Below are 72,089 nucleotides of genomic sequence, written 5' to 3'. Positions count from 1 at the left end.
GTTGTAAGGAAATCCGGCGTTCATGCAACCAAGAGCTTTGCTGGAATCATTTCATTCAATGGTGATTTCTGGTAGAAGTGTAATGGCAAGTTTTGTTGGTTTGGTTGTTTTATATAACACAGTATCTTTCAGGAAGCTTTTCAAAAAAGTTTACAGGAATATTCTGACCGGAGATTCAGAACATCTTTCCATCAGTCATCCTTTAATGATCTGTTTCACTCTCCTCCTGTTTTCAGTGAAAATTCAAGGAAGGACAAAGTATTATTTGATTTTTAACCTGAAAAGTAAATAATATCATAGATTTTCAAGAATATTGCTGAGCAATGTTTCATAAAATATCCCAAAAACACTTTTATAAAATGTTAAATCATAACAAAACTACTATCAATGTGAGTAAAAAGTAACAAAAAGGAAGTCATTATTCATTATGCTTGCAGGCATTTAATGTGTTTAAGGATATAACATTTATACCCTTAAGCAGGCAAATAATCTGTGAGAGGAAATGTTATCTGGGAGAGATCTCAGTCTGTGCTGGACAACAGATTAACAGCACGTGGAGATGGACTGGGGACTGCACTACTACCAGGTATGCCCTGATAGCAAACATCTGAGTTACCTTTACTCAGACACCTATGATGTTTACTGAGTAAACAATTTTTGTGTGATATTTTTTTCAAAAACACTTTCTATGTCCCTTTCAAAAATCTATAATTTCACTGATGTGTTTTATTTCTAATCTTTTCTCTCACAATAAAGTCCCCATGATCTTCTAGTTAATTTCATCTTCCATTGGAATAAAATTAAAACCTTTTCCAAATGCCAAAATATCCTAAGTTTGTTGCTTATTACAAGTTGAAAGCTCTGTCTTGAATTAAAACAAAAAATCAAACCAAAATAAACAAAAAATCAACCTTTTTTTTCTTTGTGTTTTTGTTGTTGTGTTGCTTTGTCTTGTTTTCCTTAATGACAAGAACATGTGTTTCCCAATCTCTGACTGATTTCCCTTTCTCCCTCAAAGGATGCTCCTGGAACCAATTCCACCCTCCTTCAATATTCTACCTTTCCCATCTGTGTACTGGGTCTGGCTGGGATGTTAACTTTGCCTGCAGCAGCCCATACAGTGCTGTACTCTGCACTTGTAGCTAAAACAGCAATGGTATCACACCAGTGTTGTGTCTGCTGCTGAGCAGTGCTGGCACAGCATCAGGACTCTCTCTAACCCCCCTAGGGGTGGGCAAAAATGTGAGAAAAGAAACATCACCAGGGCAGCTGACCTAAACAAACCAAAAGGATATTCCATACCATTCACACTCAGCAATAAAAGGTGGAAAAAGGAGGAAGAGGGGAGGGGTAGGCTCTCATTGTGAAAACGTCTGTCCTCCTCCCGAACACCAGCTACGTGCGTTGAGGCCCTGCTTCAAGGACGTGGTCAAGCATCGCTCATTTGTGGGAAGTAGAGAGTAATTTCTTTCCTCTGCACTTCCACATAGCCTTTACTTGTTTTGTTTAGTTTTCCCTTTCCCCCTCCCTTTCCCTTTCCCCCTCCCTTTTCCCCTTTCCCCTTTCCCCTTTAGTTAAATTGTTAATTGTTTAGTTAAATTGTTTAATTAATAATAATCTTTCCTTAATAATTTTTTTCCTTTAATTAAATCATCCTTATCTCAACCCGTAAGTTGTTCTTTCCTTTACTTCTTCCCCTCCTCATCTAAGGAGGGGGAGGGAGAGAGCGGTTATAGTGTTCAGCTGCCTAGCATGGTAAAACCACCACAATCTGCTGCAGCCCTTTTTTGACATGTGCAACAGTCCCCAAACCTCTCTGCCTGTAAATGCCTTCTCTGTAGTATTTACTTTTCTGTGCATAAGAAACTATAACTATAACTATTGCAAACAACGAAAATATACCTATCAGGATATTGCAACCATTTCTTCTACCTGTATGAGTTTTCTGAAAGATGGTGCAAAGAGATTTGGAGAGAACACATGCCTTACTTTGTAAAGTATCTCAGTCAGGAATAGAAATGTTAAGTTTAAGAACAAAACTCTAGTGATAACTTTGTTCACTTGTCAAATAAACAATATTACCAGAGATCATGAAGAAATAGCAAGTGCTTAAATACCGTAAAATCTGAAAGTCACAAGAAAGAGAACAAGAAGTTTGGAAAGTGAAGTAAAATCTTTTAAATTCCATTAAAGAGATTTTGATAAGAGGTATTTCAGGCATACTTTGAGAAATTTGAGAATAAAACATATAAAAAATGTTCATGGACATAAAAAATGCTATTCCTATATTCACATTCCAGAACACTTCTATACCTTTAGCATTCGTAGTTTTCATGAGATCTTTCTACTAGCCACCATCCCAACTGTGTTCTCTCCTTAAATTCATTGCAATTTTGTGATACCTGTCCCCAGACTGTTCTGCCCTCCCCCAGACTCAGCTTTTTTTTTTTTTTTTTTTTTTTTTTTTTTAAGGGAACTGGTCTTGTTTATCTTGGAGAAGAGAAGGCTCCAGGGAGACCTCAATGAGACCTTCCAGTACCTGAAGGGAGCGTATAAACAGGAGGGGGAATGCCTGTTTACATGTTTTGATATTGATAGGACAAGGGGGAATGGTTTTAAACTAAGATAAGACAGAGGAGATTTAGTTTAGATATCAGGAGAAAGTTTTTCACTCAAAGGGTGGTGAGGTACTGGAACAGGTTGCTCAGGGAGGTTGTGGATGCCCCATCACTGGAGGCATTCAAGGCCAGGCTGAATGCAGCTCCGGGCAGCCTGCTCTAGTGGTTGGTAACCCTGCCCAGAGCAGGGGGGTTGAAACTAAATGATCTTTAAAGTCCTTTTCAACCCAGGACATTTTATGATTCTATGATTCTATGAATAGTCACCCCCCCCACCCTTTCCTGGAGCACTACACATTTGATTCCCTAGCATGTCACTTCTTAGAGATAATTAGTGTGTTTTACCATATTATTCAGGGAGTGGCTTTATGCTTTATTTATGTTCTTCATTCATTTCAGGCTATGTCCTCTGCTGCGTTCAGCGAGGGAGAGCCTCCACCCATCACCAAATGGCAGGGCAGGAGCTTTTTCAATGCATTGCTGCTGGATCCCCTGCAACCATGCCCTCTGATGAAACAATACCTTCACAGTTAACAAATTAATAGTGAATTACTCCATTAGTTAAGTGATGCAAGACTAATTAATTATATTAATAATAATTATTACTATTGGGCAACATTTAAACAGCACTTCTTCCAAGCTCAGGATCGGTGCTTCCCTAAGAGTAGGAAATCGGGGATGGGGGGCAGGAAACCTGCATGGATGAGCAAGGAGCTCATCGACAAGATCAAAAGAAAGAGGAAGGTCTATGAAATGTGGAAAAAGGGCTTGTCCTCTTGGGAGGAGTATAGAAGTGTTGTCAGGGCCTGCAGGGACGCGACGAGGAAGGCTAAAGCCCACCTAGAGATGAGGCTCGCAAAAGAGATAAAGGATAATAAGAAGGGCTATTTAGGTATGTAAACAGTAAAAGGAAGACTAGGGATAATGTGGGTCCCTTGTTGAATGAGGGGGGTATCCTGGTAACGGGAGACACCGAGAAGGCAGAGATACCGAATGCTTTCTTTGCTTCAGTCTTTGCTTCAAGGACTCCCTCCCGGGACTCCTCAATCCTGGTGGGAGGAGAAAGGATCTGGGAAATGGAGGGCTCCCCCCGGTTGACAAGAGAGTGGTTCAGGAGCGTCTGAGTGGGCTCAACGCACACAAATCCACGGGTCCCGATGGGATGCATCCACGTGTGCTAAAGGAGTTGGCAGAGGTGATTGCCGAACTGATCTCTATCATCTTTGAAAGGTCCTGGAGAAGAGGAGAGGTGCCTGAAGACTGGAGAATAGCCAATGTCACTCCGGTCTTCAAGAAGGGCAAGAAGGAGGATCCGAGAAACTACAGGCCAGTCAATCTCACCTCTGTCCCTGGAAAGGTGTTGGAACAGCTTGTTCTGGATGCCATCTCCAAGCAATTGGAAGAGAAGAAGGTTATGAGGAGTAGTCAGCATGGATTCACCAAGGGGAAGTCGTGTTTGACCAACCTCGTTGCCTTCTACGATGGCATCCCCAGCTGGGTAGATGGGGGGAGAGCAGTGGATGTCATCTACCTTGACTTTAGCAAGGCTTTCGATACTGACTCCCATGACATCCTGCTAGCAAAGCTGAGAAAGCGTGGGATAGAGGAGTGGACAGCAAGGTGGGTTGAGAACTGGCTGACTGGCCGAGCTCAGAGGGTGGTGATCAGTGGTGCAGAGTCCGAGTGGAGACCTGTAACCAGTGGTGATCCGCAGGGGTCGGTGCTGGGTCCGGTCTTGTTCAACATCTTCATCGACGACCTTGATGAGGGAATAGTGTCTGCCCTCAGCAAGTATGCCGATGAGACAAAGCTGGGAGGAGTGGCTGACATGCCAGAAGGCTGTGCTGCCATTCAGCGAGACCTGGACCGGCTGGAGAGATGGGCAGGAAGAAACCAAATCAGGTTTAACAAGAGCAAGTGGTAGAGTCCTGCACCTGGGAAGGAACAACCGGACGTATCAGTACAGGCTGGGGGATGACCTGCTGGCAAGGAGCTTTGAGGAGGGGGACCTGGGGGTCCTGGTGGATGACAGGTTGACCATGAGCCAGCAGTGTGCCCTCGTGGCCAAGAAGGCCAGTGGAATCCTGGCACACATTTAAAAGGAGCGTGGCCAGCAGGTCAAGGGAGGTGATCCTCCCCACCTACTCTGCTCTCGTCAGGCCTCACCTGGAGCACTGTGTCCAGTTCTGGGCTCCCCGGTACAAAAAAAACCAGGGATTTCCTGGAAAGAGTCCAGCAGGAAGATGATACGGGACCTGGAGCATCTTCCCTATGAAGAAAGGTTGAGAGACCTGGGTCTGTTCAGCCTAGAGAAAAGAAGACTGAGAGGGGATCTCATCAATGTGTATAAATACCTGAGGTGTGGGAGACAGAGGGATTTGGCCAACCTCTTTTCGGTGGTTCGTGGGGACAGGACAAGGGGCAATGGCCACAAGATGGAGCACAGGAAGTTCTGCACCAACATGAGAAAGAACTTCTTTACGGTGAGAGTGACAGAGCACTGGAAAAGACTGCCCAGGGAGGTTGTGGAGTCTCCTTCTCTGGAGATATTTAAGGCCTGTCTGGATGCCTACCTGGGCAGGCTGCTATAAGGAACCTGCTTTGGCAGTGGGGTTGGACCCAATGATCCTTTGAGGTCCCTTCCAACCCCTACAATTCTGTGATTCTGTGAATAATAATATGCTGTGAATTAAATACCCAGATGTCAGGAAGCTCAAATGTTGGACTATGCCAGTTGTCACTTACACTAGACACATAATGTCAGAATAATAAGCTTTATTATAAAATCTGTGAGCAAAAATATTTTTTGTGGTTTAACCCCATAGGCATGACACAGACATTCACTCACTACCCCCTATCACAGTGTGATGGGGGAGAGAATCAGAAATAAAGGTAAAAAATCGTGGTTTGAGATAAAGACAATTTAATAGAACAGAAGGGAAAATAATAATAATAATTATATATATATGTATATATATATATATATATATAAAAACACAAAACATGTGATGCACAATGCTGTTGCTACCACCCACCGATGCCCAGACAGTTCCCAAGCAGCAGCCACCCCCTTTGCAAACTCCTCCCACTTTTTATTGTTCCGCATGTATAGTGGGTTTACATGGCAAGGTTTTCGTAGTGTGGGGCTGCAGGGGTGGATTCTGTGAGAAGACTCCAGAAGGTGCCCCATGTTAGATAAGGGCCAGTTTCTGCTGGTTCCAAAGGGATCCACTGCTGCCCAGAACCGAGCCAATAAGCAAAGTTGTTTGTGCCTCTGGGAGAGAATATTTAAGAAAGGGAAAAAACTTCTGCTCAACAGCAGCTGGGAGAGTGAGTAATGAGAACCAGCCATGCAGACCCCAAAGTCAGTGCAGCAGGAGAGCAGGAGTTGCTCCAGGCACGCAGCAGAAGTTCCCCTGCGGCCTGTGGAGAGAACCCTGGTGGAACAGGCTGTCCCCCTGCAGCCCATGGGTCCCACACGGAGCAGATCTCCACGCTGCAGCCCGTGGAGGAGCCCCCAGTGGAGCAGGTGGATGTGGCCTGGAGGAGGCTGCGGCCCATGGAGAGCCCCCGCAGGAGCAGGCCCTGGGCCGGAGCTGAAGCCCCTGGAGAGGAGCCCACGCAGGAGCAGGGGGTCTGGGGGGAGCTGCTGCCCATGGGGGACCCATGTTGGAGCAGTTCTTGAAGAGCTGCTGCCTGTGGGAAGCCCATGCAGGCTCAGTTCAGGAAGGACGGCATCCCGTGGGAGGGACCTCACGCTGGAGCAGGGGCAAGAGAGTGACTGTGAAGGAGCAACAGAAGAGAAAGTCCATAGACTGACCACAGCCCCCATTACCCTGCACTGATCAGGGGGAGGAGGTGGAATAAGGTGGATGAGGGGAAAGTGTTTTTAGTTTCTTTCCTTTGTTTCTCATTTCACTAGCATTCTAGTAATAAGCAATAAATTTTACCACACTGAGTGTGTTTTACCCATCACAATAATTGTTGAGTGTTCTCCCTGTCCTTATCTCAACCCTTGTGAGAGACTGGTTGTGGTGGAGCTTGGCTGCCCAGCTGAGTAAAATCACCACAATATGATGTCATATGTTATGGAATATTCATTTGGCCAGTTTGGGTCAGCTGTCCTGACTATGTTCCCTCCCAGCTTCTTGTGCAACCTTAGGCTCCTCACTGGCAGGGAATTATGCGAAGCTGAAAAGCCCTTAACAAAGTGTAAACACTACTCAGGAACAACTAAAACATCAGTGTGTTATCAATACTATCTTTTTTTCCTAAATCCAAAACATGGCAACATATCAGTCTCTATAAGGAAAATTAACTCTATCTCAGCCGAAACCAGGATAATATTATATAACTCAGTGTGACATTATTAGTGTTGTTCTGGGGACCAGAATTGTTTGTCTGCCTAAGTTTTCATGATTAAAATCTTAAGTTTCATTTACTCTTTCTTTACCTTGGGAGTAGTCAAACACTAGAACAAGCTTCCTGGAGAGGTGGATGATGGGTTATGCTTGTCAGTATTCAAAAGGCCTTTAATAACATGCTCTAACTTTTAGTTAGCCCTGAAGAGTTCAGACAGTTGGACTAGATGGTCTTTGAAGGTCCCTCGAACTGAGCTATTCTATTCTATTCTATTCTATTCTATTCTATTCTATTCTATTCTATTCTATTCTATTCTATTCTATTCTATTCTATTCTATTCTATTCTATTCTTGTTTTGTTCTGTTCAATGCTTCAATGCTATGCTATGCTATGCTACGCTACGCTACGCTATGCTATGCTGTTCATTAACAATCAATGAAATAATTTTTCGTTACTCTTTCATCAACGTTAATTTTTTCATCCCAAATTTTAATAATATCAATAATAATATTACTTTAATTCTAATATTAATATAAACACTTATTAGCTTAATTATCAGGTTACTCTGTAAGAAAACAACTTTCTGTAAAGTGATAGGCCAGCTGAAGTTGGCTGACGCGTCTTAGTCATTTTACATAAAATTTAACAGTGCAAGTTTTCACACTCCTGTATAGGGAAGCAGTTTGCTGTATTCAGTGTTACTATCTGAGGGTTCAGATATATTGCAGTTGCCACTTCTGAAGGATCTAGTGGGATAGTCAGATATTTAGGGAAAAATAAATACCTCAGGACCTCATTTGAAACAGGCAACTGTTAATTCCCAGATTTCAGCATCTTGCCCAGTTTCACTGACACACCTATATGCACTTGGAATTTGTGTCCTGGAAACTTCTTCTGAAGTTATGCTTATGAATCATTTCTTCTGGAATCTGAGGACTGAAGGAAAACATGTGCAAGAGGAGATTACATCCTCAAGTATATCTAGAGGGAGCAATGGTGCCTATTCCTTTTTTGCAGAGTATTAGAGATGAGAATATTCACCTTTTCTTGAACTGAGTGTAAGCCTGCAACTCCTTCCTTCCTTGTCCTCCTGAGAGGCATGTTTAGTGAGATAAACAATATAATCTTAAACCTTGTAAACTATTTCTGATCAAAGCATGTTTTGAGCTTTTATTCCAACTGATCAGGGAGGATAAAACACCATTTCTGACAGTGCCCACAGGTACTAGGCTAAAAGCACAGCTAACAAAGGCTGCAGCTTGTGTAGAAGGGCACAGAGAAGGGGGCCAGGAGCTCCTTTGATGGCACTGCACACAGGCTCTGCAGTGGTGGTGGCACATCACAGGGCACAATTACTGTCTCCAGCACTGCAGAAACTCCCCCCAGCATGGCAGAGCCTCAACCAAGTGCAAGCTCATGAGGGAGTATACAGCTCTGCAAATCAGGGCTGTGGGGTGCATGCTGCCTCTCGCTGAGGCAGGGGTCTCCTCATCTGCAGGGGATGTGGACTGAGGGATCCCCTGAGACACCAAAGAAGCCTTGAGAGGAGGTCAGGAGACTGTGTGATGTCAGCAGTGGTTAAAAGGTGAGTGACTGGAGCTTCTCTGAGGTCCTGAGGGTACAATGACCTGATCGCCACAAATGAGAGCTGGGACTGTTCAGCCTGGAGAAGGCTTAGAGGCGATCTTATTCACATGTATAAATATACAAAGGGGAATGCTAAAAGGCAGTCAGCCTCATAGAACCATAGAACCATAGAATGGCTCACATTGGAAGGGACCCTAAAGATCATTTAGTTCCAGCCCCCTACCATGGGCAGGGATGCCACCCACTAGATAAGGTAGCCCAGGGCCTCGTTCATCCTTGTCTTGAACACCTCCAGGGATGGGGCATCCATAACTTCCCTGGGCAACCTGTTCCAGTGCCTCACTACCCCTACAATGAAGAATTTCCTCCTAAGCTCTAATCTAAATCTATACTCGTTTTGTTTAAAGCCATACCTCCTTGTTCTGTCATTATCTACTTGAGTAATGAGTCCTTCTCCATCTTTTTTATAAGACCCCTTTAAGTATAGAAAAGCTGCAATGAGGTCACCCTGGAGCCTTCTCTTCTTCAGGCTGAACAGCCCCAGCTCTCTCAGCCTTTCTTCATAGAAGAGGTGCTCCAGCCCTCTGATCAACTTTGTGGCCTTCCCCTGGACCTGCTGTAACAAATCAACATCCTTCTTGTGCTAGGGGCCCGAGATCTGGACACAGTACTACTCCAGGTGGTACCTCACAAGGGCAGAGTAGAAGGGGACAATCTCCTCCCTCAGCCTGCTGGCCACTCCTCTTTTTGATGCAGCTGAGGATGGAGCTCATCTTCTGGTCTGCAAGTGCACATATTCTCTTTTCTGCAGTTGGCCTTCTGGGCTGCAAGTGCACACATGAATCTTCTCAATTTTGTCCAGGGGCAGTAGAAGAGGTGACAGGTGTGAAATGAAAAAGAGGAAAACCTATCTGAGCATAAGAAAACATTTCTTTTACTCTGAGAGTGAAGAAACATGTGGTGATGGAACCCAATAGCTCAGAAAGGTTGTGGAATGTCCGTCCTTGAAGATACTTAAAACTCTACTGGATGCAATTCCAGGCAACCTGCTGTAGTTGACTTCACTCTGAACATAGACCTGGACTAGATGATCTCCAGAAATGCCTTCCAGCCTCAGTCATCCTGTGATCATACCAATTTGACCTAGTTTACTAAGGGGTCAGGCGTGCCTGCCCACAAGGAAGATATGTCATCCTGTAGCCAGGAATGAAGCTCACCTTCCCCACAGTAGTATGTTTTTGGATCACTCAGCCACGTCATGAAACCTCAGACTAAAAAATAAAGACAGGGTTCCCAAGACATACAAATAGCCAACTGAGAATGATAAACTCCTGCAGATGTCTGTGGATATTTATATTTTCCAGAACAGTCTGGAGAGCATCAGATATGAATGAGACATAGAATTGAGACTTTAATGTAGGCAAAAGAAAAAAAAAGTTACAAATGCGAGGAGATGGTGGTAGAAATTTGTCTTATACCTGCTTAATTTGAGAATGGAAAATATGGCAGAAGGACAGGTGTCATGAACTTAAAGGAAGAGCAAAGACATGAGGAAGATTCAAAACACTTAGAGATGTTTACAAAATTCATAACTGAGGGAGTAATAACAACATAGGCCACCATAAATACTTCTCACTGCTGACCAGCAGAAAGGATAAGATGATAAAATGCAAGTATAAAGGGGGGATACCAGTACAGTATAGGAATGAGTAATTCTGAAGGAAGTAATGCAGGATCAGTAGAAAGAGCTAAAGGAGTGCTTGGTCAATAGTATTAAAAAAGAGGATCAAGAAAATAATAGTAGAAAAGAGGGACCTAATGCAGAATTGAAAGAGCAATATGAAAGATACTTTCAAAATTTTTCTGGAGTAAAGATCATAGGAACAGCTAGACGGGAGATAGAGTAGTGGTCCATAAATGATAGCTTATTCTAACATGTTGTTAAGTGGAGACATATTATTTTCTAGGATTGTACTTTGCTTATCAATGTAGCATTCAAACTGCTATTCACATTCAGACAGGTGGCTTTAACAACGTCTATTCCGATTTCATATCTAGTGTACCAATATTAGCTAATATTGTGTACAGATGTATGGAAAGATGTCCTATCTACCTTTACCAATAATTCTGACAGCCATTTTCTGAACATTAGGTCATCATTGCTATTGCTTTCAGGAAATTTTACAGTAAGTAAATAAGATTATCAACTATGTACAGCAAGAGTTAAAAACTACCTATCAAATTTAAATAAAATTAATTCAAAATTTTGCTAGGAAATCTCCATGGGAATCTATTTTTATTCACTAGTTCTCTGTGTACACACTGAAGGATTTCATTTACTCAGTGTTTAAACAAATGAAAAACACAGAATAATATCAATTCTGGACCACAGAACTCTGGTAACTTAGTATGCAAAAACACCTATTGATACACATTGCTTTAAACAAAGGATGCCAAAATAAAAGCTGACAACATATAAGTCTTTTAGCTTTCAGATAACATAGAGATGTACACTTTTCATTTATTTTTGTCCTTTCCTTGGGAAAAATCTCATTATATAAATGCCAAAAAAAAAGATCTTTTATAAAGACCATCACATCCAGCTAGGCACTATAATCAATTTAAAAATAAAGTTTTATTTATTTATTTATTTATTTATTTTTAATTTCTAGATGGGTCATTTAGAGGAAGCATTTGGATTATCTACAAGAAATTCAACTGTTCATTCATCAACTGTTCAAATATTCAGAAAATACATGTGATAAATTATGAACATGCTCTGACCTTTTTGTATATATAGATAGAAATAGTATATATAGATAGATAGAAATGTATATATAGATAGAAATCTTTTAGTTATTTTGAAACAGAAGTGCTCTGAACTTAAAAATATGATGAAAATAAAAGTTAATAGAGGAGAGATGTTTTGTTCATTTAGGAGGATATATATATATTTTATTTTGAATTAAAAGACATATTTTACCTTTTAATTCAAAATTTTAGTCAGAATGCTAGGAGTTAGAGCTTAGTGCTAATTCTCAGGAGTTCAAGCTCTGTGGGAGACAGCACAGAAAGTAGTCTTTCAAGTGGATTAATAGATGACAAAGAAAGAAACAGCATATACAAATATAAACCAGATGAAAGGTTTGGTAAAAGTTAGGAGAAATATATGTGTTCTGTGAGATTAAGTGAAAGCATTTAAAAAACAATTCAACAATGTACCTGACAGCAGTTTATATTTCTAAAAATTCTTCATAGTGGAGATTATAATCAAGGTCCTAAATTCATCAGGCCTAATTTTACATTTCTGAAGTAGCAAAGAGGGCCTTTTTTTTTTTTCTTTCTTTTTTTTTTTTCCTTAGTGCTGTTAACTAGTGACTGAGGTGCTATGGTCTATTTAATCAGTGCAGAATTTACCTTGAGTCCATAAGAAGACCATTTACTTCCCATTTGGTTCTACGCTGAGCACTCAAATGGGACCTAAATGTCCATAGACCTTGTACTTGTCCTTTGAAAATGATGAATTCACTGTCCATGAAAAATAAAGATGCCCACTAGACAACCCTCTAGTATTAGAAAATATTCTTCCTGAAATCATTACACAGGGGTGAGCTGTTTGTATAGCCATTGCAGAAGAGCTTTCCCACCATTGATCCATTATGGGTTACTAAGGGTCCTCCCTTAAATCCTCTGACAGCCTGTTAAGATAATTTAGAAACCTTGGGGTGACTTGCGAGGGACTAGATACAACCCCATGAGGCATTTATTATCAAAGGATAGAAATAGGCATTCCTCATTGTAAGGAAAGATAGCACAGTGGGGAAGATGGATGGAATATTAAGCAACTCATTTTTTCCCTTGCTTACAGAAAAATTACAAAGCATAAGCTCAAATGTAGTTACCCACATTATAATTTTCTGAGTTTGGCTGATAAAATTGCAAACTGCATATCTGCTATACCAAGATCGTGGCCACCATATCAAGAGAAGTTTTTATCTCCCTCTACTGGGCACTGGTAAGGCTACACCTGCAAACAGTTCCGTTTTGGTCTCTCCTTTTAAAGAAAGATGGAAAGAAGTGGAAGATGGCCAAAAGGAAGATTCTTAGGGTATTCACGATCCCACTGGTATCACCTGAGAGGAGGGCCCAAGACAGCTGGACTTCCTTATCTGGCAAGGAGTAGGCTAAGCTTTGGTCTAGCACAAGCCGTAGTTATTTGAAGGGTAGTTTGAAAGTTACAGATCTAAACCTCTCTGGTTAGTGCGAGAGGCACTAATGGAACAATGGGTGCAGATTGCAGTTTCAGAGGAAAGAAAATTCACTGTAAGCTGTGCAACACTAGAACAGCTTGCCCAGAGGTGCTATGAAACTTCCCTCCTTGGAAACCTTCAAAATTAGATTAGGTAAAGCCATGTTAAATGATCCAATGTCCTGTTGGCGATAGTCCTGCTTCAAGCAAAGCATTGGGCTAATGAACTCCAGAGACATCCTCGAGCCAACATTTCCACAATTCTGTGGTTTAAAACAGTACTTATTAATATTGCATAAACTAAAATCAAATTTATTATTTTATATTTTGTGTTCAGTATTAATGGTAAAATCCTGGCCTAATGGGAGTTCAGTAGGATTTAGTTCCTGGCTGTTGTGGGTCTGAAAGCTATTTATTACATAGGAAGAACAGAATAGTTATTGAACTTGTGTTATGGAAAAGATAACCTCAAAATAAAGCTTGAAATCCTAGCAATGGTCATCTTTCCCTTCTCATTCATGCTTCAGTAAACATCAGAAACAGGTGCTGTAAAAGCTAAGAAATAAACAGTATATTTGATTTGTTTGACAAAGGTAAACATTGGTTCAGAATCTAATCATTATTGAAATATTTAGGTTTTTTGAATCTAATGGTTCAGCCAGTCTTGCAAACACTGCGTTTGCTGGAAAAAATGAATTTTCCAACTAAATAAAACACAGCAATGTAAGTTTATTTTCTGATCTTTATTACAATATAGTTAAAAAAAAAAAGGTAGTGCTTCAAATCTCAGCTTAAAAACAATCCCATAACTCTATGCATATTAGCAGCATTATTCATTTAGTACCTTGAAAGTGCATATTTAACTTCCAACGAAAAATACCAAAAGAATCATCCTCTGAAAAAAATCTAAATATAGATTACTTCATTACCTGTAAAGCAGTCTCAAAAAAAGATGCAGAATGTGAAGTGCTAAATGAGAACCAACTGACTGGTTAAGTGCTGTGCCACTCACAATCAGAAGAAATAACAATTACAGCACCAACTGCTAATCCTAAGAAATCAAAACACAGTTAGGCAACCACTAGATTCTATTATAAAGTGTAATTATTATTATTAGAGTTCTTTCAGAAAATGAAGGGATGGAAACATTATGCAAGTACTTAACCTTTTTTAGTAGCTAGGGCATTGTGCTTTACTGTGCTACCAAATATATTCAACTTTAGGAAAAAAATAATCCTGAAAGTTCTGAAAATATTAGCTGATTCATCTCTTAAATGTTTAATCTGAAATGCTGGGATGTTCTAATTTGTTTTCTGAAGTGGATTAGATTGAAAATGAAAATATGTTAAGCAGGGAGAATGCGTAATAATGTTTTGTAATTAGCAGAGTCTGAAGCTAAACATATATTATTTTCTGATGTATGTATTTCTCATGTATTTCTTTTCAAATACATGACACATTTCTATCATTACAATGCAAAGAAAAAAAGTCATGGCCATGGTATATGTACACAAACTTACAATTTAAGGAATGTATGTATGTACCAAAAGCATGATTATTAGTATATAAACTGTAATTACATTCACAAGTCTTTTTTTGTTTTGTTTTGTTTTGTTTTTGTTTTCTCTTTACCTATGTAGGAAAGTAAATATATATAAAGATAAATGAGTGAATATTACAGCTATAAATCCTGCCCTGGAACTCAGGCATATTTCTTTTCCTGACGAAGGAGTTTTGATTCCTGTGATTCCTTACATATTGCCAAAATTTTATTTTCTACCAGTTACCTATGCAGCAAGTTAACTATCCACTTATTCTTTCCACATAGACTACTGAAACATAATTAAAATAAATAAATAAATAAATAAATAAGTAAGTAAGTAAATATTAGCTGTACAGTTAATCTTCTGTGTTGAATCTAACAATAATTTCATTGAAAAGGTCTACATGGTAAGAAAAAGAAATTCAATACCTCTATTTTCTCTTAAATCCTTGTTGACAGTATATAGTCAAATGTCTCCTCCTAAGGTATTTCCTAATTTATTCCAACAAATTTCTTCTAATAACCCTATCAAGAAGGGAATCTACCTTGGATGGCTATTGATCTCTTTATTTTGAAACGCATGTGTTCCTCGATTATATTTGTTTTGAGAATTTGAGCTTACTTGGACTGGAAGTGAGATTCAGGTGTTTTCCTGAAACATTACTATACCGATAGGTTTTCCTTAGGCCTAGTTTTTGATGAATACCTCTTGCAATTAACCCTACCCATCTGCCTGAAATGGTGACTTCTGTTTTTCCTGGTGACAGTGGCATGCTTTCCTGGCTGGTGACTATACCTGGAGCTGAACAAGCAACAGAGTGCTAGTGAACAGTTTTTGTTTCTTTGTTTGTTTGTTTGTTTGTTTTTTGTCTCTATGGCCTCTCAACAGGTCTAAGTTGCCAGGCCTGGTCTTCAGTGTTTAGCACGTTATCTGTCTCATACTCACATGCTGCAAAGTCTAGAAGCTACTGTAAATTTAGACATATAGAGGACACATGAGATATAAAGGACATAAAGAGTAAGTCAGAGATAAAGTCAATGCATAGTGTATGCAAGCTATCTTAAAGTTATGTCTTGGCCTCAAGTTTACTTTTCTGAGAAATACTTTTTTAGGGTAAGACAAATTAGGATTTCAGGATATTAATTTCAATGTTTTCTGAAGGTCTGTAAGGTCAGTTACAGCAATGGTTCCCTGAATATTTTCCTAACATTAAGGCTGACTCTGTAATTCCTCTCCTCCACATTTATATTGTACCACTGCTTTTACTGTTCTCCAGGTGTTTTTCTTTGTTGTCATTCTGTTTATTTATTTATTTTTACTTTATTTTTTCCTAATCTGTGTTACTGATCATCTTCTCCAGTTAGAACTGCAAACAACTGGGATTAACACAAATAGGTAATGTGATTGGGGGCTGGAGTTGTGGGAAGGTTATAATGATATAATTTGCTTAAGTAATGGCAAAGTAACTAGATATTCACTGTATATTTTGCCCAAGAATAGCAAATGAGTATTGTTTATTTAACCCTTTTCCTCAGTACTGAAGAGAAGAGCAAGGTCTTTGTAAAATAAAGGCAATAGAAAAAAAAAAAAAAAAGACCCACACAATGGTACTAAAACTCCACACTAAAGAATGCTACAGACAGCTCCAGGGAAGCCCTTGAAGAGCATGAACCTGACTTTCCTTTGTTTTACTCCTCAGCAAGCCAAGTATATTTGTAAGTACCTAGTGAAGGTGAAACTTTTGCCATTCTAGTCTTGGGTAGTTCTCATGGCTGGATTTCACCACTGTGGTTTACTTTTAAAAGTATTGTGTGTTTGAGAAAAAAAAAAAGAAATATATATATATATATTTAAGTGCTCAGGAAATCTGAATGACAACTTTCAGAAGGATTTGTGGATCTGCCTGTGGTTTGAAAGAACTGAAAGTTTTACCTTCAGGTCAATTTGTTTGAGTCCCAGAAAAGCAAGGCCTTGGTCTCAGTCTAAGGCCATGAATGTACAAGTGATGCCTGTGATAGTTCCAGTGCAAGAAGTTCCCATCCTCCCAGCAGCCCTTGGCTCTTCATTCCCTGTAAAGGATCACCACTTTTCAGTTGTGCTGGCACCCTTGGGAGATGTCACACAACAGAGGTTGAGTGAGAAGCCAAGCATCAGGAACCATGACAAAATGTTGGTACTGAGAGCTTGAAAAGATGAATCTATAGTTCCATTTCATCACTTGTAGCTCCTTGAAGACTGGAGTTTCCCATAAAGCTTTAAGCTATTTAAACAATGTATCTTACTGAGGTTTTAAATTAAGTCAAGTGTAGCTAAAACTTTCAAGTTTCTTAAACCATGTGTTTAACCTATGTAGTTTACTTCCTCTACTAATTGTGTCTATTGAGATTTAAGTTCCTAGAACCACAGCGAGATTTTAAAAAAAAAAATAAAAATTATTTTTTGGAGCTTATGACTCCTGTAGTCTCCAGCAATGAAATTTTCAGACTTCCTAAAGAGCAGATGATAGGTGTTAGGAGATTTTGAGCTTCATTGTGTCTTTGAGTTTGTTTGCTTGTTTATTTGTTTGTTTGTTTGTTAGTTTGTTTTTACGAAGCTGCATCCATTCTGATCATTTGAAAGATTTTATAAACTTTGCTGAATATCATCATAAAAATACTTAGCTGTTCATGAGATTAAATTTTTATTTCCATAATCAGTGCAATTTGAAAAGTAGTAGGAATTGGAATCTACATGTTTCATTTCCTAGTGCTGAATTTCAGAAGGTCTTCTATACCACATAAAAAGATAAAGACCACATGGAATATATGTGTTTAATGTGTTTAATGGTATGTGGTATGTACCTATATAAAATACCAGAAATAACATTCTATACTGTGGAAACAAATATGAAGCTAGCAGAAATTATTAATTTTAATTAATTTGTTAAAAAGAGGCACTGGGTCCAAAATCTCTAGGATTTTTATAACACAATTCCTTTCAGCTGAGTTTAGCTTGTCTTTTAATAAAGGAACATCTTTTTTATGCCAACATCTGAACTTAAATTCTGGCTGTGTACTCTTAAAGTAAAAGCCTAATTTCCCTTCAATGACAATAAATAAATAAATAAATAAATTATTGTGTGAACCTTCAGAGTAAGATCCTATTTATGTAGCCTAAGTTTTTAACTTCTGTAATAAATAAATAAATAAATCTTCTGTGGCTTACACCATAAGCCATTCCTGTGGTTTTCTTTTTAAACACTGTTTTTTATGCTGTGCCTAGATGCAAGCTTTGGGGACTATAAGGGTATGTAAAGATAGAGTAGGTGGCACGTTCCACAGAAATAAATAGTATCTCAGCTGCTGCAATTTTAGGATAAACAGGGAATGGAGTTACTCTTACTTTAACTTACACTTTTTTTTTTTATTTAAGATAAAATAAATTGCATTCTTCAGTTTCTGTGTTTGTGTTTAGAAAGAGCAAAACAATGAGTTTCATTTATGTATTTATTTATTTATTTTTAAACAGATAAATCTGAAAGCCATAGTCAATCCCAGTCAGCTAATTAGCAGAAATTTCAACTTGGATGACTGAAAGGATCCAACATAGGCAATGTGGTTACTGGTAGCAGTTTCTAAATAAGCCTATTGCAAGATAAAAACTATTGTCTATAGAAATAGAATATATATATATATATGGTATGAATTGGAGATATTTCTGTATAGCAGTGTACAATGTAGTATTTCAGTATTGACTGTCTACAATAATTTGTTAACTAATAATGTACATAGCAAACATAAATTCAAAGGTTCTGTAAGTTGTTCTTCAATATTCCAGAACACATAAGAGTTGATAGTTTTTTAAACCAAGAATAAGATGGCACTCCATAATATCTCCCATGAAGTAATAACTCATCTTCTTATGAAGTATATCCCTTCTTTTGTTCACTATCTCACTGCTGAAGAGAGGAAGAATAAAGTTAAAAATACACAGGTTAAATGGTATGAGGCTCAGTCTATAAATCTAGATAGATTATCTTACCAGATTTACAAAGTTTGGTTCAACTGCTGAAGCAGAAGTATCTAATGATATCTGAGATTCATATGGTATCCAGGATGTCAGTATAGCATCAGCAGAAAGTAACACAATATCTATGGGAGAACAGAAAAAACAAGGTCAGACAGGATACATTAGTTCACTTCAATTATTAATAAAAGCCTATGTTTTGGAGGTCAAAGTGAGTAGTAAGTAACCTGATTAGGGTTATATGACAGTTCTGTAGATTACACCTGTTTTGGCTGTATCTCTATCAACACAGTTTAGGTACTTGGATCATCTGTTCAGAGATGTCAAAGATCAGAGAATATCTTAATTTAAAATGTTCACTGAAAGGATGAAGGAGAAAACTGGGTAATTTACACTTATGAGAAGAATTGCATCTGATTTGAACTTATTACTTACTTACTTGTGTTATAAATACCTAATACAAGTGGGTTTAATCAATAAGCATTCTTAGTATTTTGAAATTAAAACACCTTCTTATGTTGAAAATGTATGCTTTTTCCTGTTTTCTTTTTTATTGTTTAGCTGAGAAATAGGAAAAATAAAATAATAAAATAAAATAAAATAAAATAAAATAAAATAAAATAAAATAAAATAAAATAAATAGAGCAGACAATTTTCATATTTATGATAAAGAGATAGGGATGGGGACATGTAAGAAATGGAAAAGTACTACTTTATTACTGCTAGTTAAATTAAGATTATATTCAACAATATATTCATGAAAGTTTAAACAACTTTTTTAACATTGAAGAGGTATTACACACATATGAATGTGCATTATATATTTAGAGTTATATTTGTAGAACAGTAAATCTGGTTAACTGAACAATAATATTTACCAATTAAATTCTTTACATTCTCAGGGTTCCAAAATCATGAAAATGCAATGTAAAGCAAAACCCCTAAAAAAAATAAACAATAGCACTTTGCTTATTAAATTTAAAAGAACACTCCATGCGAAGAGTCAGTTATTTAATGACATTTTATAAATACCACAACAGTGAAACATCTCTGTGCAAAGAAATCATCAGACTTTTGTGTTTTTTTTTGTTTTGTTTTGTTTTGTTTTGTTTTGTTTTTAAGCTGTTCCACTAAACTATGACACTATTCTTTGTCACTGCCAGGGGTTAAGATCCAGTAAGAAAGGCAGGTCTGACCCTTGATATTCTGGGAAAGAACTGTACTTTTTCTCAGTTTGTCACACTAACTGTCCATGTATTAGCACAGTAGTAAGAGTATATAGTCACAGTAAGTGGAGAATGAAGAAAGAGAGGGAACTCATAGTCAAAATGCTTTCTAGATGAATAAGTTGTGCTGGTTAAAGTAAGCAGGAATAGCTACTACATGAATGTTGTGACTGTTTTTTAGGCAATGTGGGCTAGTTCTTGGTTCCACTTTCACTCTGTCTTGCAAGAAGTTTGTCTATTACAGCGTACGAATAAACATAGATGCAATATAGATACAATATAGACGCAATAAGTATCACCACTCTTACAAGTTACTTTTAAATATTAACAAGGGAAAGAAAGAAAGAAAGAAAGAAAGAAAGAAAGAAAGAAAGAAAGAAAGAAAGAAAGAAAGAAAGAAAGAAAGAAAGAAAGAAAGAAAGAAAGAGAAAGAAAGAAAGAAAGAAAGAAAGAAAGAAAGAAAGAAAGAAAACGAAAGAGAGAAAGAGAAAGAAAGAAAGAAAGAGAAAGAAAGAAAGAAAGAAAGAAAGAAAGAAAGAAAGAAAGAAAGAAAGAAAGAAAGAAAGAAAGAAAGAAAGAAAGAAAGAAAACGAAAGAGAGAGAGAAAGAAAGAGAGAAAGAAAAAGAAAGAGAGAGAGAGAAAGAGAAAGAGAAAGAGAGAGAGAGAGAGAAAGAAAGAAAGAGAGAGAGAGAGAGAGAAAGAAAGAAAGAAAGAAAGAAGGAAAGACAGAAAGAAGGAAAGAAAGAAAAGAAAGAAAAAGAAAATTTATTCTTAATTCAAATAGATAATGAGCTACACCTCCAGTATCTTCAGATAATGGCGTTATAATATGTTAAGTGATCACAAACTGTCTAGCAGGAAGCTATGATTTTTCTCATCTTCCAGCCCTGAATAGTGAAATGACAATAAAATGGAAGACAAAAGTGTACAACTACCATATTGGTTTTACTAGTGAGAATAAGTCAGACATCTTGAAAATGAACAGATAGGTCTATTCTGAGACATCTCTCTTTTTCTATCTCCTTTTTAGTCCATCTTGTGTAATCCACACCACTGGTCAAAGAAATTTTTTCTTGTAATGAAGCTTTTCTTCTATTCTGCAGAAAGATTGAAGTTTCTGAAAACATTGGTCAAAGGCCCTGACATCTTGTTTTATATATATATATATATATATATAATTTTTTTAATGTAGCTAACCTATTTTAATCTTAGATGGAAAATCAGGTTAATGAGGCTGTTCATATTTGCAGATTTAGGGTTTAAACATATTTTTAAACATATTTGTAACTGGTGAATGGAAAGCTGTAAAATCATCTAGTTGCATAAGTAGTCAAACTTGAAGTCACTGCAATTTTCACCTGCAGAGAAGAGTAGTGTAATTATAAAACAAGCTGAGATATTTATCTAAAATATTTATACTTCTTTCATAGTTGTCAAACTATTATCACTCAGTCAAACCAATATATTAATAACAGCAAAATATAGTTTTGTTCTATTTCTGTCTTTTAGCCTCATGCAAGCAAAATGGGAAATATGGATGAAACTGAACTTGGAAGAGATTCCTTTTGTTTGTAATTTACATCTTCATGAACTTGATTTTTTTCTTCCCAGATCTTTTCCTATTTAATTATTTTTTTGAACACCTCTGTTCTGAGAGAGGACTGAGAGAAACAAGAAAAAAAGACCTTAAAATTGACTTAAACTTTCCTTAATCAGAACTTCCAAACCAAAAAAAAAAAAAAAAAAGTCAAATTATTTGTATACCTCTTATTGTTCAGAAAATCATTTTAACTTATGAGATTTTTCTAGAGTCACAGAATATTCACACATTAAGGTAAAAAATGATTTTTAGTGTTTTGTTGTTGTTGTTGTTGTTGTTGTTGTTGTTTGTTTTTTTTTAGTGAGTCCTGCTGAATTGCATCTGATGAGGTGTCTTGTCCTGCCATAAAGGAGTTCCAAAGACAGTGTTTCTGCGAGCGAGTCCAGAGAAGGGCAACGAAGCTGGTGAGGGGTCTGGAGAACAAGTCTGACGAGGAGCGGCTGAGGGAGCTGGGATTGTTCAGCCTGGAAAAGAGGAAGCTCAGGGGCGAACTTATCGCTCTCTATAGGTACCTTAAAGGAGGCTGTAGCAAGGTAGGGGTTGGTCTATTCTCCCACGTGCCTGGTGACTCGACGAGGGAGAATGGGCTAAAGTTGCTCCAGGGGAGGTTTAGGTTGGATGTTAGGAAGAACTTCTTTACTGAAAGGGTTGTTAGGCATTGGAATAGGCTGCCCAGCGAAATGGTTGAGTCACCATCCCTGGAGGTCTTTAAGAGACGTTTAGGTGTAGAGCTTAGTGATATGGTTTAGAGGAGGACTTATTAGTGTTAGGTCAGAGGTTGGACTAGATGATCTTGGAGGTCTCTTCCAACCTAGACGATTCTGTGATTCTGTGATTCTGTGGAGCCTTTCGATTTCTTGTTCAATGAAGTGGCTTATATTTATAAAGTTCTTCCTTGACATACTGGGGAAGAAGCTATACTTCCTCCTGGTTATCTCCAGCTGATTGCTTCTCTTATTCTGTTAAAACAGGAAGAGTTAAAATAGAGATTTTTGCCTTTATTTCTTAACAAGATATCTGTGCTATACTGTCATTTATGTTCTGTACTTATTTTCTGCAGTATTTTCTTTTTCTGTCCTTTAGAACATAATCTATTAACCACAGTAAACCTTTGACAATATTTTATGACTTGTATTCTAATAAGAGCAAGATGTTATGCAGCAGCTACTAAAAATCATCGAAGCAAAAAAGATATTGTGTTTGAGAAAGGCATTTTGATCCTTTGGACTGGCACTAGCTCTGTGAAAGTTCTGACAGAAAGCAACTGAGCTCTGGATTTTCTCTTCATTGTTCTGACGTTATTTTTTCAAAGCCAGAATTTTGGCCACAGAAAGTTCCCTTCAGTATGTAAATCTTACACTGCATATGCTAAAATATAAGTCAACTCATCCTTACATTTCATTTGAATAAGCTTGAATCAGGTATTCTTTTTATGGAAGGAAATATCTCTTTTATTTCCAAATATAAACATATTTCCCTTAACTTTTGTTTGCAATGAGACCTCCCCACCACACACACACTCCCCCCACACACACAGTGGGATAAGGGGAGAGAATTGTGGGGAAAAAAAGTAAAAGCTCATAGTTTGATGTAAAGATATAAAGACAGTTTAATAGGTCAGAAAATAAATAATAATAATAATAATAACAATAATAATAATAAACAATTCTAATATATACAATGCAAGTGATGGACAATCCAATTGTTCGCCACCTGCTGATTGATGCATAGCCCATCCCCGAGCAGCAAATTTGCATTATATATATAATGTCCATTGAGTGTGTTTAGTCAGGGCTCCATCTGTCATTATAGTCCTTCAGGGCAAAAGAGATAGTGGGTGGTGCTGGATCACAGCATGCTGAAGCCAGTTCCGATTCCATCACTGCTGTGTTTGTCCAGTTCTATGAAAATTCATTCATGATTATCTGTGTGACTGTTACTGTAATACCATTAATAAGACATACAGTAGACATAGTAGTTATGACATATGGTATTTTATAGTAATTAACATCATACAATTCAAATCATGGGCTATTCTCAGCCAATATGAAATCCCCTTGAGGTGTCATGGGCGCATCGAACTATAAATAATTCACCCTTATGTTGCCAGTCCAGATCCACCTGAGCCACTTCAATCTTAGCAGCCTGACCCACCTGCTGGTTGTTTTGATGTCGTTCAGTGGCCCGACTCTTGGGTACATAAGGATATACACAGTGTACTTTTACAACCAGGTTCTCTACCCAGGCGGCAATATCTTGCCGCACTGTGGCAGCCCAGATGGGTTTGCATCTGTATGGACTGTTGCTCTGCTTCCATTTCTATAACCACCCCTCTGTAATCCCACAGGGCATTTGCCACCAGCCATGAGTCAGAAAAAGCACTGGCCACTTTTCTTATTCAGCAATATCCAAAGCAAACTGGATGGCTTTCACTTCTGCAAATTGGCTTGATTCACCTTCTCCTTTATTAGTTCTGCAACTTGTCATTTAAGACTTCATAGAACAGCCTTCCACCTCCAATGCTTCCCCACAATATGATAGGACCCAGTGACCAGGGCATATTTGTTCTCATTTTCTGGTTATCCAGTGGGGCTTCTTCAGCACGGGCCACCTCATCCTGTGGTGATATTCCAAAATATTTAGCTTATGGCCAGTGCACAATCACTTCCAAGATTCCCGGGCAACTGGGGTTTGCTATTCAAGCCCAATGAAGAATCAGTACAACCCACCTGCTCCACATAGCATCAGTTGCATGTTGTGTAAAAGGCATCCTTCCTTTGAACATCCAGTCCAGCACCAGCAATTGGGGTGCCAGGAGCAGTCAATAAAACTGATTGTTCATTTCCTCTTCTGTTGGGTTTATGTGGCAAGGTTTTGGTAGAAGGGGTGGTGCAGGGGTGTCTTCTGTGAGCAGAGCCCAGCAGCTACCCAGGTTAGATCAGAGCCAGCTCCAGCTGACTCCAAAAGGGACCTGCCACTGGCCAGAATGAGCAACTGAGTGATGCTGCTTGGGCCTCTGAGAGAGCAGATTTAAGGAACGGGAAAAAACTGCTGCACAGCAGCAGCTGGGAGAGAGAGGGAAAACAGCCCTGTGGACACCAAGCAGTCTCCCCCACACCATACAGCCACCCTATATTAACTGTTCTACATGACACTACGTGGTACGGGATATCACTTTGGCACACCTGGCTCAGCTGTCCTGGCTGTGTCCCCTCCCAGCACCTAGTGCAACCCCAAGCCTCCTCACTGGCAGGGCAGCACAAGAAGCTGAAAACTCTTTGGGTCTGTGTAAGCACTGCTCAGCAACAACTAAAACATCAGTGTGTTATCGACATTATTATAATCTGTGGTTGTTTTACCAAGCAGGGCAGTTGAGCTCTACCACAACTGTTCTCTTACTCCCCCTCCTGAAAGGTAAACGGGGAGAAAATACAATGAAAATGGCTTAAGGGTTGAGGTAAGGAAAGGACAGGGAGATCACTCAGCAATTATCATCATGTGCAAAACAGACTCAGCATATGGAGATCAATAAAATTTATTACCTATCACTAACAAGCTAGAGCAGTGAGAAACAAAACCAACCAAACAAACTAACTAAAAAGCTAAAACCACCTTCCCCTCATCCAACACATTCCACCTCCTTCCCCCAAGTGGTGTAGGGGATTACTCTCTGTCCCTGCTCCAGCATGGGGTACCTCCCATGGGATGCTGTCCTTTCCAAACCAATCCTGCGTGGGCTTCCCAGAGGCAGCAGCTCTTCAAGAACTGCTCCAATATGGAGCAGGGTCAGGATCAAACTGCTCCAACATGGGTCCCCCATGGGCGGCAGCGCCCCTCAGACCCCCTGCTCCTGCATGGGCTCCTCTCCACGGGCTTCAGCTCCGGCCTAGGGACTGCTCCTGCGGGGGCTCTCCATGGGCCGCAGCCTCCTCCAGGCCACATCCACCTGCTCCACCGGGGGCTCCTCCACGGGCTGCAGCGTGGAGATCTGCTCCGTGTGGGACCCATGGGCTGCAGGGGGACAGCCTGCTCCACCAGGGGCCTCTCCACAGCCCGCAGGGGAACTGCTGCTGCCTGCCTGGAGCACCTCCTGCCCTCCTGCATGGCATGGCATATATGCTTATCTAAAGTATATATGATATAGCATTATGGGAAACACACTTTGACATTTTAGATATGACTGGAGTAAATAGGTTCAGATTTAATTTATTATGACTGTTTCTTTGTTCTATGTGATAGTGAGATCAGAGAAATTTAAATATGATTGATATGTACAAATCAAAGCATAACCTCTTCTTTCTTTAACTTTTCAAGCTGCATTTATGTGGGTGAAAACAAGTATGTTTACTAGTCTTTCTACAAGTAGTGAGTTCAGTAAGTGCTAACTCGGAAAGGGCAACATCTTTCTGGAATCTGTCTTTCCTTCTGCTCTGTCTTCCCTCTTTCATCCTCCCTTAAGTTCATTACTTGAAAATTGTTTCAGCTGATTTCATTGCAATGGGATCATTTTTCAGACTGCAGGTTCAAGGGATCTTTATCTGGATCTCCATGGTGCTTTACTGGGATAGGAACAAATGTTTAAAGAGTGAATGATGACTGGCAGGACCCTACTTGGGTACTTCAGAGGCTTTGGAGAAGTTGTTGGGACCACACACATACTGCTCATAAGCAGCAAGGAAGCCCTTGAGGGCCTCTGGAGCTAGCTTTAAGGCCTACCGTGTGGATACAGGGTTAAGGTAATCCAACCTGTGGTATTTCAGTTGGGCAGCTCTAAGAAGCAGTTTGATATCAGTGAAGTTGCATATGAATATATTCAATACTTTTCATTGTTTTCTAAAAGTAAAATACCGGGGAGCTTTTCCATGAGTATGATAGATTGATATGGTTTTCTAATGATTGCAAATGGAAATTTGTGCAACAAAATGCTGGTTTGCAGTATGCAGATTTCAGAACAAGTCACCAAGTGTAACCAGATTACACTTGGAAAGCCCAGATTACTGATTTATGAATCAGTGCCTGTTTTTTCAGTTTCCTGAATGTAGACAACATGGTGAAAGTTTAAGATCTTGAAAGCATAATTTTGTAGTCTTAAGTGCATTTAGTGCTGACAAATATTTAGAACAGCAAATGACTACTCAAAGGAGGAATAGAAATGTGATACCATCCAAATAAGACTTACAGAGTGAAGATACTAGAATTTATTGTTGGGGAAGATAGATCTTAGATTCAGTGAAACTAATACAATTCTTTTTTATGTATAAGGAGTAAAATACTGAAAACAAATGCTATATGCACTCTGTGATGCATAGCATTACCATCCCTCTTTGAAGGATTAAAGTCTTGAAAGCCTTCTCTGAATTTTATAGCTTACATCCATTTTCAAATTAGAAACATGTAAGTTCAATTACTTTTGAGTCCAGGAAAATATGATACTCAGCATGTTAATATATTAATACAACATTCAGTACTGGTAGTATTTCAAAAGTACAAAATCCCACCATACAGAACTTCATATAATTATGCAATCCAGCCACTTTTAACAATGCACATAATATTGTTTAAGAAAGTAGTCTATAAAATTAGTATGCTCTTGAGTGGTTTTCAAGAAGTTAAATTATGGCTGTGCACTGGCTTTTTCTAGGTCAGTTATCATAAAGTACACATAGTTTAGAGAAGTATGTTTTATTTAAAAAAAAAAAAAGTCAGAACTGTTACAAGAATCAAATAATTTTAATATGTAAATTCTAAATAGAAACTAGTGTCTCCAAGGCATGGGGGATGAGTGACTGTATTTTAAAATTTCTCCAAGAAAAAATACTTTGAAGAAGTACTCAAAGTTTCAAATACTTGCAGCTAATGGAAAAGTTAGAGCTCCACAAAGCTCAAGGGCTGCTAGTCCCCCTGACGTGTATTATTAACATTCCATAGGACATCTTCTGCCAGAGAGCTCGGCCTGCTTCCGTGGGAGAGGTAAAGGCTAGCATTCCCCCTTAGTGCTAGAAAATATGAATAAAAGCTGACTGACTGAAGCTGATGTGCTTACTAATTCAGTCTCAAAATGTGGGCTTTTATGAAGACAAGTTTTCTCACACAACAAATAAAATCTCTTCAGTGAAGGGTGATGATTATTTCTTTCACTTCCAAGAAAGACTTTAGTAACTCAAAAGCACCACAAAAGCAGTAAAAATCACCCTTCACAGATAAGATATCCTGTAGATATAAAATGCACAGTTGTCACCTCTCTGAGTCATCAGTTGTGCAGCTGACAAACAAAGAGAAAGTCTAAGATTTCCCTTCCATGTAGACACATCTTTAAACTCTTTTATTTTATTTTAACCCATCTCCCCACCCCACTCCCCCACCCTGAGCTCTTAAAGTGCAGTTCTGTACTCAGCTGAAGGAGAACATGTCTCTACTGCAGGGAAGATGAGACATCGTCACAGCAGAATTACTTATGGACCAACTAAGCTTACTAAAAAGTCTGCCTGAAGGTGCTTTTTTACTGTGTAAGGTACAGTTTGTCTCCATTTGGTTTCCGTGGAAAGCAGTCACTTAAGTGACAAGATAGCTCAGTGTCAAGAACATGTTCTACTTTTTTCAGGGTAAAGTAATTGCCATAACAAAAGGGCAACCTGACATAAAAATTCAAATTCTTTTGACAACTAACATAGGCAGCAGGTATGGATAAAAGGAGGTGACACCCATATTGTTTCACAGTGACTTTACAGGTTCTTTGAACTATACCCAACAGCCAAGTTCCTAACGTGGTGGCTCATGTATGGTAACTTCCTAGGATCCTCCAGAGCACAAGGAACTAAAATATTAATTATACATATGAACTCTCCAGCTGCTGGAAAGAATCTTCTGCTCTGCAAGTTGAACTGGAGCCTAATATTTTCTGATCACAATATATATTTTTATTTATTAATTTATGTATATTTCATATATATATATACATATGTCTTATATATATATATATAAACTTATACATATATTTCTTATAAACACCTGGAAGTTTTTTAATTGTATAATTGAAAGTTTATGCAACAATATTATTCATTAACAATGTAATTGGTTTTCTGTTTCTCTCTTAACTACAAGCTACTTTTAATCTTGGACTTATATTAAGTGCACAATGTGGATGAAGCTCTATGGGTCTTTAATATACGGGTCTTTAATCTATGACTAGATTAATGACAGCCTCTGAATTGATGACTATGACTTTTTCTGTCACCCTGAGACAGAACCCCTGTTTGTTCTATTAACATAGAAATTTCCTCTCCTCATCCAAAACGGATCTTGTGATAATTAGTGAATGTTTGCAAGGCACTTTGGTGATTTTCAGCAAAAAATAAAAATTAAGTGCTTTTTTTTTTTTTTCTTTTCCAATTAATAAGAGAGTTTTCCCAAGTTTTCCAAGACTTTGAGGAAAGCAAATAGGACAAAACCCTTTTAAGGAATGACTTTAGGGAGGAGTTTGGGAAACTTATGAGGACTGCATATTTTGAACAGCTATATAGCTCATCCCCTTCATTTTCTCTCTTCACAGCCACTGCTATCTCGCTTCTTTCTCCAGTACAGCATGAGACAATTGTAACTAAGATGCAAGTAATGACGCAATGTGATGAGTTGTCCTGTATGTTATGTGAATTACTTCACATCCCAACAGCTTATGTGGGTTACTGCCATGCTTCTTGATTCAGCTTTCAGAACTCAATTCAGAGGTTGCCAAGATTCAGAATTCTACGAAAATGATTCAGTGGTTCTCATTTCAAAAGATATCCATCAGAGTAATACCTTTAAGAAATTTGTAACATTATGAAATATCTTCCATTCTGAATAAAAAAAATAAATATTTGAATGAAAGCTGGATTTGTTTTATTTTAATTTATATAATTATGTTTTCACTATTTATTGATTAATCTGTGACCGTATTACATAATATATGTAAAATTTTAAGTAAATACTGGTATATCACAGTATGATTAATAATTTAACTAGTCTTTTTATAAAAAAAAGAAAGAAAGAAAGAAAGAAAGAAAGAAAGAAAGAAAGAAAGAAAGAAAGAAAGAAAGAAAGAAAGAAAGAAACATACTTGCTACTTACTTTAAAATAATTTATCTCATTTTCTTCATATAATGATTTTTGTTTGCATTTAAAAAGTTTGAAAAAACTGAAAATAAAATAACCAGGGAAAAATAAAGCAGTCTTCAGTATTCTTCTTTTATCTTCCAATTATTTTCCTCTGACAATACAAATAAATTAAATGGATTTTTCACATGAAATCCAAGAGTATTGTTGGCTGTGACAATTTTTTCTTCCTCCCAGTAATGAAGTGCTCTGAGGAAGGAAGAGACCTCTGTTTATATTATTGCAAAGAGGCTATGTATGGATGTTATAAAGTTTTCATGTGTGTAGCTCCATCTTTTACAATATGTACAAAATGAGACCTGAGGAGGTTTTTGTAAAGCAAGAAGCAAGTTAATGTATCTTGTGGAAAGGTGGTTACTAGAGCAACCTATTAAACATCTCCTTACACAATCAAGCAAGCATATAGCTTACGTTTTTGCTGGTTAATTATTTTCACTTTACATAAAACAGAGTTTATTTATATAGAAATCTTGTAGCATCTTCCGGAGTTTTCAGAAATGTCTTCACAACAGCTACCAACAATGAAGGAACAGCATGGCTTTGATCTTGGAATATGGACTAAGAAACTTTCTCTTAGTGAAAATTTAAGATTTTAAGGTCAAGAAAAGGTCATAAAATGGAGAAAATATACATCTTTGAAATAAAAATAATATTCCTTTATTAGTTAGGAGGTTAGGTCCCTCATTGCTCATAAGACACTTGAATAGACTTTATGTTTTAAAATGACTCCTCATTCTCAGATAAAATACAGCCTTAAAAATATCTCAAGTGTTTTTGTTCAACTTATGTGTTTATTTGGACAAAGAAAAACTGATGAAACCCTTAGCACTAAGGATACTGTGAACACTGCTCTCTGAATCTTTCCTACTGAACTGTTAACCAGGACTGTTAACTAATTTGGGGAATAATCACATCTAAGTATACAATTCTGCAATGAGTCTCATCTTCCCAGAAACACATGCACTTATACAGCTGAAGTGGTCTATCAACCCAGGTTTACAGTCCTATTGTTTTCATATCATGAAAAATTATTAATAGCTACCAACTAACTGGTAAAGAAATATGTGTATCAAATCTTGGTCTCCTGTATGCTACAATTGACATAAGAAATGAAGATAATACAATAGTCAGACAGGACAGAAGATAGAAACAGTCACTTCACCTATTTTGATCATAAGTCCCGTTGTTATAATGCGCTAATTGTTCTACTCCCAGTTTTTCTCATACCTCACCTGTGTGGTTTCCTTTTGGAAAGAACTGTTGTTGTGCTTGTCCTGCATCTGCTTGTGAATTCAATATAGACAGTTCTTCTTTTTGTTTTGCCAGTTGTTTCTGACCTCAGAAACATCTTTTAAATTAAATGGCCATCTGGCAACTTCTCTCCTCTTCAAACTTCTCTGAACAGAAACTCATTTAGCAGGTGCACACTAAATTATTGGCAACTTATTGATGAATGAAGTAAGAGGTCAGCCTAGACTGTCATGAGAACCCTTCCAAGCAAGAACATAACATGTCTTATTAGACAGAAAATCAACAGTCAGAGGACATGGTCTCAGAAAACAGATACATATTTCTAGATATGCTATTTCACTTTTTTTTTTTTTTTAACTACAAGAATGAGTATGTCAGAAATAGAAAGGAAAGGAAAAGACATGTGTACTGTTTTTTTTCTGTTTATTCTTTGGTACTCTGCTACATAAAATATTTGGTTCTGAAAACAAGTCTTCTGTTGAAGTTCTTAATGAACAAACTGGATAGTGGCAGAGGAGTGTCTGCTGATCTCATTAATTGCGTCCTACTTGTCTCACACAGAGGGAAATGCTAAAATTTAAATTTGCACATTTGGTAACATAAGATTGTATACGACTAACTTAAATATAGGTACAGAAATGATAATGCAAAAACAGCAAATGTAGTTAAAATGACCAAATATTTTGGCACAGCTTTAGATATTTCAAATCATAATGAAGTATTAATTTATTTTCTTTTCTTGTTTTTTTTTTTAATTTTATTTTATTTTATTTCATTTCATTTATTTTATTTTATTTTATTTTATTTTATTTTATTTTAAATATTTACAGCTGAGGTGAAGAAGTGTTCATAGGACTGAAAAAAAAAAATTAAAAAAAATCTCCCAAGTCCCAGACCTTCCATAATAATCTAGTGTGCTTCTACCAAAATCCTATATTGTGTATAATATAATGACCTTGAACTGGGACAGTTTTTATCTGTACTACACAAAAAAATGCCCTAAGAGAATAAACCCATGTACTAATTTTGTTGTTGTGGCTTTTTTTTTTTTTTTATTGGTAGCATTTTTCTACCAATATAAATTTTCTCCTAGTACTTATTTTCTCTGCAGCTGGTAACTCCTTAGTGCTTAGTTGTTTTTATTTTATTATTGTTTGTCTTGGTTCATAGAAGTCCTTCTTAAGAGAAAAGAACCACTTGTACAAGACAGTATGCATACAGGAAACAGTAACCTGGTCTATACCTAGAACTGTGTTTACAATTGAACTTTGAGACAAACAAATCTACAGAAAAGTGTCAGTATATTCTTAGAGGGTGAACAGCTGAAACATTTCAGTGGGTATACTTCTCATGTTAATCCTTCAAGAGCACTTGATAACATAACAGTGCTGGCCAATTGAGGACAATGACAGATCTTTAACTTTTCATATGGCTTTTCTTTTTTTTTTTTTCTAGTCTTCTAACGAATAGTCTGTCTATTTATTTATTTCTGAAGAGTCTTGATTTTACTGTGAGGTTTCTCTATTTTCAGGGGCAGGTTAAATCATTGTGAGACTGACAAATATATGTTGTACAGTCTACATGGAAGTAGCAAAGCCAAAGTAGTCTGTGCAGGCACCCTGCACGGACTTGCACACGTGCCTGATAAATTAAAAGAGTTGAAGAACGTTTCCCGCTAAGCTGCAAAGAAGCAATTTAGGAGTTTAAATTGCTCCTCCTCTGCTGATTTCCAGGAAGTCATTACCTGTAGCAGGTGTAACCATTACTTGTTTTTCTCCAAGGACTAGGTGGCTGGGAGACAATTCCGGATATTGCTGTGCCTTAGATGGTTAGCTCACTCTCTCCTTTCTTGTCTTGTCCTCTTCTGTTCAACTTGCTGAGCATGTGTTACCAATTCCTTCACTCATTGAAACATTATATGTTTACTAAAGGGGATGTTTTATTGTTGAGGTTGAAAAATGTATGGTTTACTTGGCACATATAGTAAAAAAAACACTTTCATAAAGCCTGAAATGAAAAGTTGTTCTTGCTTCCAAAGCTTGCTGTAATAAGAGCAGAGATAGGCAGAGATAATGTCAAGGCATCTGGATTTGACATTTCAATACATGCAGTGCAGAATTAAAGTATTTCTATAGTGTCTGGTTCTTTACATCTGCTTCCGTATGCCCTCCTGATTTGACAAAATGCAGAAAATGAAATGTTAAGACATCTGTTGGTCATTTTTAGAAGAAGTAATAGTCATTGATTTGTAAAATATTCAGTGAGACCATGTGACCTGTTATTTGTCAGGCTTTACAAATTGGCCAATAAAGAAAAATCTAAGAATATAGTGTATAGAAGTCATATCTACAAAGAATTGTTGCAGGAAATCATTATATTATACATATATCTAAATAACATCATACAATATCAATTCTCCATAGCATTTCTACTTCAATGACAAGTTATTAATATATGCAGCTCAAAGATTAATATAACTTGCATGATTTCTAGCAAGGCATACCTGAGGCAGTTTTGAACTACTCTCTCAGTCTGCATTTAACATTAATTGAATTCTTCAGTAATACTCACATATATTTATGAATACAGAAAAATATCAGATACACAACTATGTATCAAGCAGCAACAATGGACTTAATTATCTGTTTATAATTCAATTTTCCTTAGTAACTAATATAGTTATTAAGACTATGTTGCCATTTATTGTAAACTGATGGCTTTATTTATAAAAATATATTTTGCTTCAAACACATTGGCATTAAGATCAATAGAATTGAAATAATTTGTTTATATGAGACCAGAAATCCAAGTTCTGCATTTCATATATACCCATCCATCTATATTATTTAATAAAAATCATTGCTCCTTTTTTTATTTATTTTTATTCCTGTTTTGCGATATCTTTGTAATAAAGAGAGAAAATGGTAATCTTATAATCCCTTACTAGGGACTTCTAAATTCTTATCATCCAAGATCTCTGTACTACACAAACCTCTCCCCAGTAGGAAGATGATGTCATACCAAAATTCAAAGAACAGGAAGGAGAAGTTTTGTCAGAATATATGTAGAACAGAGAGATAAGAGCAAAGAATCATTCACAAAAGCTTAGGATAGCCTTAATGAACTCTGGCTTATAAAATGTTGATAAAAGTCATATTTTCAACATTTCTAACATACAACATCATAAACAGTATAGGAGACTGAAGAGCCAAGAGAAGAAAACAAAATGTTCTTCCAACTTCAGTTTAGTGAAATCTGATACTGAAAGGCACTCAGCACAGAAATTAAAAAAAATAAAATCATTTTCTCTGGAAAACATTGTTAACAAACTGCATGTTCACAGAAAACAGAGAATAGTTCAGATGATCTGTAGTTTCTGTGTTCTACAAAAGATATTTAGTGAAATGTGTTGATGGGGGGGAGTTATGCCCGCAGCAATCCTACGTATACAGTATCACTGGATAATCTCAAATGGAGTGAACCTCAGTTTCCTCAGAAACCTATATCTGAAAATGCTCTGAACCTATACCTGAAATTCTATTTTATTCAGATTGCACACTGTATGAATGATATCTCACTAATAAGTGGAGGTTTCATTATAACATCAGGAAGATCTTTCTGAGCACTGGCACAGGTTACCCAGAGAGCTTGTGGAGACTCCCTCTTTAGAGATATTCAAAAAAGCCACCTGAACATAGTTCTGGGCAACCTGCTCCTGGTGGCCCTGCTTGAGTAGGAGGGTTGGACTAGATGACCTGCAGAGGTCCCTTCCAACCTCAAACATGCTCTGATTCTGTTCCTTTTGAGGCTGGACTACTCATGTTAAATTTCTGATGCATTTACTCTTTCATTGAAGCTCCCACACTGCAAAATTTAGCACCATGATCCTACTGTCATATGTGTCTTTCCTTTTGAGATTGAGAATGAATTTTTATTTAAAAAGGGAAAAATCAGAAGCATTGGTGATTCTTCAAACAATACTCTTAATTTAAAACTTTGACACCTCTCTTTGTGTACCTCGTAATGGCAAACTGACTACAATTCAAATAAAGTAGAAATAATGAATACTGGAAGAGAAGATATAAGTACTTTAATTAAAGATATAAGTAAATATGTTATCTTCTTACACAGGTATAACAAACGCTTAAAAATGTTAAATAATAATTAAAATACGTTTATTTTACTCTGGTGTTATTTATGTATTTCAGTTTAAAGGATTCTTTCCAAATTACTGTTTCATAATAATATCCACAGTAAATCCATTCTGATCAGATGATATTTGATTACAGTTATCTCTATGCACTTGCCTGATACTTTTAAAATATTTATTCCCTTTCCTAATGCCTTTGCATTCTTTTGTCTTTTCAGTGAATAGAATCATAGAATATCCCGAGTTGGAAGGGCCCCATAAGGATCATCTAGTCCAACTCCTGGCACCACACAGGTCTGCCCAAAAGTTTAGACCATGTGACTAAGTGCACAGTCCAAACACTTCTTAAATTCAGACAGGCTTGGTGCAGTGACTACTTTGCTGGGGAGCCTGTTCCAGTGCAAGACAACCCTCTCGGTGAAGAACTTCTTCCTGATGTCTAGCCTAAACCTCCCCTGCCTCGCTTGACACCCTTCCCGCGGGTCCTATCACTAGTGATTAAGGAGAATAGGTTGGTGTCTGCCCTTCCACTCCCCCTCGTGAGGAAGCTGTAGACTGCAATGAGGTCCCCCCTCAGCATCCTCTTCTGCAGGCTGAACAGGACAAGTGACCTCAGCTGCTCCTCATACATCTTCCCCTCTAGGCTCTTCACCATCTTCGTCTCCCTCCTCTGGACACTCTCCAACAGTTTTACATCCTTTTTGTACTGTGGTGCCCAGAACTGCACACAGCACTCGAGGTGAGGCATTTTTCTGCCTAGAAATAGGTCAAAATAAGCAACTATGGACAAAAATGCAATATCACAGCTGAATGCAATGCATAATTTGGTATCACAGAGTACAGTGAGCTTTGCTAAGAAGGGATAAATATGTCATATTTCTACTGACAGTTGCTTCTGACTTGGTGAGATAAGTAGACAGTGGCAGTGGTAGCCCTAAGGAACCCAAATGACCAGAGTGGGACTGAGATGAAGCAAGCACTGGAAGCTGGAATGAGATCTAGAACAGCAGAAGAATGTGTGGGAACTAGAAGTGCCATGCTTGCCAAAACATCTTGCTGCAGCTTCTCATTAACAGACAGAATAGTAAATGAAGCATATCTAGGAACAAATAACAAAGGACAAGTACTATAAAAAAAAAAAAAAAGAGAGAGAAAGAGAAAAGAAAAAGAAAATAAGGCTTTATTCACTAGCCATGAAAATGAGGAGGCAATTTCCTATCACTTTCATTTTGAATTAAATCTACTATACATGTATACCAAGTTTGATCTGATATTACTTAGCAGCGTGAAAAAGAATAAGTCAATTTTTAAATATACTTTCAGTCAAAATTTTAATAACATAAAATTAAGATTCTGGATTGCATGCACTTTTTTACTAGAAAGGTTTTAATACAGTCTCTTCATTTTTCTTGTCAGCTTTACTAATACAAATCTTTACATATGACCAATGTTGTCCATAAAGACTAAGGCAAAGGAAAAAGAATAACATAACAAAACAAAGCAAAACAAATAAACAAACAAATCTATAGGCATAGAATTGTCTCAAGAGAATTCTCAGGGTGCTGGAGAAAGGCATAATCTTGTAAATAATATACAGCTAAGTCAGGTGTTTCAGGGTCCTTCAAAGAATTAAGCAGAGCTCTAACACCGCAGGGTCTTTGCATGTGGAAGCAGTGATGCATAAGGAAAATTCCATTCAAAAGTCTGATCGTCAGCACACTACATCATAAATGCAACCTACAGCTTTCACACAGCCAGCTGATTTAAATGCCTTAAACAGGCAGAAGACTAAGAGGGGAAAGAAAGGGGAGACTGTGTTGCATTAGAGTAGAGGGATGGTACCAGCATGGAACCAGAGAATGGGGTTGTGATTATAGAAGTATGTTCAACATCAGTATTGAAGTAATGTGCCCTGCGAGAGGACGCACTGGAAACAGTGTGATCTTAACTTGTAGTTTTTGGTCTATATGTCTAGCAAAGGAACTACAATAAAAACGGAGCTAGTTCTAAAATCCTCTGTATATATGTTTTATCTCTACACAAGAGAAGACTGATGTCTTTTTTTGCAAGAAGATTTTTTTTTTCTAACATTAGTTTGGCAGTACCTATTAAAGCCAGTGTTAATTATCTGATGAACCTTATTAATACAAAATCATGCTACCTGTTATGCCTACTTTCCAAAACAACAGTTCCAGAAAATGTTACATTTATCCACCTTTTCAAACCACTTTAAAAATGTTGTAATCTGTACATGCATAATACCAGCTTTTAAGACAGAAATAAAAGAGAGAAGGAGCGATACCCAGCTCTACAGATGTTTGGATGTGTGCTAAGCTGTTGTATGGTGTGCTAAGCTCTTGTATGGAACTGCTTGGAAAGATAAGAGGAATTTGGATAATGTGTAAATTCTGTAATCCAAAACTGAAAAAGCTTAAGACTTTGCTAAAGGCAGTTTTGAGGATAGCCTTTGATAAATTGAAAAGATTTATGATGATACAGGATTATATGTCAGAAGGTAGGAAAAAAAAAAAAGAAACTTTGTGAAAGAAAAAGTAGGTGTTCTAGACTGACTACCATAGAAGTAGTATACTGCGCAGTCTCAATTACATGAATTGATTGTGGTTTTAAGTTGGTTAACCCTGAGAATGTAACTGTTGACAGTGATTTAATTCCTTAGGAAAAAATGATCAGGTTTGCCAGGGACCACAGAAATGCTGAGCACTGCTGGGAAGATCACTGAAAATAATAATAATAATAATAAATCTGAAAATAATTCAGTCACAGAGAAAAATATGTAGAAAACATATACTTTTTTTTAATGGAGTCGATTGCATAATTCTTATGGGAATCTCTCCTCAAACTTCTTCTAAAATACCTAGGATTAGAGGAACTCACGGAAGGTCAAATTTTGGTAGTCTATATTCATAGAATCATAGAATATCCCGAGTTGGAAGGGCCCCATAAGGATCATCTAGTCCAACTCCTGGCACCACACAGGTCTGCCCAAAAGTTTAGACCATGTGACTAAGTGCACAGTCCAATCTCTTCTTAAATTCAGACAGGCTTGGTGCAGTGACTACTTTGCTGGGGAGCCTGTTCCAGTGCAAGACAACCCTCTCGGTGAAGAACTTCTTCCTGATGTCTAGCCTAAACCTCCCCTGCCTCGCTTGACACCCTTCCCGCGGGTCCTATCACTAGTGATTAAGGAGAATAGGTCGGTGCCTGCCCTTCCACACCCCCTCGTGAGGAAGCTGTAGACTGCAATGAGGTCCCCCCTCAGCATCCTCTTCTGCAGGCTGAACAGGACAAGTGACCTCAGCTGCTCCTCATACATCTTCCCCTCTAGGCTCTTCACCATCTTCGTCTCCCTCCTCTGGACACTCTCCAACAGTTTTACATCCTTTTTGTACTGTGGTGCCCAGAACTGCACACAGCACTCGAGGTGAGGCCGCACCAGCACAGAGTAGAACGGGACAATCACTTCCCTCGACCGACTAGCAATGCCGTGCTTGATGCATCCCAGGATGCGGCTGGCCCTCCTGGCTGCCAGGGCACACTGCTGGCTCTTATTCAACTTGCTGTCAACCACAATCCCCAGATTCCTCTTTGCAGGGCTGCTCTCAAGCTTCTTGTCGCCCAGTCTGTACGTATAGCCAAGGTTGCCCCGTCCCAGGTGCAGGACCCGGCACTTGCTCTTGTTAAACTTCATGTGGTTGGTGATCGCCCAGCTCTCCAGTCTGTCCAGATCTCTCTGCAAGGTCTTTCCACCCTCAGCCGAGTCCACAACTCCTCCAAGTTTGGTGTCGTCAGCAAATTTGCTCAAAACACCTTCTAGTCCTACGTCCAAATCATTTATAAAAACATTGAAGAGGACTGGCCCTAAAATGGAGCCTTGAGGGACCCCGCTAGTGACCATCCGCCAGCCAGATGTGGCCCCATTTACAACAACCCTTTGATCCCTGTGCGTCAGCCAATTGCTCACCCATCGGATGATGTTTTTGTTTAGCTGTATGCTGGACATTTTCTCCAGTAGGATCCAATGGGAAACCATGTCAAAAGCTTTGCTGAAGTCCAGAAAGATCACATCGGCTGTTTTCCCTTGATTGATTAGATGGGTGATCTTATCATAAAAAGAAATCAAATTTGTTAGGCAGGACCTACCCCTCACGAATCCATGTTGGCTGGGACCAATGACTGCATTGTCCCCCAGGTGCGCTTCAGTAACTTCAAGGATCATCCTCTCCATAATTTTTCCATGCACTGACGTGAGACTGACAGGCCTGTAATTGCTAGGGTCTTCTTTCTTGCCCTTCTTGAAAATTGGCACAACATTTGCCAGCTTCCAGTCCAATGGGACCTCTCCAGATTCCCAAGATCATTGAAAAATAACTGAGAGAGGTCCCGCGATGATGTCAGCCAGCTCTTTAAGCACCCTGGGGTGAATTCCACCCGGACCCATGGATTTGTATGGATCCAGGTGGAGCAGCAAATCCCGCACACGTTCAGGGTTGCTTGAGAGTTTGTCATTCCCACTGTCATGGTCCTCCAGCTCAGGGTACCCTGGGTCCCGAAGTCCATCATCAGTGTTGAAGACAGAGGCGAAGAAGGCGTTAAACATCTCTGCTTTGCCTATGTCATTGTCTGTGAGGAGACCTTCCCCATCAAGTATCGGACCTATGTTTTCTTTGGTTCTCCTTTTTTATTAACTAAAAGGTCCCCAGATGAGTTTCCAGGTGCTGGACAATGTGGTAACCATGAAAGAAGTGGTGCTTTTGAGGGAATTTTTTTAACCTTCAAATCACACAGAAATCATTCTTTGAACTGGAAAAGTTTTCATCATGATCTGTATGTTTTACAGTATCTTCAAATGCTAACTGCTGAAGCTAAAAATTGTGGTGATATAGAAAGGTGCAACCTTTCTGCCAAGCTGGCATTTTGTACTAGCTTCAACTGCAGCAGGTCTCGATTTTAACTTAGGAAGAATAAAACACCCTGTTCTGAGTTTGTTAGTTAAGATGCAGTCACCAAAAATATTTCTACTAAAAAGACACTGTGTAAGTAACCAGGCTTACCCAGAAATTACAGTCAGAGATAATATTTCTGTCAAAAGGTAATAACCATCAATATTACCACTAAGCAATAATATCTTCATGACTCTTAGGGTGCAATGAAGTAACTGGTGGGGATCAGGAAAAATGCACCTTTCTAGTGGAGTTTAAAATATGTCTCTCCTACTCTTCCTTTATTTAACTGGCTAAAGTTTTATATCAAGAATAAAATTAATAAGCTAAATTCAATTCAAAAACTGACAGATGCAAAGATGAAGGAATTTACTTTTCAGCTATCAGAGTAGTTTTCATCGTTCCACCACTTGCATTTATATTTTCGTTTTTTTCTTTTCTTTTTTTTTTTCCTACTTAGTGTTACAGATATTATCAATCTCTTATTTACAATACAAAACATTTACATAGTTACACAGTTACACTGTGGGTTCTGAGGGGGAGGACAGCTTTTTTTTTTTTCTTTTTTTTTTTCTTCTTCCCACAGAGGAAGATGTGAGAACAAAAACAGAAAAGGAATTTTTAAAGAAAGATTTAAAGATGAAAAAAAAAAAAAAGTAGAAAACTTTGATCAGCCAACAGTCTGCACAAAGAGAAGATCTTGGAGGTCTTCAAAAGCCAAGTGGCCATGGTCATTGACAATGCGTCTAGGTGTTCCTGCTTGAAGGACCAAAGCCCCAGGGGGCCTTAACTATTCTATGATTCTCTGAAAACTTGCTTTGCCAGAATCTCTATTAGTTCTAAAGAAGGATTAGCACCACTATTATTTCTGAAAATTCAGGGAAAACTAACATTTTACAGTAGAAAAAGAAATCAGAGTCATGACAAGAATCATAGTAATTAAAGAAAAATAGAAAATTCCAAAATTCTTTAGAAGCTTTTACTTACACTGAAAATGAGCACTGTGAATGGGGGTTGGGGGGCTGGAGGGGGAAAATTTACTTTATAGGATAAAATCAGGGAAAAAAAAAAAAAAGAATTTAGGTTTTGGGATTGCACATTATAAAGGAAGAAATAAGGAACATTAAAAAAAAAAAAGAAAACATTCATAGAAAAAATAATTAACTTTCTTTTTTTTCTCTAGTGATGATGGTACACACTGTTGTTTTCATGTTCATGTGTCTAAAAAATACTTAACAAGATTAGGAGAAATCAAGATATAAAGGAAAATCATGGAAAAAAACAAAAAAAATATATAGCTGGTATGTAGTATTCCACATTGGTAACCTTTAAATGAACATTGATAAAAATATTTTTTTGAAAGAGAGAGAGGGAAAAAAAAAACCAAGATCATTATGACTGGAGATGCAGAGAAGGAGAAATATATGAAGTCAGTTCATTAAGGTTTGCAAAATGATGGGTTTGCCAAGAATTCTTCAAAGTACAGCATTCTTTGATAACAAGTGTCAGATACAAAATGTCTGTCCCATGCTTCAGAGACAAACAAACCATTTTTCCTGAAAGTCCTAATGACATAGTTGATGAGAGGAAGGAAGATTTTTATTTCATTTCATTTCCCAAACCATTTTTCATGAGTCTTCCATATTACTAAGGTCTTGTGTATACATATAATCATAAACCTATGTGACAACTATGTTCTGCATGACAGCGAACCAAGAAACTGAGCACAAATAAATAAATAAACAAACAAATAAAGCAAAACAAAAACTTAATTATGTTCTCGGTGCAAAGGGGACACTTTCAATAATCTTCAAGAAATACTCTTTAGTGAAGCCTGTCAGGAACTGGGTGTCCTGATCCCTCATGCCCCTCTATGAATAGGACTGATGGTTACCGCTAGAATTTTCCATAGATTTGGAATTTGCCTTACCAATATCCTAATGAGACTGTGCAGACTAATATGGAAACATTGTGTTACTCTTTTGGGTTCTTCTTGAGTGATGAGTATTGCCATAGTAAAATATGGCAAAATACAGCAAAAGAGATGCATTTCAAATCAAACCTCAGAAACTCAATATCTATAACCTACTGGTCACTGCAAATTAGAAATGTCAATATCCATCAGCCATAGACATGCAGAGCCATCTCTCACACAGGCAGCAAATGAAACTGTGATGAGCTGGCGTTCAGCTTGACTATAGGAAAAAGTTGCACCAGTATCTTCTGAAGACTGTGAGGAAAATTAAAGCTTAGTATGTTACGAATTGAAAATATATTTTACATAAATCTACAAGTGCTCAGCTGCATTTTACACAAATATGCAACGTGAATAAGAAGTGTGGCCCACTGTTAGCCTAAAAAAAAAAAAAAAAAAAAGTAACAATGACTTTGAATGACCTAGCTTTTTAGGACTGTGGGACTGAGGAATGTCATGTTGAGTACACAAAATATTTCTGATAGAAGATTCTTATTTGACCTAATATCACAGTATGACAGTATGTATGCGTTATTGTCAGCTCAAAGTGACTTGATGGTGAGAACTACGGACAGGTTTGGGGTTTAAATTTATGAATTTCTACTTCTTAGGCTCAAACTAGCTCTTGTGAACACATCAACTGTCAGCTACATATTTAATAGTTACGTTGTAATAAAGAAATAACCAGAATTTTGCAATACACTCATAGCATATAAAATTAGTAAAGTCGGCATTCTTAAGCAATATCTCACCAGAATAACTCACAATTTCTGGTTAATTTTGTCTGTAATATCTCTGATTCTAATATATTAATTAGGAAATATATATATGTAACCCTATCTTCTAATACCAAAGAGAACTGTGAATCTGTGTGACCCATAGATTTGTTCTTATTTTCTTAGTGTCTTCATTCAAAACAAAAAGACAGTCTGTAACAGACTGAATATAGCTCTTAGGAACGTTTGTTGTTGCCATTTGTTTTTTCAGCTCTTGCTATATAGGAGGGAAGTAAAAAGATATATATGATCTACTAAAAAAGGAAAAAGTGCCTCAAATGTAAAACACTAAGAAGTGTCTTAAAGATTTATAAATCAATCCTGACATGAAGATATCATTTTTCTTATGCCAAGAATGCACTGAAAATACAAAACATAACAATAGAAATAGTAAAGAAATACAAGTATGTATATAACAACAAAAATTAAGATAATAATACTTTTGAGTAGTGGCATGAAATCATTTAGTCTAGGGACAGCAAATGATATTTATATAAAATCAGACTGCTTAAAACATATTTACGGAGGAAAAAGAGAAAAAAAAATAATTACAGAACCGATAATAAGAAAGATCCAGAAAGGTGGTGAGGTGACAGCATATTTATACAGTGGAAGAGGTTCATGGTTTCCTTTGACTTGTGTCCGTTTATGATAAAGTAATATGAGTTCAAACTCCATTACTTTCTTTGTGTTAAGAACAACCTGTAACAACATTATTCTTCTAGCATGTTGCTATCTGCAGGACTTTTCGGAAACCAGCGAGTCTAAGGAATGAAAACAACTGTGCTGCATTTCAATTTACCTTTGTCGCCTCTTTAATTACAACCACTACTTATTTAAAGTGAAGATGTAACCTGAAGTACAATAGCATTTTATGCATAGGTATTGGTTTTATGTGGTAAGATTTTGGTAGTGAGGGTCTGCAGGGGTGACCTTTATGAGAAGAATCCAGAAGCTGCCCCATGTTAGATAAGAGCCAGTTTCAGCTGGCTCCAAAGGGACCTGCTGCTGCCCAGAGCCAAACCAATAAGCGACGTTGTTTGCACCTCCGTGAGAGAACCTCCTGAAGGAGGCTGCAGCCCATGGAGAGCCTCCTGACCACCACCACCCCACACACCACCACCCGTGAACAGACTCTGAGCTGGAGCTGCAGCCCATTCAGAGGAACCCATGCAGGAGCAGGGGAGCTGAGGGAAGCTGCCACCCATGGGGAGCCCGTGCTGGAGCAGTTTGCTCCTGACAGATGGATCCCGTGGTACGGATCCATGTGGGAGCAGTTCTTGAAGAGCTGCTGCCTGTGGGAAGCCCTTGTAGGATCAGTTCGGGAAGGAGAGCATCCCGTGGGAGGGACCCCACGTGGAGCAGGGGCAGAGAGTGACCTGGAAAGAGCAACCAAGACAAAGCATTAGGGACTGACCGCAGCTCCCATTCCCATGTGCTGCTTAGGTGGAGGAGGTAGAAGAGGGTGGATGGGGGGATAGTGTTTGCAGTTTGTTGTGGTTTTTTTTTGTTTTTTTGTTTGTTTGTTTCTCACTGCAGTAGCTTGTTAGTAATAGGAAATAAATTTCATTAATCTCCCTGTGCTGAGTCTGTTTTTCCCATGACGATAATTGCTGAGTGATCTCGCTGTCCTTATCTCAGCCCTTGAGAACTTTTCATCATATTGTGTTCCCCTTTGCCTTTGAGGAGGGGGAGTGAGAGTGCAGATGTGGTTGAGCTCAGCTGCCCAGCTGGTAAAAACCATCACATCATATCAGGTGTATTTTACATATTACACCATAATATCAGACCCTTCAGTATATGGTAGTGTTTTTTTCTTTAGGAAAGTATTACACATTTGACAGAAGATATTTTACACGTTGAATTCAATCTGAATAAAATGAAAAAAAAAAAAGGGGAGAAAAAAAATATGAAAAAATACACCAAAAATATTATGCCACCGGTATAGAAAAATAATTCAAACTTTTATCTTGAAGTTTAAGCATGCCTAAATCTCAATAATCTGCACCTCTCATAATAATTTTTGTGATACACCTCTCTTATCCCTACTGACTGTTTTGTTAGCTAATACTATATTTTCCCAGTTACTTTATTCCGTGATAATAAAATCAAGTGTTTTTGACACTTTATTCTCCTCTAGTACTTGAAGGAAGAGGAGATTACAGAGGAAGCTTCTATCCAAAAATTTTAGTAGAATAATATTGACAATTAGAAAAATAATTTTGACAAGTATGTTCATTAGATTTTATAATCACAGAATCACAGAATCGTCTAGGTTGGAAGAGACCTCCAAGATCATCTAGTCCAACCTCTGACCTAACACTAATAAGTCCTCCACTAAACCATATCACTAAGCTCTACACCTAAACGTCTCTTTATGTGGTAAGGTTTTGGTAGTGAGGGTCTGCAGGGATGACCTTTATGAGAAGAATCCAGAAGCTGCCCCATGTTAGATAAGACCTCCATGTTAGAAAGACCTCCAGGGATGGTGACTCAACCATTTCGCTGGGCAGCCTATTCCAATGCCTAACAACCCTTTCAGTAAAGAAGTTCTTCCTAACATCCAACCTAAACCTCCCCTGGCACAACTTTAGCCCATTCCCCCTCGTCCTGTCACTAGGCACGTGGGAGAATAAACCAACCCCTACCTTGCTACAGCCTCCTTTAAGGTACCTATAGAGAGCGATAAGGTCGCCCCTGAGCCTCCTCTTCTCCAGGCTGAACAATCCCAGCTCCCTCAGCCGCTCCTCGTCAGACTTGTTCTCCAGGCCCCTCACCAGCTTCGTTGCCCTTCTCTGGACTCTCTCGAGCACCTCGACGTCCTTCTTGTAGCAAGGGACCCAAAATTGAACATAGTACTCGAGGTGCGGCCTCACAAGAGCCGAGTACAGGGGGACAATCACTTCCCTAGCCCTGCTGGCCACACTGCTTCTTATACAAGCCAGGATGCTGTTGGCCTTCTTGGCTACCTGAGCACACTGCTGGCTCATATTCAGCTGACTATCAACCAGTACTCCCAGGTCCTTCTCAGCCAGGCAGCTTTCCAACCACTCATCTCCCAGCCTGTAGCGCTGCTTGGGGTTGTTACGCCCCAGGATGCAGGACCCGGCACTTGGCCTTGTTCAACTTCATACAGTTGGCCTCAGCCCATTGGTCCAGCCTATCCAGATCCTCCTGCAGAGCCTTCCTACCCTCGAGCAGATCGACACACGCACCTAACTTGGTGTCGTCTGCAAACTTACCGAGGGTGCACTCAATCCCCTCATCCAGATCATGGATAAAGATATTGAAGAGGACTGGCCCCAGTACTGAGCCTTGGGGGACTCCACTGTTGACCGGCCTCCAACTGGATTTGACTCCATTCACCACAACTCTTTGGGCCCGGCCATCCAGCCAGTTTTTAACCCAACAAAGCGTACGTCAGTCCAAGCCACGAGCAGCCATTTTCTTGAGGAGAATATTGTGGGAAACGGTGTCAAAAGCCTTACTGAAGTCAAGGTAGACCACATCCACAGCCTTTCCCTCATCCACCAAGAGCATCACTTTGTCACAAAAGGAGGTCAGGTTAGTCAGGCAGGACCTGCCCTTCATAAACCCATGCTGACTGGGCCTGATCGCCTGATTGCCCTGCGAGTGCCGCATGATAATACTCAAGATAATCTGTTCCATGAGCGTCCCTGGCACTGACGTCAAACTAACAGGCCTATAGTTCCCCTGGTCTACCCTCCAACTCTTCTTGTAGATGGGCATCACATTTGCTAGCCGCCAGTCGACTGGGACCTCCCCTGATAGCCAGGGCTGCTGATAAATGATGGAAAGCGGCTTGGCCAGCTCCTCCGCCAGTTCTCTCAGCACCCTCGGGTGGATCCCATCCGGCCCCATCGACTTGCGTACATCCAAGTTCTGTAGCAGGTCGCCAACCATTTCCTCATGGATGGTGAGGGCCACATCCTCCTCCCCATCCCCTTCCACCAGCTCAGGGTACTGGGTATCCAGAGAACAACTGGTCTTGCCGCTAAAGACTGAGGCAAATAAGGCATTAAACACCTCAGCCTTTCCCTCATCTCTCATCACTAATTTTCCCCCCGCATCCAGTAATGGACGGAGATTCTCCTTAGTCCTCTTTTACATGTTAATGTATTTATAAAAACATTTTCTCTTATCTTTAACAGTAGTAGCCAGATTGAGCTTCAGATGAACTTTGGCCTTTCTAATTTTGTCCCTACACATCCTTACAACATCCTTATAATCCATCTGACTGGCTTGCCCTCTTTTCCAAAGATCATAAACCCTCTTTTTTCTCCTAAGCTCTAGCCATAACTCTCTATTCAGCCAGGCCGGTCTTCTTCCACGCTGGCTCGTCTTTGGGCACATGGGGACAGACTGCTCCTGAGCCATTAAGATTTCCTTCTTGAAGAGTGCCTAGCCTTCCTGGACTCCTCTGCCCTTCCGAACTGCCTCCCAAAGGACTCTGCCAACCAGTGTCCTGAACAGCTCAAAGTCTGCCCTCTGGAAGTCCAAGACAGCAGTTTTACTGGTCCCCTTCCTGACTTCACCAAAAATAGAGAATTCTACCATTTCGTGGTCACTCTGCCCAAGACAGCTCTCGACCACCACATCTCCCACCAGTCCCTCACTGTTTGTGAACAGCAGGTCTAGCGGGGCACCTCCCCTGGTACGCTTTCTAACCAGCTGCGTCAGGAAGCTATCTTCCACGCTCTCCAGAAAACTCCTAGACTGCTTTCTCTGGGCTGTGTTGTGCTTCCAGGATATGTCTGGGAAGTTCAAGTCCCCCACGAGAACAAGCGCTGACAATTTTGCAACTTCTGCCAGCTGCCTGTAGAACTCCTCATCCGTCTCTTCATCCTGGTTTGGCGGTCTATAACAGACCCCCACCAGGATGCTTGCCTTGTTGGCCTTCCCGCTGATCCTAACCCACAGAGACTCAACCTTATCAGTCCCAGCCTCAAGTTCCACAACATCAAAACACTCTCTAATATAGAGAGCCACACCACCACCCTTTCTGTGCTGCCTGTCCCTTCTGAAGAGCCTATAGCCAGACATTGCAGCACTCCAGTCATGAGAGTGGTCCCACCACGTTTCCGTGATGGCAACCAAGTCATAGCCTGCCTACTGCACGATGGCTTCCAGTTCCTCTTGTTTGTTACCCATGCTGCATGCATTAGTGTAGATGCACTTCAGTTGGGCCATTGCCTTCTCCCCCGGCCTTGCCATTGTTCCCCCTGGCACAGCTGCAACAAGCCTTATTCCAGCCCCGTCCCCCTTCTTACCTAGTTTAAAGCCCTCTCAATGAGCCCTGCCACCTCCTGGGCTAGGATCCATTTTCCCCTTAGAGATAGGGACCCGTCTGCAGCCATCAGGCTGGGTGCCGAGTAAAGCGCCCCATGGTCAAAAAACCACAAAATTTCTGTGTTGGCACCAGCCTCTGAGCCATCTGTTAATCAGCTGGGCTTTCCATGTCCACTCTGTACCCCTCCCTGCTACTGTAAGGATGGACGAAAACACCACCTGTGCTCCCACTCCATCCACTAATCGTCCCAGTCCCCTAAAGTCCCGTTTGATAGCCTTCAGGCTTCTCTCTTCAATATTATCACTGCCAGCCTGGACTATCAAAAGCGGATAGTAGTCAGAGGGGCGAACCAGGTTGGGAAGCCTTCTGGCAATATCCCTGACCCTGGGCCCAGGGAGGCAGCAGACTACCCTACGGGTAGGGTCAGGTCGACAAATAGGGCCCTCTGTTCCCCTGAGAAGGGAGTCGCCTACAACAATTATCCTTCCATCTTTCTTGGTGGAGGCAGTCTTGAGGCAGGGAGTCGACCTCCTCGCCCTAGATATCCTCCTGGTTAGACTTTCTACCTCATCTTCACCACCGGTCTCTCAAGCTCTAGGGCCTCAAACCTGTTGTGTATGTGCACCTGGGAAGGTGGGGGCGTCGCCTGCGAGGTCGAGCAGGGACCTTTCTCCATTCCTCCTTAACTCCTAGGTCCCCTCCCTCTGCCCAACAGGGCAGGGGGTCCACCCCGATTTGGGGTGTCTCACCCTGGTACCTCTCCTTCAGGCCCTGCAGGGAGTTGCTCCACTGGTCTATCTCCCGCTCACACTCCCTGATAGCCCTCAACCTCTCCACCTCCTCCCTGAGCTCTGCCACCAGGCGGACCAGGTCATCCACCTGCTCGCACCTCACACACACAGTCCCTCTGCCTCCCTCAGATGGCAGCAACAGGCTCAGACACTCCCTGCATCCAGAGACCTGAACTGCCACATTTTTGAGCAGGCAGGCAGTCTGGGTGGTTACAGACTTTCTAGATAGAGCAGTCTGCCTGGTGTATACCATTGCAGCCCAGCTAGCGGTCAACAGATGTTAGAGGAGTTGTTCATATGGGTGGGGGGGGGTGGGGGGGACATTCTGCCCTCTTTGCCCTCCCTGCTCACCCTGCCTGCGTGAACTGCCCCCCGTCCTTCTGATGCACCACACCCTTCTGACAAGCCACGCCCTGTTTGCCCGCCCTGGTCGCCGCACTCCTGGTCGCTCACGCTCCCTAGGGGCTGCTTTTGAACGGCCGGGGTCCTGGCGGCTCCCTCAAGTGGCCTCTATGCTGGAAAAAATGCCCTGCCTGTCCCGATCCCCTGCTCCGCTGCAGAATGCATCTGCCCCAGAGCCGATCGCCTCGGCAAGTGGCCAACATAATAATATTAATATATTGATGTTATATATGTCATATATACAAATTATGTTAATATGCTAAAATTATATATGCCATGTCAATAGTATTACAGTAAGAGTCACTCAAACTACTGAAGAGTGGATCTTGATGAAACCAGTCAAGTGCAGCAATAATACCACCAGAGCTATCTTCAGCATGCAGCAACCCAATGCCACACACCACCTCTCCTGTCTGGAAGGACCATTACGACAAACAGAGCCCAAAGCCATGGACTAAATGAACTCAATGAAAAGTTGTAAAGTCATGACCCATAGGCTAAGGGAATGATATCTGAATGTATATATCAAAGGACAGGAAGGGTGGTTGTAATTAATGAGGATATATTGCAAAGTGTGGGACCTGCGCATGACTTAAATAGTATGGAATAAAAAGTAGATATTGCCCTGGTTTTGGTTGGCATATGGTTGATTTTCTTCATAAATGCTTGTAAGATACTGTGTTTTGGATTTTTGATGAAAGTAGTATTGATAGCACACTATTGTTTTAGTTGTTGAGCAGCGCTTACAGAGTCGAGGAAATTTCTGCTTCTCATGTTGCCCTGCCAGAGAGGAGGTTGGGGCAGCTGAGATGGGACACAGCCAGGATAGATGACTCAAACTGACCAAAGGGATATTCCATACCATACGGCGTCATGCTCAGCGATAAAAGAGGGGGGGAAAGAAGGCAGATAGGGAAAGATGTTCAGTGTCATGGTGTTTCTCTTCCCAAGGAACCATTACACGTGATGATCCCTGCTTTCCTGGAAATGGTTGAACATCTGCCTGCTGAAGGGACTTAGTGAGTGACTTCCTTGTTTTGCTTGGCTTGCATGTGCAGTTTTTGCTTTTCTTAGTAAACTGTCTTTATCTCAGCCCTCTAGTTATTGCAATTATTCTCTCTGACTCTCTTCTCCACCCCATTATAGTGAGAGCGAACAAGTAGCTGTGTGGTGCTGAGCTGCATGCCAAGGTTTAACACAACATCTGGGTAGAATTTTTAAATGCCTGTGCTGCCAAGACAACAACAGAGGATTTGTTATGCATATACCAAAGGAAGAACTGACGAGCATAAGCTGATATCAGCCTTAACTGAAGTAACAATAAGATGTCAAAATTTAAGATCCTGAGGAAACTGTTGAAGGCCAGTAGCAGACTGAAGACACTAGAACAGACTTCGATTTATTCAAGACATTGATGGGAAGCCCTGTTCTGAGGTCCATTTCAGGGAGCAGTTAGAGTAGGGTTTCTCCCCAGAGAAGGTGAGTCAGGAGCTGAGAAAGACCCAGTGTGAGACAGGCACAGATAGTGACTGCAAAAGCAGGACACAATCTGTATAGGGTGAGCAGAGCAGGAGTGATGATAACAACAGGATCCATCAATAATCCAGTGATCACCAGAAAAGTTAAGATAGTGAGTCAGGTCTACGGTCACTGTGGGAAAGCCAAATGACAGTTCAGGAGAAGCTGGATACAGATGGTCTACCTACAAATAACTCCGCACACATAGTTCAAGCTGGGGACTGGCTAGCTAAAGAACTCTGATAAATAAATAAATAAATAAATAGAAATACAACTATGCTGAGAGAATCTGCAGTACATTTGCAGAGATAAAGTCTAATTGAATACTGGACTGCATTATTAGGATTACAGTCAGCAGGTTGGAGAAAATGATTTTTTCTTTCCTACATATCACTTTTGAGTCCTCATCTTCAGTATTGTGCCACTTATGGACTCAGTGATGCAAGAGAGATATTGATAAACCAGAGAGGAATTGTGAGGAGGTTAGCCTCGAGCAAAAAAAGGCTATGATCTAATTGTTCCCTTCCAGTATCTAGCAAGTGATTACAGAGAAGACAGAGCTGACCTATTTTCAGATAGAAATAAAAAACAAGAGCCAATAATGACAAGTTGCAAAAAGGGAAATTCTGACTGGAGATAAGGTGGGATTAGGGATAAATTGGGGATGTCACTAAGAACATTGTTAACCACTGGAATAGGTTGCACAGAGAGGTTGTGGAATTTCTATCCTCAGGGATATTTATAACCTGAATCATTATGTCCCTAAGGGATAACATGATATGACTTTGAATTTAGCCCTGCTTTGAATAGAAGCTTGGACTATCTGACTTCGAGATGTCCCCTCTAATCAATATTATTTCATGATCTTGAGGCATGGCAAAGAACTAGGAACAGACTGCTACAATCCACATGGAACTGTCTCATATCCAAGCCAAGTTTTAGCTGAATTTATGGGCATACATGAGAAAGCTAACCTGCACAAGTCATGCACATGCTGTGGATAACACAGGACACTTGTAGGTCAATTCATTCAATATGAGCCAAGGCCTGTACATGTGCCAACTCAGTTCCCCCATCTCTGCCGCGGTCCTGCCCAGTGACATGTAGCCTGGCTTATATACAAAATCCACCACCCAAGAAGACTCAAAATGGTGTTATCATCCTCATTATGGTTCCTGGGATGTGTTCCTTTTTCAGGTATACAGCCAAATCAGGAGCGGACCTGGCATTATCTACATGATAAGAATATCTCTTTTGCTACTGTATAATCATTAATGAAAGTCAGGTGCTGGGCCAGCTGGAAAATTTTGCTGGCTCCCTAAGGGAAATTCTGGCAGAATAATACTATTAACACAGGTGCCCACTGCCTGCCTCATCTTCTCTTCATCTGTGTAGGAGATATATGCAAAACTCTCAAATAACAGTCTTGATAGCCTCTCCTGTATATTCTGAGGAAATCAAAATGTTGTTGGCATTTCTAAGAAGGAGATAAGAGAAAATATACACCAAAACACTTTTTTTTTTTCCTTCTAGTTAGCTTAGTTTATGGATATCTGTACACTCAGGTGTACAGATTTATGCACCATAGTCATGTCTGAAAAGGTGAAGTTTATTGGTTTTCCTTAGGCCATCTCCAACACCTACTCCAGAAAAGACTCTGCGATATCAGAAATTCAAGCACTAAGAGTACCTTCTGAATGTGTAAGAGTCAACAACAGATTGTGAGGTCAAAGGAAATATTTGGGTATACGGACTTTTGGGCCCCAAGGGAGTATAGGACTTTGCTTTCTTTATGTAAGGGGATTGTCTTGTATAGTTGTCTTGTATAGCCCTTGTTCTTTGCCCTCCCTTCTATTTTATTTCTGCTTCTTTTTCCTATGTGGAGACTTTTAAAAGTATTCCAAATGAAAGTGTATTTTAGATAAATATCATTAAGAACCTCTGTCCTGAACTATTAGCATTGTTGCTCAAAGGTTCTGGGGCTGCATTTGTCACTTTTTTCAAAAAATGCATAGGGGAAAATCTAGACATTAACTCCAATGGGAAGGATCTCTGAAGATTAGTTGTGGGAGTTTGCTTGAAAGAAAAAAAAAAATCAAGTGGGAATTATTATATATAGAAAATTTTATATGGGCAGAAAAAAAAAAAAAAAGTCTGCATGCAGTGGAAATGAAATCAGAAGGTTCATTCCAAATCCAACAGCAAAGGCAGGAGGAAGCTTGATTTAGCCACCTGTGCCTTCAACCATACTGATTTCTGGATGGTTTAAGGAAAAAACCTTGAATTTCTTTTTCATCCTCTTTTCCTACATATTTCTTCAATGCTCTTTTATTTCACCACAGACAAGACATTGGAGTCTGCAATTAAATTATCCCATAGTGCATCTCTGAACTGTGCACTGGAAGAAATTCCTTCTGACTCCAATTGCAGTGAGCAATTTGTGCCAGAGGCATTCTATTTAATTACCATAAAGTTTCTTGATTAGTATTGTGGGGAGGAACATAGTAGTGTGACATCAACTGCAATATGAAACAATAACATGAATTAAACTGCACATAGCAAAAGGAGAAAAAAATGAGATGGGAGTTGTTTTTGTTAAATGTTTAATGTTCATGCAGTGCCTGAGGCTTAAATGCTTGACTGTTAGAGGATTTCACAGTTTTATGGATACCATCATAAGACGTACTGTGGTTTTTTTTGAATTCATGTTGAAAGTGCCTAGTCCATGCTTCTTAAGTACAATATATAGTTTGGTGTTTTTTAGAACACTTCTTGGAAAATCATCCTTCAACCTTTCTTAGCTCTAAACACAACCATAACTACATTTATCCATAAAAATAAATAAATAAATAAAATGTTAACCAGAAACTCTTTGTATCCTCTCTTGCTTTTTAAGATCTTACTTTTTACTTCTCTTTATATGTAACTCACTTGGAAAAATCCTCTGAAAAAGTTTCCAATAAAGAAATAATTTTAGATTTTAGCAGGAGATTGAGAAATAATTCTGTCTTTAGTCATGTTTTTATAATTACTTCTTCAAGTTCTGTCTTTCATCAGTTACAAATTTATTAAGAAAATAGCTTGCTCATCAATAAATATTTTAGGGGGGAAAAAATATTTAGAAGAGAACATGTGGCAAATATCCCATTAGCCTAATAAATAATTTCAAATAAAATAATTTTAGCATGAATTCAAGACTTAGTATCTCTTTGGAAATATTATGCAAACACAGGTCATTAGCAGAACATGTTTGAAGAGTAGAATTTTTCCTCCCTCTATTTTTCTTTGTCTCATATCACATGCATGTAGTCAGAAAGAGCGCCATAAATTAACTGGTACATGCATTATGCAAGCAAGCAATCATAACTAAGCAGGAGTAAGGTATTTTGCAGTTTTGTGCCTAAAAAGAGGATTGCTTGCACAGTCTAATCTACATTTAATGTTCTTCTATGGGTCAAATGCCTGATTTTTTCCCACTATAATACAAGTGTCTGCGCATCATTTCCATAACACTCAGTATTTAACTTTGCTGCTAATGCAAGCAATTTGCATGAGAATGTGAATATGTCCTATCTATCTGGCTGATTAAAATTCCTTGAAATTTTTTAAATTCATATTAAAATGAAGATCCTGTCTCTTTTTTTTGCAGGTAATTTTCCAAATCTCCACAAGGTCCTGGGCAGAAGTCAGAATTTCAATCATGCAGCAAATGGCAGTGATGAAACTACTACCCCTCCATGAGCGGTAAGCTTAAGATTCATCCAATTGTCTGGATTGGAGAAACTTTGGCAGCAGGAATGTTTTTAAGAAACTCAGAAAGAACTGTAATATTCATTTTAATAGCAGAATAACTATATGTGATTAATTTGCAATTAAATAACCTAACAACCCCTTTGGATGTGATATGTTTAATAAAAGGAAGTAATGGAAACAGAATAAATATATATATATATATAAACTATCATTTTTACACAAAATATTCATCACAAGTGATACAAAGTGAGTGTAAATGTTTGGGATTTTTTTTTTCCTGAAAAGCTGAAATTATTGGACATAAATCCATGCTGGCAAAAAATTAACAGAACAATCACAGGGCCATGATCAGGGCTGGAATAAATACACAAACTAAATCCATCAATGCAGATCCCGTACTTGATCTGTTTCCCCACTATATAAATTATGAGTAGGAAGGTTGTATCATTTTAAGGACTTAGCACAGCACCAGACTGGAAAATCTGTCAGTAAGAGTGTTATCAGCCTCTCAAAGCAGTAGTATAATGTAAAGGGTGGTTTTTAACTCTCAGTTTGAAGTCCTTTATCCTGACTGTCATGATATATTTGGTCTGAATAGAATATCAGTCACTGAATTAAAAGTTATTTCAGAGGAGAAAATTCAGTCTGTACAAAAGAATGACCATATGATGACCTGTGGCAATATGTGCTCCATAATCTAATAGTAAAGACAACTGAAGCTTCATTAAGTCTCTTTATTTCATTCCCTCTCTCCCATTAGAATTGAATTTGCTTCATTTATAGGAGTAGATCTACATTTTTTATCTGAGATTCTGCTTTATCTGGAACGTTCTATCTCTTATGGAGTACATTGCAAGAAAGAATGTTAGTTTAAGGAGGTACAATTGTAATTGTATATAGCTATAGCACTTCTGAGAGCAAATACTTGCATGGATTTTTCTCTCCCTATCCAACTTTCTTATCATTTTTGAAATTTATTAATCATTCTTGTATTTCTATACATGTATGCCAATGACTATTATTATCTAAAAACAAAATATTAACTCTCTTTTCCTCTCTGTCTCTCAAAATGAAATTAAAGAGTTAATATGTTCAATGACTGGTGTATTATAATTTCTTCCTAAATATTATGCAGTTTCTTGAACAAAGCAATCTGAAAAAGTTACAATGCCTCCCTTCTACACTGATAAAAATCCACCAAAAACATTTTAGAAATATCTTTAGTCATCTAATAAAAAGGAAATTTCTTTGGTATGTTTCATAGATTCATAGAATCATAGAATCAAGTTGGAAAAGACCTCTACAATCAGCTGCTCTAACCTTTAACCTAGCACTACCAAGTCCACCATTAAACCATGTCACAAACCACTACATCTACACATTTTTTGAAGACCACCATGGATGGTGACTCAACTACTTCCCTGGGCAGCTTGTTCCAATACTTCACAGCCCTTTCAGTGAAGAATTTTTTTCTTAATATCCATCTTAAATCTCCCCTGGCATAGAAAGGCCATTTCCTCTTGTCTTATCACTTAGTGCTTGGGAGAAGGGACTGATCCTCATCTCGTTATAGCCCCCTCTAATGTAATTATTGAACACAACAAGATCTCCCCTGAGTCTTCTTTTGTCTAAGCTAAATAACTCCAGTTCTCTCAACCACTCCTCATAAGACTTGTTCTCTAGACCCTTCTCCAGCTTTGCTGCCCTTCTTTGGACACTTCTTTTACCCTTATTTGCACTTAATAGGGAAAGTTGTTATCTATATTCCTCTTGGTTTTAGGATACAGAAGTTGTTTTGGGAAGCTTTTAGATGACATGCAAGTGGCATAGAGCACTTAATTGCAGTTAAATAATGAAACCGTTCGCACAACAATGCCACAGAAATATTGCCAATCAGATATTAAATTACACTGGTAGCATTGTTTACTTGAAAGAAATATTTAATTATTAAATACAAAACTGCTATGGAAAACCAGAAATGCTTATTTTGTATTTCAAAAATAAATCTTTCAAATTTTATTTCAGGGCAAGATAATTCTCTTAGCAGGATAAGACTAGAAAATGTTATATGCTACCAACTGCACTCCTTATTTTAAAGTTAATATCCAAAATATTGTGGAACAATTGTATGCAATAGCCATTCACTTAATGAGACCTTTCATATCAGTGAACAAACCTGAATCCAGCAGGGATTTGTTTTCCTTTTATTTACTTCATTAGCAGCAATACGAATGTTGCATATAAAGCCAGCTGGAAAAGCAGAACACTTTTGTATGCATACCTTCTTCCTAATGAAGCCACAGGACAATATTAAATTAGCTATGGGAGATGTTACTTTTTATTGTAATTGCTGGTTGCACCACATTCTCTGTGTCTCACTCACTCTACAGTGAGTGAATTCATGACTGTCTTTGATTTGACAGCATTTCAATACCCGGAAAATACGCTATGAAAGATATAAATTATATAAATTATTGTAGATAACAAAACAACCTGTCATATGGAATTCCATAAAATTTATTCCAGTTATATCTTGAAATAAACACTTGAAATGGAATTGTAATTTATATTAATGAAAGGAAAAGAAAAAAAAAAACCACCAACAACAAAATTCTCTACTTCAGTAATAGGTGGATGTAGTTATACATCTTCTTTTATGTAAAATTCTTATTGATTTCAGTAAGGACCTCTACTTAATAACTGATTGATAGCACAAAATTTAGATGTCATTATCTCTACAGTAATTTCTGGAAAAAAAAAAAAAACAACACAGATTTCTAGATTTCACATCTATAAGATAAGGAAAAGAACAGTAATTTACTCTAGCATATATAAAATAAGATAAAACCTTCTACAAGCTATAATACAAACAGAAAAGTTATGTGCAGTTCTTCAGGAGAACCAAGGATAGAGTTTTCAGCTATGCAACATGGGAAGTGATAGGGAAAGGTTGTGTATAAAACTATTACAAATAACATCCTGACAGCTTTGAAGATATCCAGGGAGGGAGACTCTGCAATCTCTCTAGGCACCATGTGCCAGTGCTCTGTCACCCTTACAGTAAGAAAGTTTCCTAATATTTCTATGGAACTGCCTGTGTTCCAATTTGTGCCAATGCCTCTTGTTCTGACACCAGACATTACTGAAAAGAGCTCCATCCTTTTTGCATCTCCCTTCAGGTATTTATAGACATTGATAACGTCCCCTGAGCCTCCTCTTCCCCAGACTGAGTAGAACCAGCTTTATCAGCCTCTCCTCATGGGAGAGCCACTCCTGTCCCTTCACAATCATTTGGCCCATTTTTGGACTCTCTCTCCAGTATGTCTATGTCTCTTTTGAACTGTGGGACCCAGAACTGTCCGCAGTTCTTCAGATGTGACCTCACCAGGGCTGAGTAGATGGGGAGGATCACCTCACTCATCCTGTTGGACAAAGATCACTACTGCATGCCTCTTTGTTAAGAGCTACTTACCCCAGAGTGAAGGGAAAGAAGATGACAGAAGAGGTGGATGAGGAGATGCGCTGTGATCTCTCACATTTGTTAACTGAGTGTACAGATCTCTTCAGAAACTGCTCCAAGTACCCATCTAATGTTCTGCTTGTCTCTATGTGCGCCCAATAATTTCTGACTTGAATTTTCTAAATGGTCTGTAACTTTGGAACAGAGATCCTTGGTTTTCCCATGATGTCATTAGCCAATATTAGCCACTCTAGCTTCCACATCATAGAAAAATTCTCAGGTTTTGAATAGGGTTGAAATCGCAGGAATAAAAGGGATGGGGCATGGCAATTTTCTCATCAGTGCAATTAATGGTTCATCTTAACTCCACACTTCACGCTAGCACATCTAGTCAGAATGAAGATGCTTTAATTCGACTGGTGGTGCCAAGCTGTTGTAAACACCAGTAACTATTCCAGTTGGTCAATGTTTCATCAGACTACAGATCAATGTGCTTGAGTATAGTGGACTTCCTGTTCAGAAGGGAAATGTTACTGAAAATATAAAGGAGAAACTATTCAATTTTTCTGCCTTTTCTTTCTGTCTCTAACAGAACATGTTCAGATTGCCTCTGTGATGCTGCCAAGAAGATAATGTTTCCCTACAGGGCTCACTCAGAATTAACAGTCCAGCAGAAGTTCCTGTCCTAGAATATATTTGCAGTCATAAGTGTGTCTTGGCATAACCAGACATATCTTCCTAACCAAGAAGTTAGGACCATCACTGGGACTTATCCCTAACAACCTACTGCAGCTTTCTGCCCGTTCCTTGACAGAACACACTATTCTCTAAAAATCATGTTAAATGTCTCCAGAAATGCTGTGAAAATGCTCCAAACTGCTGGAAGCAGTGATACTGATTTTCAGGATGACAATGACCTGTTCTTGAATGGAGAAGACCCCTTAGTATTTGCCTCTGACTGAGTCAGGACATGACTGAGAGGAGAAGAACAAGGTCTGGAAAGAAAGGATGAGGTATTTTGTGGAAAGAGGCAAATGAGGATGTAATTACTATGTATATATAGGGTAAGGGTGCCTCGTGCCTATCAGCAATTCAGCAATGTAGATCAAGAGGTATATATCATATATGGAGGCCCATCTTGCTTTTTAGGATTTACCAGGATAGACATGTCTACTGTTCTTACTGCTCAAATGTCTCAGGCATTCTTACTGAGAAGTCAATGGCTTCATAGTTAGATAATTTCTGCTTATGGCTGTATAGCCAGTGCTGACTGGTGAATCTCAGGAACTTGATTCTAATGCCTACATAGCCATTGTTGGTCATTTCATATAGTCATACTGTTCATGGTTTAAGTCCTGAGGAAGAAGAAAATGTAACGCTTCTCTTCCTTGTGAGTGTTGATTTAGGTCCATTACCTCCTAGATCCAGGAAGAATATGTGCAAAATTTAGTTCTAGTCTTCTGGGTTTTGAAGAAGTAAGTAAACACTCTCAAGAAAAACAAAAGAGATTTGGTGAACTTCTCTTGGATACCGGAGGCAGTATGTTGGCTTTTCTGATAATCAAACAGGCTAGTTACCAGGATGGTTGTGATGCTGTTCCCTTTTAGCTAGGAGGATAGTGACCCTGCTAGCATCCTGAACCACAACTTTATACTTCACAATTTTACTTCATGTGAAGGTGAAATCTCACAGTATTAAAGTTATTCAGGCAAAGTTAAAGAAAGTTCCAAGAAGTCAGTTTCTGAGTTGTGGCATACGAGGTGTATTCTGCTATTCACCTAGCTGCTCTCTTACTTCTCTTCAAAAGAGCAGGGAGAGAATATAAGATGAAAAGCACATGGGTTGTGATAAAGACAGGGAAATCCCACCCCAATTGCTATCACAGGCAAAACAGACTCAACTTGGAGAAAATTAATTTAATTTATTGGTTATTAAAATAGGTATGAATGATGAGGAACAAAGAAAGAAACTAAAACACCTTCCCTCCTCCACCTTGCTTCTTCCCAGGCTCAATTTCACTCCTTCATTCCCAATGCCTCTACTTTCCCCCCACCCAAAACAGTGCAGGGATATTGAGGAGCAGGGCAATGGCAGTCACTTCATAGTAGCTCTTCTCTGATTCTCATTCCTCCTCACATTTTTCCCTTATACTAATGTGGGTCATTCCCATGGGTTACAGTTTCTTCAGAACATATCCACTTTCTCTGGCATAGGATCCTCGAAGGGCTGCACTGTGGACATCTGCTCCAGTGCAGTTCTCCCCATGGGCTGAGGGGAAATACCTGCTCTACTGTGGTCATCTTCATGAGATGCAGAAGAATCTCTGCTCTGGTATCCAGAGTTGACATCCACCCCCTGTTTCTTTTATGATCCTGGAGTTTGCCATTTTTGTTTGTTTTGTTTTGTTTTTCCCCTTACTTTTCACTGCCATGTGGCATTTTGAGTTTTCTGAAATATATTTTTGTATAGGTGCCACAAAATTGGCTGCTGGCCTCAGACTCTGTAGTGGGTCTGCTGGAGCCAGCTGGAATCAACTTTTTCCGGTATGGGGCAGGCCTCTTCTCAGAGAGGCCACCCTGCAGTCCTCCTGCTACCAACACCTTGACACCTGCACCCAATGCAAATTATATCCTATCAGTCTTTATCTGTTCAAACTTTAGTATACTCTATGTTAATACTCTGTAGTGCTTCCACAAAAAGCTGTCTTTGACCACTTACCTTTCTGTCTTCTGGTAGAGTATTGCTAAACGTAGAGACTAGCTGAAAATGTTTGGCAGTGTTATTTTCAGATTATTGTTGAAACCTTGTTTTGCCCTGTAGACTCCATTCTGGAAATGCTTGGAGTGAGAGGTATTCGCAGATGCATCACAACTTGAAATAACAACAGCTATATAGGTGGCAAAAGTAAACTGTATATATTACAGAGAGGTAATTGAATGACTGTCTGAGGCTTGGATTGTCCTTACTACTTTAGTGGTATGTGTATGGTAATATTGTCATATATCCGTGTATGGTAGTTGAATATAAAGGCCTTGGGAATGCTGATGTTATGCACAATCCCAGAGTCTAGACAGGTGTCAAGACAGATTTCTGTCAAGCACTAGGATATCTAAAACATCATACTACATGGGAATTATGTGCAATTACATGAAAATCAACAAGTCATAGGCTACTCTTCTGAAGGAAGCAGGAGACCTGGTTAACCGTGACATGGAAAAAGCTGAAGTACTCAATGACTTTTTTGTCTCAGTCTTCATTGCAAGTGCTTTAGCCATGCTGCCCAATTCACAAATTCCATAGGCAAGGACTGGGAGAATGCGGTACCTCCCACTGTAGAAGAAGATCAAGTTCAAGACCATTTAAGGAAACTGAAGGTGCACAAGTCCATGGGACTTGATGAGATGCATCTGCGTGTCCTGAGGGAACTGGCAAATGAAGTTTCTAAACTACTATTCATCATATCTGAGAAGTCATGGCAGTCCAGTGAAGTTGGCAGTAACTGGAAAAGGGGAAATATAACTTTTAAAAAGGGGAAAAAAAGGAAGACTTGGGAAACTAAAGGCCAGTCAGTCTGTGCTTGGCTTGGCAGCCAACATGGCTTCACTAAAGGCAAATCATGCCTGACAAATTTGATGGCCTTCTATGATGCGATTACAGGACTGGTGGATAAGGAAAGAACAGTTGATAGAAGATGACAGAGAAGTTTACTTGGACTTGTTCAAAGCTTTTGATTATGTTCCACACAACATTTTTGTCTCTAAAATGGTGAGACATGAATTTGACAGATGGACTTCTTGGTGGATAAAAGATCAGCTGAATGCTCCCGTTCAAAATGTTGTGGTCAGTGGCTCAAAGTCCAAATGGGGACTAGTAACAAATGTTGTTACTAGTCAGGAGTCTTTACTGGGACCAATATTTAACATCTTTGTTGGTGACATGGACAGTGGGATTAAGTGTATCCTCAGCAAGTTCACAGACAATAACAAGCTGAGTGATGTGGTCAAAACACCGGAGGGAAGGGAAGCCATCCAGAGGGACCTGGACAAGGTTGAGAGGTGGGCCTATGAAAACCTCCTGAAGTTCAACAAAACCAAGTACAAGATCAGGCACCTGGGTCGGGGCAATCTCAAACATGAATACAGGCTCTGTGATGAGTGGATTGATAGCAACCCAGCAGAGAGGGATTTGGGAATATTGGTGAATGAAAAACCGAACATGAACCAGCAATGTGTGCTGGCAGCCCAGAAAGCCAAGTGTATCATGGGCTAAAACAAAAGAAGCGTAGCTACCAGGTCAAAGGAGATGACTCTCTCCCTTTATTCCACTCTTGAGACCCCACCTAGAGCACTGCACTCAACTCTGGGACCTCCAGGATAAATAAAGGCATGGACCTGTTTAGAGTGAGTCCAGAGTTGGTCCAAAAAAGATTATTGGAACACCTCTCCTATAAAGACAGGCTGAGAGAGTTGGGGTTGTTCAACCTGGAGAAGACAAGGTTCCAGGAAGGCCTGCCAGTAATTAAAGGGGGGGAACAGAAAAGATGAGAAGAGACTCTTTATCAGGGAGTGCAGTGATAGGACAAGGGGTAATGTTTTTAAACTAAGACAGGGTAAAGGCACTGAAACAGGATGCCCAGAGAAGTTGCAGATTCTCCATCCCTGCGAGTGTCTAAGACCAGCTTGGAAGAGACTTTGGGCAACATGGTCTAGTGGAAGGTGTCCAAGCTCATGGCAGGGGGGTTGGAATTAGATGACCTTTAAGGTCCCTTCCAACCCAAAGCATTCTGTGATTCTGTGACTATAAAATTCTATGATTCTATGATTCTGCTACTAAAAGCAATATCCTCTGCATACCATTAATAAGCATCCTATGGACTAAAGTGTAATTGCCTAAACATGCAGTGTAAACATGAAAGTCTCAGACAACTCATAAAAACTGAAATCTTTATGTTTTGAGCAGGACAGAAACTAAGATTGTTGTGGAAATTCCTCATACCAAATATCACAGTCCACTTTCTACTAGTATACACTGTAAAAGGTAGTTGATCTGTAGATTTTGAGGGATGAATCAGTCATCTATAGATTAAGGCCTTCATAAATTATCTTGTGTCTCATAAATTATCTTGTGTCTACCCTTGTATAGGGTGCCAGAAAAAGTTTGATATGATGCTATCAGTTATCTTGTAATTTTAGGTAATCTCCACAAAAAGGTAGGAGTTAGGAAAGTTATAACTTATTTCTACTGGAGAACAGAAAGAAACATTAAAGGAAAAAAAATAATTCTTCTTATAAAGCAGTGGCAGCAAAAAGAAGGACTAAGAAACTGTGTACACTGTTCAGTGAGACAGTAGACCTCATGAAAAAAAGCATAGAAGAGGCATTTTCACAGTGCATGTTTTGTCAGTTTTCACTGGTAAGGTGAAAGATACTGGATTCCAGAACTGTGAAAAACAGCAAATGAGTAGTGGAACAGCTAATTTCTCACTCTATCTTAATTTTAACTTAATTGATCATTCCACCTTTATTTTTCCTTTTCCTAGTTTTTGAAAGTTTGATTCAGTAAACTTAAAAGACGTTTTCTAGGTCCATGCAATCTGACATACACAGGTTGTATTTCTACTACATGTATTTGAAAATGCCTAGCTTTCACCATGAAATTAAAGCCAAGGAAAGTGATTTTTTTTTTCAAAGTGTGCATTTTCTGCATGAAGAAAGCTGCAGTTTGGAGATTTTTGTCATTTACTATTTCACTAAAAATATTCTAGAGGTATAATGCAGAAATAAAAACCTGAGTTAAGTTAAAGAAAAAAAAATGTGTATAGAAGATGACGAAAACAGTTTGGTAGGCAGGAAAAAGGAGCCTGTGTTCACTCATACACTTCCTACGTCATATAAATTAAGTCAGTAATACTATGTGTCTTGAAGTAATTTGTGAATGTCATAGTCTTACAAATGCATGTATTGACAAGTGCTTTTCCATAAATTGTGGCAAGTCACTAGATTTTGCCAACAATAGGCTATTTTGGATTCTGTTTGAATTCAACGGTTAAGAAGAGAAAAAAAAATTCTAAAAAATGGCTTGAATCAAAAACAAAGAAGACAGCTGGTGGATAAACAGGTCAATTTTTCTCATTAAGGTGCAGAAAAAAAGCAGCCTGCTGCATACAGCTTGCCCTTCTCACCTACTGCAGTGAAGGCAGAACAGTCTTATCAGGTAAGGTCATTTTGCATGGCAGCTCTGCAATTCCTGTCTCATCCTTCATTAATCCACAAGGTTAAACAGTAGGAATTCAACAGCTTCTCATCATTTCAGTATCAAGCAGCATCAAAACAGGTTGTCAGGAGCCTGTTTTCATCCAACCCTATGTGAATGAGTATGGGTAATAAAAGTCTAAAAAAATAAAACAAAAATAAACGGTGGAGACTACTGGGGAGATGGAAGGGCTACCTTTTTGATTTTATTTGTTTCATATTCCAACTGTTGGTAAAACACTCCACATTAGTATTTTATCCAGAAATAAACTGGAAAACCATATAGAAATTTCAGCATATTTTTGCTTCTCAAAGACCTCTTTTGTATATCTAACATAAACTGTTTTTTGCTCAGGATTCAATATAAATATTTCTCAGATTACTGAAATAAATAGATATGTTTTATTAAGGAAAAATACGGTAAAATGTGGACCATTTAGAAAACAACTGTCGTAATACATTGTCACCTGCAGACCTTCTGTCCCTGAAAAATTACATGAACTTAGAGCTTAAATTAGCCTTTTAGCACAAGATATTCCATGAAGGTCCATATTCCTGGCTTGATAAATCATACAAAATGATCACTGCTCTTAATATCGCAATTGCATATAAATAAATTAGTAAAAGTATTGTGGACTTCCCTATTTTTGTATAGTGACTATGAGGAAACATAAACAAGATAATAAAAACTTGCAACACTATTTGAGGTTTCCTGACACCAGGGAAGACAAAACTTACTAAAAACTAAAAACATGCTGATAAATTCCCAATTCATTCCTTCCTTGTAGCAGTACAGTGTGCTCTGTGTATTTCTCCTATCCATGATGTTTACTTCAGCAGCCTGATGCTCTCCAGTGATAGAACATGAATAAAAGAGCAAGCAGTAAACTGTCAATTTATCACAACTCTACTAATGAAAACTCCATGTGGTGTTCTACTTCTCTTTCTTAATGCTTCTATCAATGTTTCAGAGTGGTTGTCAAAGCTGTTCAAAAATCTGTTATCCCCAAATGTTAGGTATCTTACATACACCATGGAACACCAATGGAGTCTGTATAAGCAAAGCACAATTTGACATCTAATCAAGATAATTCCTTAAGATGAAACAATGCAGTTTTATACGGCATACAATATATTATATGTAAACTTTATTTTTTATATATTTTTACTGTGATAAATAATACAAGCATTACATTAAATAATAAAACACAGACAAAAACTGTGACAAAAGAAATTACATAACATATTTTTTGACAGAAATTGGGGGAAAAAAACAGATTTGATAAAGTAAATAATGTAAGAAGATTTTTGCAAAAGGAAGAAACTGTATTAGAAAGATGTTTACATTAAACAAGTTAAGATTAAGTGGCTGGAAAAAGTATGCTAATGCTACTAAAATAAGGCCAAAACTATTTATTAAACTTTGACCTGGTTGATGGTTGACCTTTTTGCACATAAAGTCTCCAGTGAACAAGTGAAAAAGAAAGAAAAAAGGAATAAAGAAAGAGTTACTTGAATGAAACAAGTTAGAAAATAATAATAATAATAATAATAATAATAATAATAATAATAATAATATAAAATAACAGGATCTAGAAGTAAAATTCATTACACTTAAGAGTTTTTAGTCAGTTTTGGTACACAGCTGTGGTTCCTGCTTGAGTCGCCATAAAGCATGTGACAAGCTAAGTTTTTAAGATTTAACATTCAGTGAGAAGCCAAAACAGAGATAAGAAGATTCAAAATGGAGACTTACAGAACATTTATCTTAATAAATAAATAAATAAATAAATAAAAATAAAAAAAATCTATATCATCATAATTGTTTTAATGATCTTAACATGAATTAATACTGTAGGGTACCATGGAAGAATCCATAGAATACAGGTTTATTTCTGTTTTTGAAATTGCTTCTTGGTGCAAGAAACTTCATATGTCTATTGATTCTCTCATCACATATATAATTATCTGAATAGTATAGGCAAAGAATGAAACCTATATACAAGCCTATACCTTGTCAATATAAAATGTGACTAGACTGTATAAAGCAATAGAGATTTTATTAATACGCCTTTGTACATGGTGTTCAACAAATGTACTTTAATTTGATGGGATGTTCTGGACATACTGCAATTAAAAACAAAAACAACTTACCATCAGTGCATGACAATCATAACTTCTTTTATGCTTTTTTTATTGTTCATCTATCCATTAATTCACTTCGTCAGGGAGTCAGTTATTTTATTTAATTGAGAAATCAACTGAAATTTGGTCAACTGTTCTAAGTTGTGAGTTTGAGCCAGCATTCTTGCTTTTCTTGCATGATACAGAGCTACTTTTCATAATTTCATCAAAGTTTATTTTTCATTTACTACAAAATTTCCGTCAGTGCCCCTTCATTTAAAGCCTGGCATATAATCTCTATTTTAAGAAGAGAAACACAAAAACAAACCTTATCTAGATGGCCCTAATGTGAATCTGATATGACCAACATAAGTACCTTTTTACAACATCAACAGTCACAATTTTGAAAGAGTTAGGACAGACATTAAGAGTATCTGTAAAATTTGACCACGAACAAGATACGTTTGTCTTCTCAGACTTCTTGAACTTACCTTTGCTACATATAAGACTTTGCCTATAGCCCCACAACACTAGGTTTAACGAAAGTAATTAAAAAAAAAAAAAAAAAAAAGGAGGAAAGCGTCAGGGAGGAAGTCCTTACACCTGTTCATTGCACACCTAACATGTTGCAAAAACATGAGATAAAAGCTGTTAAATCTGTTATGATTATTTAAATGTCAGTGGGTCTCTGGGTTGCATGTATTGCAGATCTTCCTCTGTTGAGCACAGCAGGCACACCTCATCCTCTCATTATGTGGATCCCACTTTCTTTGAACTATCATGATTTACTGAAATGGAAGATGAGATGTACAGTTATGGGAATCTCTGTGCCTCTGAATCAGCATAGCTCTATTCATCTCATTGTATTTAAACCTGATTGCATTTGAGGCTCTGCTTGTCCAGGGAAATTTGTTTTGCTTGTTCACCAGCCATTTTCTTCCCCTCTGCTCATGGTCTTTTTTATATTGTAGTTACAAATCTATGTACATTCCAATCCAAGGAAAGACATTGCCAAAATCTTGCTTTCATTTTAATAGACCAGAGGCATTTTGTATTGGGAAGAGGGAAAATTTTTCTCATTTGAGTTAAGGTTTCCATTAACCTGATTTATGCTTAATGAGTGAGAAAGGAACTTGTTCCAATTTTTTAACCAGAGCCTGATGATACTTTTTTGTTTTCTCCCTCTACATTTGAAACAATATTTTTGGTGAGTGGGTTGTATGTCTTTCAATAAAAACATATTGTTAATACTTTTTTGATTCTCCTTGAGAGCAAACTTACCCTTATTACCCTCTTTTTCCTTTCCTCTTTAACATAATTTTCCTCTTGTTATGATCCGGTTTTTTGGTTTTGGTTTTGTTTTTCAGTGAGATATATCTTTAAATGAAATTCATAGAACAGTAAAAGGACTGCATTATTTCAGCAACTAGACATATAAATTCAAGTTCTAAACCCCATTTTTAAAGTGTCTCAAGTGTCTTATATATGATCTAAATAAGAGAGAGAGAGAGAGAAAGAGAGAGAGAGAGAGAGAGACTTTTAAAAGTACATGAAAACAATAAATACTTCCAGACTGTTCTGGAGCAGAAAGCCTACGCTGCTGGCACATTATAATGAGATGAAGTGAGATGACAGTGAGAATGTGAACGACACAGCTTTAGAGGATTGTCTGGATGACAAGAGAACCATTTCAAAGTGTTTTGTGGAGGGTGCAATGTTTTTCCTTTCTGTCTTACTTTTCAGGTAGGAGCTCCCCCAACAGGATTTGAGTGGCATGAGGAATGAGGGTAAGGGACACTGTCAAATCAACTGCCTTCATCTCTGTTGCTGTTTTACTGCTTCTAAGAATAGAATAATCCCATCTTTTCACATTACAGTGACATTGATCAGGACTTTCATTATGCCAGGATTATGAAGAAAAAATGGCAGTGGAGCTGTGAGGGGAGAGCAACCTCAGTTTGATTCTTCCCTTTCCACCACCTTCACACTTTGTACTTTCTCATTTGACTCAGGAGGCTAACAACACCACCTTGAGCTCTGTTAGATTTAAAGGTTATTAACAACTGCAACATTAACCTGCTCAGACCTTATTTTCATTAGCTTAGATAGGATTGCAGGATTAGGCTAGCTGGAAGGAGCATGACGTGATTTAGTTCTCTTTGATGCTTCTGTCTTAGTAAATGTCAGAAGCAGGGAACAGAGTATTAATAATCATTTGCAGCCAATATGCTAAAGGCAGCCCTCCAAGAGAATGTATTCTGTATAAAGTAAAGCTCCAAGGGTAGCAAGGCCTCACTTGTTTTTAATTCAACAGAAAAATAAATGCAAACAAGTACATTCAAGACATATCTGACAAATTCAGGGTTAAATAAAAACACTGGTATCTATTTAAAAGCAGAGAAGCAGTTTGCTAGAGCAGTTATTTCATGTTAATCACTTTGTATTTACTGCAGCTTGAGAAAGACACATTTGTTATGCAGACAGTGTTCATTGTCGTAGCTTGATCATTAATGCACTGCTGCCAGCAACAAAATGAATTAGCTCTCTGAATACTAAACTGGGAAACCAACATTGAACCAGAGAGTGGCACAATGACACTTACAAGATTAAAATATACTACCCAGCTATGAGAGTGTACATTTGTGGCCTCTGCTAACTACCATCTATTTTTAAGATAAGTATTAGTAGAAAACCTCTCTGGAATGGTTGAAATTCATCGGACAAACAATAATGATCATTTATGTTCCCATGAGAGTTTATAGTCTTTCTGGAATACAAATATCTCATGGATTATTTCCCATACTTGACCATGGGCTTTTTTTGTTTCTTTTTTTTTTCCCCATCAACAATTTATCATTTATCCCTTTACATGCATGCTTTGAATTTCTGCAATTCCTAGCATACTGTAGATCCATAGCAGCACTGTGAAAGTACATGAATACAAACCACCATGGAATCAAAGCCTTACTGTGTGCATGAAGAGGTGTCACAGGCATGTGCAAAAGCAGAGCAACAAAGCAAATGCCACCTGTCACTCCAAATGTTTTTATACTACTTTTGATGTCCCTATCTCACAAGAATAACAATATTAATCTCAGAATGGTAAGTTGTTACTACTAGCTATAACCTGCTCTGCAAGGGCCAGTAAACTAGAAAGAGTTGATTATGTGTTTAAAAGAAAAGGAGAAAAAAATATATATAAAATAACTAGGAGGAAAGTACTTCAAACAGCTAAGTCTTTGTTAATATATTGATTTACACTGCATCCATATTTATTTTATTAGGAGCTCATCGTTTGCCCTGTAATAAGATGTGTTCAGGTTAGAGGTGAAGGCAGCAGCTTCCTCTGTATATCCTAAAAACTCTGGGATTGATCTCCTGAGATCTTGAGATATTGTAAACATGATACTGGCAGACATTCAAAAGGGAGCAGAGGGTACTCAAAGGCAATAAGAACCTACGTGTACAAAACCAGTAACTGATTTTGTAGAATTAGTACCATGTGCATAAATTGGTCATAAATTGAAGCTTAAGGAACAAAATCTTGAGCTAAATTGTACTGAAGAAATCTAAGTTCTAGATGAATTATTTATATTCTCTTAGAAAGGAAAATGAATAAGCAGCCCCGTGTTCCAAACTCCTATGGGATTATTAGTACATTTTCTATTTGTTCTTTGCATCCTCAGTATATTAAAAAAAAAAAAAATGCTTTTATATTTATATGTTAAAACACACACATCAGAAGATACATCATCATAGCCCAAACACCTGATGTAGAGAAATGCTTAAAAACAATTGCATAGTTGATGTTGATACCTGATCACTTTTTCTGATTAGTGTGTTTTAAAGCTAATATTGTATAACATAAATGATAGCTAACTCTCTTGTTCTATTCATTTTCTTTTTTTTTTTTTTTTTTTTGGGGGGGGGGAGGGGAACAATCCTTCAGGTTTAGAAAGGAATATGTACAAGATTAATGATCAAGAATAAAAACAAGCTGTGGGAAAGAGGATTTATCTTTACCATTATGCAGTTTTGGGACCTCAAGACAGTCTAAAAATAATTATAGTGTTCATTTACTTGTGTAGTAATGCTCTACAGTTAATTAAATATTTGTACTGTACTCTGAAATAATTAAATCAATATATTATTAAATCAATGTACCCTTGTGGCTAAGAAGGCCAGTGCTGGGGTGCTTTAAGAAGGGTGTTGCCGGTAGGTCAGGAGAGGCTATCCTCCCACTCTGCTCAGCCCTGGTGAAGCCACATCTGGAATTCTCTGTTCAGTTCTGGGCTCCCCAGTTCAACAGGGACATGGAGCTCCTGGACAGCTCCAGCAGAGGGCTACAAAGATGATTAGGGGATTGGAGAATCTCTCTTATGAGGAAAGGCTGAGAGAACTGGACATTCTTAGCTTGAAGAGAAGGCTGAGAGGGAATCTCAAGAGGTCCCTTCCAACCTCGACCATTCTGTGATTCTGTGATATACCATGGATGCTAGAGTTGCTTGAATGTTGCCCATTTTGAAACGCATTCCAAGCTCCAAGTGCTCCGGCCAATTCTTCAGTGGAGAATAGCAGTAGGCTGCATGACTTGAAGCAACAAAAGACCAAAAAAGTGTTACTTTATCAAGCCTAAAGCTACCAGTAATTTCTGTAAGCAGCATGTAGTTATCACAAGTTGAATTTGCCCCAGGTACTATGAAAAACACTGTGATTAAGAGATTTTTTTTATGTGACTTTTGTTTTTGTTATTTGTTTGTTTATTTTCCTTAAAGGTTCTGAAATTTACTGAACCATGTTATCATTTGTCTTGTACTTGGTTTAGTTATATTTGGTTAGGTACCTTGAGACCCACGGGCACAGAAATTGTGATGGTTATCACCACCATTAAAAATAATAATAATAATAAATCATATCTTATTATGCTATTTTCCTCTATTTGTGTCTCAAATCAGAAATTAAGTATTGCTTTGTCTATAAAATTATATATCATTGAAAGAATAGCATTTTTAGGAAATATATATATATATTTATATATATGTTGGAGTCTATGTTAATTTATATGCATATATTTTTTTTCTTTGTCTTGAAAAATAAATAAATAAAATAAAAATCTTAACAGTACCCAAAACTGTGTGAAATAAGATAAAATAAGAATAAAAATTGACTCATCTTACATCCAGTACAATAACATTTACGTACAAATCTTGTCTTATATAACAGTGGAAATTCCACGGATGTTCCCGATATTCTTTTAGGTTGCTTTCCCCAGTCTCAAAATTTTGAGAATCATTTACAAGTTTGTTTGTTTGTTTGTTTTTTGTTGTCTTTTTCTAAAAGCTACCATTTTTGGAGTCTTAGAAATGAATGAAAGAATTTAACTTCCTCAGTGAAGCAAAAAGAAAAAAAAGATAGGAAAGAAAAAGAAAGGAAATAAAAGAGAAAGAAAGAAAGAAAGAAAGAAAGAAAGAAAGAAAGAAAGAAAGAAAGAAAGAAAGAAAGAAAGAAAGAAAGAAAGAAAGAAAGAAAGAAAGAGAAAGAAAGAAAGAAAGAGAAAGAAAGAGAAAAGGAAGAAAGGAAGAAAGGAAGAAAGGAAGAAAGGAAGAAAGGAAGAAAGGAAAGAAAGGAAAGAAAGGAAAGAAAGGAAGAAAGAAAGAAAGAAAGAAAGAAAGAAAGAAAGAAAGAAAGAAAGAAAGAAAGAAAGAAAGAAAGAAAGAAAGAAAAAGAGAAAGAAATAAAAGAAAGAAAAAGAAAGATCAAACCAGAACCATCTCCCAACCACAACCAAAAATGTAAATGGGTAGGCTTGTAATAAACTAATCAACATATTCCAGATGTCCCAGACACAACAGAGGAGGATTATTTCCATAAGTGGTTATTTCACAAGTGTTTTTAAATCCTATGCTTACAACAAACACAGTCTGATAAAATTTTTATTTTATTATATGTATTGTATCTGAGAATTAGATCTTCATCTCAGCAAACACAACTCCTACATCCCATTTTAAAAAGTCTGTCTGAAG

This window comes from Anser cygnoides, chromosome 1 (genome assembly GCF_040182565.1).
Source record: "Anser cygnoides isolate HZ-2024a breed goose chromosome 1, Taihu_goose_T2T_genome, whole genome shotgun sequence".
Lineage (NCBI taxonomy): Eukaryota > Metazoa > Chordata > Aves > Anseriformes > Anatidae > Anser > Anser cygnoides.
This window is presented reverse-complemented; position numbering follows the sequence as displayed.